Source organism: Hyperolius riggenbachi, chromosome 12, assembly GCF_040937935.1.
Source record: "Hyperolius riggenbachi isolate aHypRig1 chromosome 12, aHypRig1.pri, whole genome shotgun sequence".
Classification (NCBI taxonomy): domain Eukaryota; kingdom Metazoa; phylum Chordata; class Amphibia; order Anura; family Hyperoliidae; genus Hyperolius; species Hyperolius riggenbachi.
In genome coordinates this window covers 163,999,258-164,071,346 of record NC_090657.1, presented here as the reverse complement: position 1 = coordinate 164,071,346, position 72,089 = coordinate 163,999,258, and the positions used below count along the sequence as shown (strand labels likewise).

The following is a 72,089-nucleotide window of genomic DNA, read 5'->3' as shown; positions in this document are numbered from 1 at the left end:
AATAGCTGTTTACAGCTGTTTCCAACTGCCAAAAAACCATGCAGCAGCTACATCACCTGCCAACAGTAAAAATGTCACCATGTAATAAATGTCAGAATGTAAATCAAGGATTTAAAAGGGTTTACATTACAATGAGCAAACACTGACTAAATCATTTATACATAATTATTGTAAAAATGAAGCACTTTTTTATTACATTATTTTCACTGGAGTTCCTCTTTAATTAGCCTAATAAAATTGTTTCTAATATTTATTTTTTTTTAGTGATGGTCAGTGAGACATTAATAATTCTGCATTGATGCAAATGTATGCAGTTTGAAAATGGGCGGATCCAGTGCAGCGGCTGCCTAAAATTAGCATCAACTCAGAATTATTAGCAAGTCATTGGCTATTCCTAATCTCTGGCAGCACACTACCTGCCTTGCACTGCTCATTTACCATTAAACATGATGTGTTACCTTCCCAGTTCCAGCACAAGGCTCCTCCTCCCAGTATTCCAGCTACCAGCAAGGCCAGGCGCAGCCATACTCAAGCTACCGTGCACCGCAGACCGCCTCTTCCGCCCAGCAGCAGAGGCCATACGGCTACGGGGAGGTAAGACTTCTAAGCAAGGGAGGGGTTAGCAGATGAGGCAGTGAGCTGTCAATTATAATATTGTGCATATACAGGGAGTGCAAAATTATTAGGTTTATTTTTGAGGAATAATTTTATTATTGAACAACAACCATGTTCTCAATGAACCCAAAAAAACTCATTAATATCAAAGCTGAATATTTTTGAAAGTAGTTTTTTTAGTTTGTTTTTAGTTTTAGCTATTTTAGGGGGATATCTGTGTGTGCAGGTGACTATTACTGTGCATAATTATTGGGCAACTTAACAAAAAACAAATATATACCCATTTCAATTATTTATTTTTACCAGTGAAACCAATATAACATCTCAACATTCACAAATATACATTTCTGACATTCAAAAACAAAACAAAAACAAATCCGTGACCAATATAGCCACCTTTCTTAGCAAGGACACTCAAAAGCCTGCCATCCATGGATTCTGTCAGTGTTTTGATCTGTTCACCATCAGCATTGCGTGCAGCAGCAACCACAGCCTCCCAGACACTGTTCAGAGAGGTGTACTGTTTTCCCTCCTTGTAAATCTCACATTTTATGATGGACCACAGGTTCTCAATGGGGTTCAGATCAGGTGAACAAGGAGGCCATGTCATTAGTTTTTCTTCTTTTATACCCTTTCTTGCCAGCCACGCTGTGAAGTATTTGGACGCGTGTGATGGAGCATTGTCCTGCATGAAAATCATGTTTTTCTTGAAGGATGCAGACTTCTTCCTGTACCACTGCTTGAAGAAGGTGTCTTCCAGAAACTGGCAGTAGGACTGGGAGTTGAGCTTGACTCCATCCTCAACCCGAAAAGGCCCCACAAGCTCATCTTTGATGATACCAGCCCAAACCAGTACTCCACCTCCACCTTGCTGGCGTCTGAGTCGGACTGGAGCTCTCTGCCCTTTACCAATTCAGCCACGGGCCCATCCATCTGGCCCATCAAGACTCCCTCTCATTTCATCAGTCCATAAAACCTTAGAAAAATCAGTCTTGAGATATTTCTTGGCCCAGTCTTGACGTTTCAGCTTGTGTGTCTTGTTCAGTGGTGGTCGTCTTTCAGCCCTTCTTACCTTGGCCATGTCTCTGAGTATTGCACACCTTGTGCTTTTGGGCACTCCAGTGATGTTGCAGCTCTGAAATATGGCCAAACTGGTGGCAAGTGGCATCTTGGCAGCTGCACGCTTGACTTTTCTCAGTTCATGGGCAGTTATTTTGCGCCTTGGTTTTTCCACACGCTTCTTGCGACCCTGTTGACTATTTTGAATGAAACGCTTGATTGTTCGATGATCACGCTTCAGAAGCTTTGCAATTTTAAGAGTGCTGCATCCCTCTGCAAGATCTCTTACTATTTTTGACTTTTCTGAGCCTGTCAAGTCCTTCTTTTGACCCATTTTGCCAAAGGAAAGGAAGTTGCCTAATAATTATGCACACCTGATATAGGGTGTTGATGTCATTAGACCACACCCCTTCTCATTACAGAGATGCACATCACCTAATATGCTTAATTGGTAGTAGGCCTTCGAGCCTATACAGCTTGGAGTAGACAACATGCATAAAGAGGATGATGTAGTCAAAATACCCAATTGCCTAATAATTCTGCACTCCCTGTATATCCACACACAAATATCAGTCTAATCAATAAATGGTGTGCAAGCTGCAAGAGAATTTCATAGTTCAAAAGAAAGAGAGCACTGCCAAATCAGCTGCACCACTAGTGAGTCACAATAATCATCATTTATTAGTTTAAGCAATATGATACAAAAATGCAATAAAACCAATTAAAACTGATATAATACAACTATCAATCGGTCTCCTCTATATCATGTAAAGCCAAAGGGGAAGACTGGTAGAAAAGACCTACCCATATAGCCTCGAATATAAGTCAGCCTTTTGTTTGACTCAAGGATAAGTCTACCCAGTAAAGTTAATGGCTGCACCGGGAGACCAGGAAGAATTAACAGCTGCACTTGGGGACCAGGAGGGGTTAATGGCTGCACTGCATACAGTATTGCAGCCATTAACTCCTCCTGTCCCTTATAGAAAGTCTGAAGCCTTATAAAATAACTTTTTTTATTTAACATTCTTTTTCTACACTATCACCTAAGCTAAAATGCTGCATCCCTGTGGCAGAACGCTGTAATTAAACCCTCCAAATCCCCTGGGCAAAATGTGGGGAGCGCTTCCTGGTAGAGGCAGAGCTTAGGGCTGTAGCTCGGCCTCTACTCGCGTCAATCCCCGCTGATCGCCACCTCTACCCGCCCCTCTCAGTCTTCTTTTACTGTGAGAGGCGGGGAAGAGGCGGAGATGCGCGGATTGACGCAAATTGTGGCAGAGTTACAGTGGTAAGCTCTGCCTCCCCGGGCAGCAAAATCCGTGACTTTGAAAGTCATGGATTTTTGCCCTGGGATTTGGGGGGCTCAATTACAACATTCTGCTGCAGGGATGCTTGGGTGATAGTGTAGAAGATGAATGTTAAATAAAAAGAGCTATTTAAGAGACTCTGAAGCTTTATAAAAGAGAATCTGAGCAGTGGCAGTAAAAGGAAATCTGGACTTATCCCGTGTTTCCTCCAGCCCCCTGTAGCCCGCGAGGTCCCCCAGCATCCTCTTCATCCCTTCCGCGGTCCCGCTGGTGGTTTCGGTAATCCGGCGACTTCAGTTAAAGTTACGTGGGCATCCACCCACCTTATCCCAGCCTGAATTATAGCCTTTCACTTGTCCTATTCACTTCCTCAGGGCAATAATATTGTGTCTAAAAGCAAAACGACATACAGGCTTACAGCCCAGTGTGCCATTTCATATAAATACAAGTAAAATATTAGTAATGATGATATTTGTACGGACTCCCATTTTTACGAGGTTGGAATTCGGCACTGTTTTTGGGGTACTATTGACCTGAGGAAGCAGGGGACGCTCACGAAATGCGTTTTGTGACCATATTTCTGTATATAGCTATAGCAAGTGTTACTACTGTTGAAACCAGGATAAATAATGTAAAAGTGGGTATCCTGAATTCATTTACTGCATTCTACTATATGCTCCTACAGGGCCTTTTTACTATAATTTCCTCTTTATATAGTATTCTGGCATAGTATAGTACTCCCACTATAGTGCTCCCCAATATTGTGCTCCCCTTTTAAAGAGCTCTCCAGTATAAATTCCCCCAATATAGTGCTTTCTATTCTAATCTCCCTGATACACTGATATGCCCCTAATATACTGCTTCCTGTGAAATTCATCTGATATAGTGCAACCCTGTTTATTTCCCCCAATAAAGTGCTCCCAATTATTCATTACTCTTCCCTATTAGTTTCTCTTGCTTGTCCATTGCCAACACAATAGTCATGTGATGCAGCCGTCACATGACCATAGTGATGGATCAGACATGGGAGGTTAGAAGGGCTGCGATGGAGATTTCAGAAGGCAACAATTCACTTACCAGCAGTCTCCCACATGCCAGTCTCTGCACGGTGGTGGTCCAGGCTGGGAGAACTGGTGGTGGCCTGGCCTGAATATTGATGGTGGGTGTGGGGTTGGGGGCATAGTTTGCAGACATCACTGTTTGCCTTAACCAATGAAATCTCTTCTCTCCCTGCAGGGTCAGTATGGAAACTATCAGCAGTGAGTAATCCACTTTTTGCACTCAGACCGTCCAAATTTAAGTCTGAGACCCACAGGACTGCGAAGGATGCCTATCAGCCCTTACTGCACTTACCACTTCAAGATGGAGGAAGAATAGCAATGACTCCACCCAAAGTTGGCGGGACAATCCAGTTTTGTTTTTGTTCCCCCCCCCCCCCCCTTCCCCAGATCTAGAAAGGGGAGGGACTTATCAGTGTTTCTAGGTTTGTCCAGATCAGGACAGAAATTCAGATAGATGGAAGCGTAACGTTCCCGATCATTTTGTCTTCGTTCTCACTAGAACGCATTTCTGCCTGTGTTTACGCCTGTTCGCACATCACACGTACGTTATCCCTCTGAAAGTGCGTTTCGATGGTGTTGTACTTGGAAGGTAGGGTTTTTGGTGCGTGGAGTCGCATAGCTCCATTTGCTGTAGTGAACAGGCTGAGCGAAAACTGCTTAGAATCATAGAATTTTTGCCCGCGTTTAAGGATGCCTAGAGCGTGAATAAAGGGGGTCTCTACATTGAGATATCTGGAGTGCTGCCTAGTTCTGTGCTTCTTAGGCTGGTGTTGCATTACATGATGTATGGCCAGAGCGACCGTTAGAATCTGATCAGAGAAGGATCTATAGCCTGCCCATACACTGCACATCTATTGGAAATCATCCTAATGCCGCCACCTCTGCCTGTTAGGCCACCCCCCAAACATGCCAGTACAACCCCTGGTCTCCGGCAACACCGCAAGCTTCTATACCCCGTGTAGTGACGACACAACATGCGCTCATGGTGACGCAGAACAAGGCCAGGAGTCGCAACGCCAGATATGCAAGTGTCTTACACTGCATACAGGCACAGGGGGGGCACCGACCAGGGGTCTGTCAGTAGTTGCGATATCTAACGCCATTACTGCCGTATACCCAATAGAGCCCTTGCAACCAATATTCTCTGTCATTCCTGATCATTCTATCGCATCGATTGTGACAGGAAATCGTTTTAAAGATCGGTCAGGCGGCCATGTTGCAGCACCGATTCTCTTGCAATTAAAATGATCAAATCGGAAGGTCAATCGTCCCGCAATATCGAGTGATGTATGAAAGCCTTAGGCTGGTCCAGAGTTATTGACATCTTTATGTGTCCTTGGGGTTGTATTACTCTGGTTGGAGACATTCTGGCAGCAGTTCTGAGCTGCGCTCTTAAAAATTGCCTTCTGCCAAGCGGCACAAGTGTGCGGTCCCCATCCGGGTCATATTAGGATACTGCAAGAATTAATGAAAGGTTTGTTAGCTATTGTTTGTGCTACCGCTGCCCATATTCCGGGTGTTGAATCACGAGTGCAGTGGCAGAGCAATTCCTATTCCCCTTTCTTTATGTATCCCTAAATTCTAGTTGTAGAGATGGCAAATGAACTTGCATGAAAGCTTAAAGGGAAGGTCCAAGCAAATTACATTTTTACGCATTAGACCAGTAACGCGTAAAAATGTATGTTAATGTTCCTGCACTAGCAGGAATGCGTAAAAATATATGCAATGCGGCCCGCCGACCTCTGAGGTCGGCAAGCTGCCAGTGGGGGACTGGAGCAGCAGTGAGTGACTACGAGGGCACATGATGGCTGTATGGGGCTGGTAGAAGCCCCAGGTAAGTGAAACTCTTTTTTTTATTTTGCTTGGACCTTCCCTTTAATGCAAATCGTAGACCGCATTTCAGCACATGCACCACTTGTGGATGTTGATTGTCCCGCATACAATTAGCATTGCAGCCTCCATCTTTCTATATGTAGAGGCCTACTTTAACAAGACAGTCTGCACCGAGCTCATCGCGCACCATACTCCATGCTGTAGTCAGCCATATTTGAATATATATATATATATATATATATATATATATATATATATATATATATAATTTTATTTTTTTTTTGTATCCAAGGAGAGGGAACGCTTCCCTCTCCTCTCCCGGTGCCCTTTCTAGCGCTGGCCTCCCCTATTAGCAGTCTCCAACCGATCGGCTGCCGCTGCCCGAGGCTTCAGAAGCCCGAGTGCTCCCGAAGGTGGGCCACTCCGTACTGCGCATGCGGAGCACACTGCCTCATGCACTTGTATATGCTCAGTATGGAGTCGCCAGTCTTCGGGAGCACAGGAGATTTGAAATGGGGATCCAGCGCTGGAATGCGGGGACCGTGAGAGGAACAGGATGGCTTATTAGGACCCAGATCCTTCCCTCTCCTTAGGTAGGTTACTGGTGTTTTGTTTTTTATTTGTTTTTAAATTCGCTTCAGATTTACTTTAAAACTATTGGCTGCACAAGTTCTAAGCGCTTCTTGTAGCCAGAGGACAAACTTGCCTGTATAAGGGAGCCTGGAGGGAACAGAAGTATTTGCATCAGAGCTGAAAGGACAAAAGAGGGTATACTTTAAACACAAAAGGATGGCTGATGTAAATAGCTCATCAGTGCTGACAAAATGTTAATGTCTTTCTCTCTATCAAACAGTGTTTTCAGTTGCAGAAATGCTTTTTTCAGTACTCTGACAGGCATATTATAAGCAAGAAAAGCGTATTCCAAGATAAATTGCAATAATTGTATAACTGGGGACATCCTTTCACTTAACCTATCCTGTGGTTTATCTTCAAGTATCTGGCATTGGGTCCTGTCTTATACACTGGAAAGCATGCGCAGCACACGCCAACAATTTTCCCTGGCATCAGAGGCAAAACTGTAAGGATTTAAAGGGAAACCCTGCTTGGCGATGTTTGAGTTTTTTTAAACGCACAGGCAGGTCAATGAGGCAGCGTGTTGTAGAGGCTAGAGGCGTAATATAAGCTATCAGAAGAGTCCGTCACGCCGTCTGGGTGGGATTGTGTGTACAGTCGGTGTTTTGAAGTATATTTTTAAAAAAGCACTTTTTTTGTGGGAAAAGCAAAGTCTCTGTCTTCGTCCTGCTGTACGTTTCCGATGTAATATTGCTTTAATGATCCGCTGTACAGTATGTGTGCTGGATGTTTTGCTTTTAAGTGACAGTAGGGGGTAGGTCTTACCAGATCACCTCATCGCCTCTGCCAATCAGAGGTATCGATATTTTATTTTTATTATTTATTTATTTAGAGTTTATGACGTGTAATAAAAAGATGGTGCAGATGTGGCACCCGTTCATGCTTTTTGGTTAAGCACTTTCACACCGCCAGCTAAACACTGTAATCTGAACCGTTCACATCGCACAATGTGGCCAGACAGAGCGCTAGGAGTTTCTGGTGTCCTGTTTGTGCCTGTGATAATCCTCAAAGTGAAATGCCATGGCTTGCTATAGACATGTATCGGGACTAGAAAAAATATATATACGATTTATAAAACTGCCCAAGTAGCATGACTTTTCTGGTCTGGAATCTGTACTTTCTATTGCACTAGTTTTCGGTACAGACAGACACACGAGGGCAGGAAGCGGGAACAATCTGTGCTTTCTTTCCACCCCTGCAGCAACTGAGTGCAGGAGCTCTGACACTCATAGACTTGAGTCCTTTATACTACGTGTGGAGCAACAAAGCATTCAAATACAGTAGGTGAGCAGCTGGAAATATGTTGTGTTCAGCTTCATATATTGTTATGACTGATTGGGTTATTACTCAGCAAGCGGCACAAAAGTGTAAATAAATAGGACAAATAGCCGTGTCCCACTGAATCCCCCCATGTAGGTTTCTTCGTGTTGGCAATAGCAACTAGCAGTTTGGCCAGCTGGTAAAAAGGAAATGCAAATGATTCAGAGGTTGAATGAAAATATGTATATATCTATCATACAATGCAAATTTATAATTTACTTCTAATTCCTTGCCTCTTATTGACAGTCCTTACTTGCTGGTAGGGATGGTCAATGAGAAGCAGATCATTTTTGAGTTGATGCAGGGTTATGCAAATTTATGCAGCTTGAAAATGGACCAATTGAATTTTACCTCAGCAGGATTTGATTTGTTTATTTTAAAAGCTGCATACATTTGTATACAAAATTTGCATAATTCTGCATGAACTTGAAAATATTTGCATCATCTACTTGCTGGATCTCCCATTGAGACTTGTGTTTGGTTCTTCGAATGGGATGTCACCTATTGCCATCGGTATTACAATATGCAGCGCATCCAATGCCTATGGCCAGAGCCACTCATCTGCCTTACTTCATGTAAAGGTGCCCGGTAATGGTACAATGTTTTATTTGCAGGATCAGAAGTAATTGAAAGGCAATTATCAGTTGTTACTGTAAACGGGTCGATTGAGGCACTTTCCCCTCTTCAGACACAATCATAAAAACCAACATTCCAATCAACAACATTCTATATTACAATCAACCCTAGAATTTTTTCATGTCGATTTTCTCCACATACTGAGGTACAATTTGATCGTAAAAATCTGATCGAATAAAATTATTGTACCATAAATGGGTTCCTTTAAATGCTTTATAGCGTTGCCCTTTGGTCTGGTCTGTTGTATACTGTTACAGATAGTAAAGGAGAATGCGGATAATTCTGGCTTTGCATATACCGTAACTTGTATGCATCTTACATTCGGGACAATTAAATTCACTTCCTGCTGAGTTTGACTGGTCCAGTCTCTGGCTGCACGGTATTTGCATTCATTTTGCATGCACGCTGACATACTTAGTATCGTATTGGCCTCATCCAGGGTCATTTTGAATCCTGTTTTGCGGCATGCATTTCCTTGTAAGGATTAGCAAGAAGTTTTGTATCAATACCATTTGTTGGGTATCTAAAAAGAATAAGGCTACTTTCAAAATAGGACGGTGCGTTGGATGCGACGTTAAGGTCGCATAACGCGGTCCTAATGCATCGCATATACCCTTTCACAGTGCAACGTTAAAGTCGCACAATAGAAAATGTATTTACTATGGAACGAAAACGGAGCAAACAGAACATTTTAAAAAAGAAAAAAAACATTACTGACCATGTGCGACACAAGTAACACAGCAGATTCATTGATAAACGCACAGCATGCTGCACCTTCTAATAATGCTACACGTTACACATTGTGTGACATTCACAGTGCACACGTTGCATCAGACTTTGCATTGCTGTGCGTTACTCTGCGTTAAAATATTTTCTAACGTGCAACGTTAACGTCACACTGTGATAGAGGCCTAAGAGTAAGCGAGCTTTCGGCTGTAAAGCCTTCGTCAGGCTTCAATCCTGTTTGCATGCAAGCTGATGAAACAGACAGCTATATACATCCAACATCAAAAGGAGGTACACAGATTTTTTTCAAACATAAATATGTCATTAAGATGCCTTAAAGAGACTCTGAAGCGAGTCTAACAGCATGTGATTACTGTAAAGCACTATAGATAGTGCTAAACTGCCGCATCCCCGCGGCAAAACGGGGGTTTATACCCCCCAAATCCTCTCTCCTAACTCAGGGGAGCACTTCCTGATGAGGCGTCAATCCCCGCTGATCGCCGCCTCTCCCTGCCCCTCTCAATCTGCACAGAGAGGGGTGGGGAGAGGCGGAGATCTGTGCGGCGATTGCTGCACATGGAGGCAGAGCTGCAGCTGTAAGCTCTGCCTCCATGAGCAGCAAAATCCACAACCAAGAAAGTTGTAGATTTTGCAGAGGGGATTTGGGGGGTATAAACCCCCCGTTTTGCCGCTGGGATGCAGCGGTTTAGCACTATCTATAGTGCTTTACAGTAATCACATGCTGTTACACTCGCTTCAGAGTCACTAAGTGAAACAGAACATCTAAATGGGGTGGGTGTTCCATCAGCTTGCACGCAAACAGGATTGAAGCCCGACGAAGGCTTTACAGCCGAAAGCTCGCTTACTCTTATTCTTTTTAGTTAGCCAATAAATGGCATCTTCCTGCTACAAAACTTCTTGCTTTTACTGATGGCTAACACGGTACAACCCTCTACTGCTACTTCTAAGAATTAGCTTGGGATATATAAAATGGATGATATCAAATGCCACAGAGGGCCAGGTGTCTGTCACCTGCTCACATATAGGGCCTGATTCACAAAGTGGTGCAAAGTGTTTGCACGCCTGTGAAAAGCCCTTTATCACGCCTAAACTCAGTTTAGGCGTGATAAAATGAAACTTGCGCGAAATTCCCGCGATGCGCCCATTAAACCCTATGGGCGCTGCGCGCGGAATTGCGCGATTGCGTGCGCAGCAAAACTTTGCCCGCGGGACTTTGCGCGCGATAAAGAGCACAAAGCGCGGCAGCCCCAGGACCGCCTAACGCCGATCGGCGTAAAGTCCTGGGACTCTTTTTTGCAGGAGATTGCACGCGCATCTGCTGCTTGGTGGGTGGAGCGGAGCTCCGCCTTCAGTCTCTGAGCGGCGATCGCTGCTCGGGAGACTGTTAGATGGCAAACCGCCGTCTAATTACCCGTACAGCACTGCGATCTCCAGCAGCGCTGTACTGGGGACAGCCGTGTGACACGGCTGTCCCCTCCTGAGGCACAGAGGTGATCGACTGTCATAGGCTGAAGCCTATGACAGCTGATCACGGGAACAACAACAACCAGAACTGTTAAATTTTTCGCAGTAAATATAGTGTATGGCCACCTTTACGCTCAGTGGAAAATTTAAGCCTAAAAGTGGTAGTCTGGTCTAAAGTTGCAATACTCCGTTAAAGCACAGAGTAGAGACGGTCCATAAGATGCTAACAATTCTGGCTTGTGTCCAAATTTAATGCAAATTGTATGCATGCATGTAGTGGGCGGCCAGGTGCACTTCCTGCTGGTTTTGAATGGCCCAGTTTCAGCATGCATGCAATTTGCTTTATCTTTGAATGTGAGCTGGAGTTGTCGTCATCTCATTGACCTTCTCCAGTGAAGAGATTCATCTTATGCTACGTACACACATGCGACAACGATCGTTCGTTGAGGACGACGAACGAACTTTTAATTGACGAAAGAACGACCGAAGTAAAGTTAGTTGTAAAAAGTGTGTAACGATCACATCGTTAGAACGAACGTTACACCACGTAAAAGCACTTAATGCGCCTGCGCATAAAATTGTAAAGTTCCTTGGAGAAAAAGTGAAGTACGCATGTCCAGCCTGGTACGAACGATCGTTTCCAACGATGTACCACTTTTGCTAACGATCGTCGGTGGTAAAAATCCGCCAAGACAGAACTTTGTTTTGTAGCGATTTGCCTCGTTCGTCGTTTGCCTTAATAGTCGTTGGTTCGTTTTTTGTAACGATCGTCGTTGGTAAAGATCGGGGAACGATCGTTACAAACGACTATAGTCGCATGTGTGTACGCACCTCAAGTCTCTGAGGCCTCATTCACGGTGGGACGTTGTGTTGTAATGCGAAGTTAAAGTCACAACAGAGGTGAGGTGGTAACGCACATTAATGCTGCATTATCGTCGCATACAGTAGGTACAGTAAAGAATGCAGGCAATGAAAAGTTTGCTTTCCTGTACCTGGTAACATGTGCGTTTAGAGGTAACGCACTGCAGTAGTGCGTTACCATAACGTTACACGTTACAATGCAACGCTAATGCCGCACTATGAACGTCCCATAGGATTATCACTGCAGTGCGGTAAGCTGTGTTATAACACTTTATAACGCAGCTCCACAACGTCCCACTGAGAATGAGGCCTGAATGTTTTGGTGCATAAAGCAAAGTTAATGTTCTACAGGAATATCTTGTATCACAAGTCTTAGTTTAGGGAAGGGAAGGTTCTCTTTAAAGGGCCACTATTGCGGAAAATTGTAACATTTGAAATGACTGCATATAAAATGTAGATGTCTCCAGAGTGAAATGCACTATAACTTTTTCCTATGTTGCTGTCACTTACAAGTAGTTAAAATCGGACAAGTTTTAGACTAGTACATTTGTTCATGTAGAGTTCTTATATATTTATTTATTTACCCAGTCCAACTGCCATAAAGCAAATGAGCAGTAAGGACTGCCAACAACTTTGTGCAGATCTTTTCCAGGGAGGGCTTTGGTAAAGAAAAAAAGGATACAATTGAGAATCTTCCATGAGGAGATGGACTAGTCCAATATCTATCAGCATTGTACTACATACTGTAAATGACAGCAACATAGGAAAAAAAGTATAGTGCATTTTACTTTGGGGAAAAAGGTACATTTTTTTTATTTTACATTTTTTTTTTTGTGATGACATTTTTTTGCAATCTGAAAAAGAATGGATTATGGCGAACGTGTCTGAGCACTTATTTTTGCTTTCTGATAATGCCTGCCCTTCAGGCGGATATAAAGGAGCACAATTACCCCAACCTATATGTTCTTTACAATGACTTGAAGCTGTCTTTGCAGTCGCGTATGGCTGCGCGAATCACAATAATGCCAGGTCCCAACTGACAAAACCGTAGGCAGTAATGATGATTTACATGTTATTGGTCTACATTGGGTTCAGTTTCAGAGACAGAGGACCACATTGTGCACAGTTATTGTTGTGTCTGCCCAGAACAGGTTGTTTATTTTTAAGTGCATTAAAGAGTTTTTTTCTTTCTGTACTGTTCAGTTTTTGGCACTGTTGTACATTTTGAAGAATCATTGCATTTGCATTGAAAAGTTTGCTTTTTTAATGAATGATATAAAAACAAACAATCAGCTCTCTTGTGTCCAGTCTGTTTTCATTTCCAACCAAAGGGTTAGAGTTTTTATTCACAGCATGTTGTTGGGGGAGGATCCACTGCTGACTTAAAATGTACCTGTGACAACCTATATGCCAGTAGTTATACTTACCTGGGGCTTCCTCCAGCCCCATGAGGTCAATGGGCTCTCGCGGCGTCCTCTCTGGTGGCTCCATTCAGTAGCAATACTCTCCGGTATTCTTTCCAGTCGTGGGGCACGACTGGAAAGAATACCGGAGAGTATTGCTACTGAATGGAGCCACCAGAGAGGACGCCGCGAGAGCCCATTGACCTCATGGGGCTTCAGTGCATGCACGGCTTGGCTGCACGCGCTCCCCGCCACGCTCCAGTCCCCAGTCAAGACGCGCATGCACAGCAGAGCGCTGCCGGACAGAATACCAGAGGGGATTGCTATTAAAGGGAGCCACCAGAGAGGATGCCGAGAGAGCCCATGGACCTCATGGGGCTGGAGGAAGCCCCAGGTAAGTATAACTACTGGCATATAGCCCATCTCCGGTTCCCTTTAAGGTACCTGGCGGTAAAACCAAGCTACGCTCGGGCTAGCCGCTGGGAGCTCTATGAACAGTACAGCGTGCAGTGGGCGCTTTTACTCACCTCCTGGGGGATCCAGATGTCGGTAGCTGTTCTTCCTGTCCTCTGATGCTCTGAAGCACTCTGGTGAGATCGCTGTCATCTTGCTACAGAATTACAGCGCCACCTGGAGGATGGAGGTCAAATTGCAGCGCTGGAGCCCAGGGAGGTGAGAGCAGGGGCTGCTGCAGGCATTCTGGCGGCATGATTTTTCCCCCTGATTTTAGGGTCTCTTATCTCTCCCTAAGTCCTGCACCCCCCCCCCCTTTCTGCTTTTTCAGCGCCAAAGGCCATGGCCTTTCCAGAAGTCTGGCACTGATAATGCTGGCGTTTACAGTAGAGTAAAGCACGCTGTTCATTGACGGTATGCGATGCAATGCTTGGATAACGCATGGCGCTACTTTCCCGTTGCATTGTGTTCCCGCTGTTACAGGAAACGCAAGGCAACGCTCTCTGTGAACCCAGCCTAAGGTATTCCTGCCCGGAACGGGACACCCTAATTCTGAGACCTGTCCCAGGCACACTGGGAGATCTGGTCACTGTATTTTGAGCAATACCTGTTGCCCGGTAGTCCTGCTGATCTCCCATGCATCAGTGGTGTCTGAATCACACACCTGAAACAAGCATGCATCTAATCCAGTCAGATTTTCTGATCTGCATGCTTGTTCAGGGTCTATGGCGAAAAGCATTAGAGGCAGAGGATCAACAGGACTGCCAGGCATCTGGTATTCCGTACAATAATATAAATATATATATATATATATATATATATATATATATATATATTAGCTATGGGCCCCAGTGCAAGTTTAGCATTGGGGAACTCCAAGCATGCTATAGATAACAATTGATTCAACACACCAAAACCAATCAAAGACAACCACAGTGTCAGAGGTTCAAGAAGGGGATGGGAAACTGTGTGTTAATGATCACTATTATTCAAATTAACTATAGAAGTTAATATTTTCAGCACAGGACCAATAAAGAGCAAATACTGCGTTTGAGGGGTAGGCCCCTCTAGCCCAAGGGCCCTCATGCGCTTGCTACCTCTGCACCCCCTATTGCTATGCCCGTGTATGTAAGCCTCCATATGCCTCTCACCTTGGGTTCCCTTAAAATGATTACAAGAAGTGTTTAAAAAAAAAAAGATTCCCCAATCCTTTACTCTTTAACTATCTTTTCATCGCTATTTGGGCCTATTTCCTGTATGAAGACATTACAGTCTGATAGGAATTCTAGATATGGAAGGATGAATATTCTGGGTGATGGCTACTGGACTACTGATGGAAGTCAGGGAGGGGGATAATAATGGAGCCCATTTATTGGAAGGATGGGAGAGAAGTGAAGCCCAGTCCCTGACTCGCTGAGGGGATGTTCATTCTGTACTTGCGCCACTCCCGTCGTGAGTGCACTCGGGGGAGGGGGGAGCGTCTCGGGGGGGGGGGGGGTTAACTCCTGATCCCTATAAGGTGGTGGCACGTCCCCCTGGACTGCAACATGGGGTGCTCATCTTGTTTTTATGAAGACGATGCTTGGCACTATGTGCATATTTTATATTACTGATAATGAATCATACAATGTTTTGCAGACAAAGATTTGTAGACAGTCCTTATTCAGTGTACAGCACGGTCTTGTGTACAGTGCTGCTCTACCCCCAGCTTCTCTGACCCCCCCCCCCCCCCCCCCAGTGTTGTATACTGTAGTGATGCTGGAGGAGTCTGCAGAGTCAGTTCTGCTCCATCAGAGATGGACAGAGTGAGTGTAATAAGCTGAGGCTGGGAGCACACTCCTCTGTTGGTTTTCTGCATCCATTTTCTGCTCACCGTGTGTCTCTGTGTGTGAAAGCTTAATGTAATTCATAGAAAAAAATGCATGCAGTACTTCACTGCTGTTCTGTCTGTTTTTATCTGCATGTAGAAAACACATTCAAGTGTGCACTAGCCAAATGAATAACATTGGTTCTCAGTTTACCTGTGCTGTTCTGTCTGTTTTTATCTGCATGTAGAATACACATTCAAGTGTGCACTAGCCAAATGAATAACATTGGTTCTCAGTTTACCTGTGCAGAAAGCAAGGATGACAAACCAAAAGTTTGGACACACCTCATTCAAAGAGTTTTCTTTATTTTCATGACTATGAACATTGTAGATTCACACTGAAGGCATCCAAACTATGAATTAACACATGTGGAAGTATAGTACATAACCAAAAAGTGTGAAATAACTGAAAATATGTCATATTCTAGGTTCTTCAAAGTAGCCACCTTTTGCCTTGATTACTGCTTTGCACACTCGTGGCATTCTCTTGATGCGCTTCAAGAGGTAGTCACCTGAAATGGTTTTCACTTCACAGGTGTGCCCTGTCAGGTTTAATAAGTGGGATTTCTTGCCTTAGACAATCCACAGTAGAGTCGGCACCACCAAATTGTATTAAAGCTCTTTTATTCCATCAATGAATAGGTAGAAGTAATCTGTAGCAGCGACAGCCCCGCTGTTTCGGTCATGCGACCTTTCTCAAGCTGTTCAGCATTACATATCATCACATTTAAAACCAACTCACTTATATATCCCCTTCATCCAATCAATTTGAAACACCAGCAGCCAATCAGGAGGGAGCGGACATCCAGTGGACCTGATGGGGAACAGCCTCACCTAATATTCAAATTATACCCCTCCCTTATAGTGCATCATAGCCTGGTCTATATCATCCCCTCCCTCTCATCAAGAACATATGGGGAGTATTATGCAATCACCTGTATTTTCAAGCAGCCTCGTTACCAACCTCCATACAGCAGGCAGTTCGTGCGTGGTCTCCGCCCCCACCACGGCTTCGCATCCACAACTTCCCTATACGTCACTTCCCTTTTCCATGCGTCCAATCAGACGCATTACCCGTCGTTCATGCGTACAAATCAAGTCGCATATCCGCATGCGTCCCTAGGATGGCGCATATTATATACGCTGCATCCCCATAGCGACGCTTGACGCGTAACTATGGCTACCAAGCCACAAAATATACGCGTCCATATTCGTCTAATGTGGCTAAAGGTCTGGGATCCACTCATATCGCCGCTAGAGGAATAAAAAGACTCACCACTCGCCACCTGCTGCATGAAGATGGTATTGCAACCTCATAAGGGAATTCTGAAATAAGCGTCAAAGGATGTCCACAAAATCTCCTTATGGCTGTCAGCTTTCATCTAAAGTGTAACACACAAATACAATATTAGAATAAGATCCTCAAAATACTCTTTGGAAAACACGGAAACACCATAAGACTGATTATAACTATGGTTCAATTATCATAAACAGGGTAGTAGATCATATTCCTTGTTCATCCCTCCTCTCCCCAAAGTACCCAATCTGCGGATCCACCTTGCTTCTTTAGTCAACAATATCTTATTTCTATCCCCTCTCCTCACATGTGCAGTCATATTACCAAAGGAGATTGCTTTACTCACCCTTCGACTGGACGTAAATATTATATAGATGGTTGCTATAATTGTGAATCAACCTATGTAGTCTATTTAATTAAATGCCCATGTGGGTTAGGATATGTGGGTAAGACCACTCAAGCTTTAAAAAATAGGATATCATCCCACAAGACAGTGATAAGGAATGGTGAGGAAGATCAGGCAGTCTCCTGTCATTTTAAACAGTTTGGACACTCGGTAGCACAGTTACGAGTTCAGGTAATTGATCAAGTCCCCTTTAATATGAGGAGAGAGGATAGAAATAAGATATTGTTGACTAAAGAAGCAAGGTGGATCCGCAGATTGGGTACTTTGGGGAGAGGAGGGATGAACAAGGAATATGATCTACTACCCTGTTTATGATAATTGAACCATAGTTATAATCAGTCTTATGGTGTTTCCGTGTTTTCCAAAGAGTATTTTGAGGATCTTATTCTAATATTGTATTTATGTGTTACACTTTAGATGAAAGCTGACAGCCATAAGGAGATTTTGTGGACATCCTTTGACGCTTATTTCAGAATTCCCTTATGAGGTTGCAATACCCTCTTCATGCAGCAGGTGGCGAGTGGTGAGTCTTTTTATTCCTCTAGCGGCGATATGAGTGGATCCCAGACCTTTAGCCGCATTAGACGAATATGGACGCGTATATTTTGTGGCTTGGTAGCCATAGTTACGCGTCAAGCGTCGCTATGGGGATGCAACGTATATAATATGCGCCATCCTAGGGACGCATGCGGATATGCGACTTGATTTGTACGCATGAACGACGGGTAATGTGTCTGATTGGACGCATGGAAAAGGGAAGTGACGTATAGGGAAGTTGTGGATGCGAAGCCGTGGTGGGGGCGGAGACCACGCACGAACTGCCTGCTGTATGGAGGTTGGTAACGAGGCTGCTTGAAAATACAGGTGATTGCATAATACTCCCCATATGTTCTTGATGAGAGGGAGGGGATGATATAGACCAGGCTATGATGCACTATAAGGGAGGGGTATAATTTGAATATTAGGTGAGGCTGTTCCCCATCAGGTCCACTGGATGTCCGCTCCCTCCTGATTGGCTGCTGGTGTTTCAAATTGATTGGATGAAGGGGATATATAAGTGAGTTGGTTTTAAATGTGATGATATGTAACAGAGCCGGATTAAGGCTAAATGGGGCCCTAAGCAAAGTAACTGATTTGGGCCCCCCATCATGTCGTAATAGAATCAGAAGGTGCCGCTGCACAGCAACTTGCCGCATACACCAGGGCAGCCGAGCTACTGGTTGCTATGGGCAACAGCCCGCTTTCCTCTGTGGGTGCACAATGCAGGGAATAGCAGCGGCAAAATGCAGAGTGAGAGATGAATGGCTGGGACATTTGCACTCAGGGGCTGGGGCACCCCTGTGAAGAGGGTGCCAGATATCACAGCAGCAGCACTTTCCCCCTGCATCTCCAGCCTGGCAATAGCAGAAAGCTCTGGACACCCCCAAACCGGAAGCCGTTCCCCAGACCACCCCCACCACCGAACAACGATTTCCTCCCAAACTAGACAGCCACCATGCAGCCTCCATCCCAGTGAATATGATAGTCCAGCAGAGAAGGCAGCCGAAGCGGGGGAGAATGACAGCACCAGATGACTCACATTCACCTATTGCGATCCAAGCAATAGAGGTCCCGTCATCTGGAGCCCATCTGTCTCCTCTAGAGTGCTGCCGCTCTGATACTACTACTATTACTACTTCCTACTTCCTGCCTGATCTGAGAATCAGGAAGTTCAGAGCGAGCGGCTGCACTGTAGAAGAGACAGATGGGTTTCAGATGACGGGATCTCTATCGCTTGGATCATGGATAGGTGAGTGAGCGTTTGCCATCTGCTGCTATCATTCTTGCTGCAGCTGTGGTTCTCTGTGGGAAGGGAGGGAGGAGTGGGCAGCGGCAGAGCGCACAGTAACAGGAGTGGGACCTAGGAGGAGAGCCTGGCTCTGAAGACAATCAGCAGCAGCTCAACGGCATCATTTGACAAGACAAGACAAATAACATTTATATTGCGCTTTTCTCCTGGCGGACTCAAAGCGCCAGAGCTGCAGCCACTAGGACGCGCCCTATAGGCAGTAGCAGTGTTAGAGAGACTTGCCTAAGGTCTCCTACTGAATAGGTGCTGGCTTACTGAACAGGCAGAGACGAGATTCGAACCCTGGTCTCCTGTGTCAGAGGCAGAGCCCTTAAAGGGACTCCGAGCAGTGCCTGTGGGTATGCCTTTAAGCATACCCACAACTAATTAATTACATCCTCACACCTACCAGCATGATGTTTGTAATTATATCCCCCTGGGTTCCTTATATTTCATTGCATTGGGCTTGATTCACAAAGCGGTGCAAAGTGTTTGCACGCCTGTGAAAAGCCCTTTATCACGCCTAAACTCAGTTTAGGCGTGATAAGAAGAAACTCGCGCGAATTTTCCGCGCGCAAAGTTTTCCACGCGCAAGCGCGCAGGCGCACGCGCAGCACCCGGCGCTTCGCGCGAAGCTCCCATTAAGCCCTATGGGACTTTGCGCGCGCGCGTACGCACGGTAGCTTCGCGCGAAGAGCAGCACAAATCGGTGATAACTCAGTGGTGCAAAGGTTATCACGCCTAAAGTCTTTTAGGCGTGATAACTGGGTTATCACCGCTTTGTGAATCGAGCCCTTTGTGTTGAATCGAGCTGCCAACTTTGGAGAAAAGTCGTCCTCTGCAATACAGTGTAACTATGGAAAGATGCATATCATTTTGAAGCTCTATTCCTCCTCTTTCCAATGATAGATAAACTGCCACTCTACGCCTTTTAGTTTTCACAATTTTTGTGATCGAAATTGCCGCAGCCGCGATTTCGATCGCAAAAATAGCGAAAACTAAAAGGCATAGGGCGGCGGTTTATATATCATTGGAAAGAGGAGAAAGAGAGCTTTAAAATGATATGCTTCTTTCCATAGTTACTGCACTGCTCAGAGTCCCTTTAACCATTATACCATCCAGCCACCGCTGACAGGATGGCGAGGGCTGGTTTATGTGCTGATGGGGCCCCTTTGACTCTGAATGGGGCCCCAAGCGACTGCTTTTGTTGCCTGGTCAGTAATCCGGCCCTGATATGTAATGCTGAACAGCTTGAGAAAGGTCACATGACCGAAACAGCAGGGCTGTCGCTGCTACAGATTACTTTTACCTATTCATTGATGGAATAAAAGAGCTTTAATACAATTTGGTGGTGCCGACTCTACTGTGGATTGTCTAATGGAGTACTGGAGTGTGGAGTACTGAGGGTCAAGGCACACCAAGCTTTCCATTCCTGAGTGCTTGCTTCACACCGAAAAATTGCTAGATTTCTTGCCTTATAAATGGGGTTGGGACCATCATTTGCGTTGTGGAGAAGTCAGGTGGATACACAGCTGATAGTCCTACTGAATAGACTGTTAGAATTTGTATTATGGCAAGAAAAAAGCAGCTAAGTAAAGAAAAACGAGTGGCCATCAATACTTTAAGAAATTAGTCAGTCAGTCCAAAAAATTGGGAAAACTTTGAAAGTGTCCCCAAGTGCAGTCTCAAAAACCATCAAACGCTACCAAGGAACTGGCTCACATGCGGACCGCCCCAGGAAAGGAAGACCAAGAGTCACCTCAGCTGCGGAGGATAAGTTCATCCAAGACACCAGCCTCAGAAATCGCAGGTTAACAGCAGCTCAGATTAGAGACCAGGTCAATGCCACACAGAGTTCTAGCAGCAGACACATCTCTAGAACAACTGTTAAGAGGAGACTCAGGCCTTCATGGTATAATATCTGCTAGGAAACCACTGCTAAGGACAGGCAACAAGCAGAAGAGACTTGTTTGGGCTAAAAAACACAAGGAATGGACATTAGACCAGTAGAAATCTGTGCTTTGGTCTGATGAGTCCAAGTTTGAGATTTTTGGTTCCAACCACCGTGTCTTTGTGCGACGCAGAAACAGTGAACGGATGGTCTCTACATGCCTGGTTCCCATCGTGGAGCATGGAGGAGGAGGTGTGATGGTGACACTGTTGGGGATTTATTCAAAATTGAAGGCATACTGAACCAGCATGCCTACCACAGCATAGAGGTGTCAGAGTTTGTCCGAGCTGATCTCATTCAGATGTTCCCCCAACCAGGGCTCAGACTTGCCGGAGCCAGGGAGCCAGTTTAGAAGTACATGGAGTTTATGATTTTTAGCATGTTTAAGGAATACCACTCATAGGAGAGATGTGAAAGTTATCTCATTCTGCTGGTCCGAATCTGATGAATATTTTGGTATTAAATTGAGGCCACTGACATACCCAGAACCCGAGGTATTCCACTACTTCGTAACCGGCCATGCGACAGCACCCAAGTTTGATGTCATATGAACTGTCATATTCTGAGGAACATGAATCTGTGGAAGTTAACCTCCTCAGCGGTATGGACGACTATACATGTCCATCACCGCCGGAGGTCGCCGCTCAGGCCCTGCTGGGCCGATTTGAGCGAAATAAAAAGCAGCACACGCAGCCGGCACTTTGCCAGCCGCGTGTGCTGCCTGATCGCCGCCGCTCTGCGGCGATCCGCCGCGAGCAGCGGCGAAAGAGGGTCCCCCCAGCCGCCCGAGCCCTGCGCAGCCGGAACAAAAGTTCCGGCTAGCGCTAAGGGCTGGATCGGAGGCGGCTGACGTCAGGACGTCGGCTGACGTCCATGACGTCACTCCGCTCGTCGCTATGGCGATGATGTAAGCAAAACAAGGAAGGCTGCTCATTGCAGCCTTCCTTGTTTATTCTGGGCGCCGGAGGCGATCGGAAGAACGCCTCCGGAGCGCCCTCTAGTGGGCTTTCATGCAGCCAACTTTCAGTTGGCTGCATGAAACAGTTTTTTTTTAATTAAAAAAAAACCCTCCCGCAGCCGCCCTGGCGATCTTAATAGACCGCCAGGGAGGTTAAGTGTGTGCGGGAAGCGTAAGCCGAGATATGATAAATGTCATATTTGGTGGGCACCAGGAACCCATCCAGGGAGTTAACCCCCTTCTGTCCTGGACCTGAGACTCCACCCAAAGATGGGGATCAGTCAAAAGTGTTTGCGAGGGACTCCTCCCTCATTCCTCCAAATTCCACCTTCATGAGAGCATGCTGCCACTCTGAGGAACAGTGGTGGCCATCTTGTCTGAACTTTGCTCCTGCACTGAACTGAACTCAAGAACTTTATGAGTTTTCCCAGAAGGACATATTTCCACGAATCTAAGTATTTTCTCCCTTTTATTTTCATACTGTGCTATCATTTGTCTCTATAATTGTTGATTTTAACGATTTCCTGTATATATTAATTATTTATATTGCGTTTTTAATAAACAACGCTAACGTCATTTATTTATTCAGCTACCCTGCTATTCAGCCGCACAAACGGAACCCTGGTCTCTGAAGAGTCGCTACTATTGTTTCTAGGTAGACAGAATAGAGTGTGTTTAACCGTTTTATTTGCAGGTCTAGAATCAGCCAGTCAGTGGGCTCCTCTGTCCCATGGTGACAGAGGTGGTGGCAGTTATACCCTGAAATAGTGTGTAAATTGTATTACCGTAACTCACAGGCTCCCTTCTAGTCGGTCTGCTGCCAAAATTCCAGCGGTTTCTGCGCACCGATTGCGACCACAGATTGCATGGTCTGTGTGCTGAAACCGATTGGAAGGCATTTTGCGGTCCGGCCACTAGGGGTCCTGTGACAGTCACCAGACCTGAACCCAATCGAGATGGTTTGGGGTGAGCTGGGCCGCAGAGTGAAGGCAAAAGGGCCAACAAGTGCTAAGCATCTCTGGGAACTCCTTCAAGACTGTTGGAAGACCATTTCAGGTGACTACCTCTTGAAGCTCATTAAGAGAATGCCAAGAGTGTGCAAAGCATTAATCAAAGTAAAAGGTGGCTACTTTGAAGAACCTAGAATATGACCTATTTTCAGTTGTTTCACACTTTTTGGTTATGTACTATACTTCCACATGTGTTAATTCATAGTTAGGATGCCTTCAGTGTGAATCTACAATGTTCATAGTCATGAAAATAAAGAAAACTTTGAATGAGAAGGTGTGTCCAAACTTTTGGTCTGTACTGTATATGCACAGTATATGTGTTCTATGTTATTACTTGATTGATTGAAGTTGTTCTATATATTTAAATAGGGCTTCAAACAGGGTCCAATGCATAGCTCCCAACTGTCACTCTTTGGGAGTCCTGTCCCTCTGTCCCTCTTTCCTCCTCATTTGTCCCTCTTTCGGGACTTTGTCCCTCTTTCCATGTAAATATATATATATTTCTCTACTAAAAAATGTGTTTGACTCTAAACTGTATTCCCATCCTTTAAATTGATATATTACTAATTTTAAAATGTTAATATGAAGGAAAATGAACCGGGATAGAAAGGACCAGTGTGGTTTGAATTATAAAACAACATATTTTTCTTATGAAATCTTTATAGTATGCGTGACTAGGGGTGTGGCGGGGGCATGATCAGGGGTGTGGCAGGGCGTGGCTTAACCACTTGAGGACCGCAGTGTTAAACCCTCCTACCGACCAGACTCTTTGTTGGTGCACTGGGCTGTGCAGGCTTTTCAGCCTCCTGCACAGCCCAGCTATGGAGCCCAGCGATTGGACTCCCCTCCTTTTTTTGTCCCTTAGGGGACATGCCGTCGGAGGTGTCCGATCGCTGTGGCCGTTATTTATTTATATTTTTTTTCTCAGCCTGAATAGGCTGTTTATCTCTCCCTCCCTCCCCCCTCCCTCCCCTTCCCTCCTCCCCTCCCTCCCCTTCCCTCCTCCGTGCAGAGACTTGAACAGAACGCGATCCGTCCTGTTCCACCTCTCATAGGCATCAGCCTATGAGAGGACAGCAATCCCTGGCCAATCAGAAGCCGGGGATTGCCGGTCTCGCACAACGCTGCCGGAGACCGTAGCACTGTACTGATGTAAACAAAGGGGATTTCTTTCCCCTTTCGTTTACAAACAGCCTGCTAGCTGTAATCGGCGGCTAGTAGGAAATAAACAAATGGAGACCGAGAGCCCAATATAGTGTAGTATGTTTTGGAAAATTCGGTAATAATGAAACGTAAGTAATATACTTACAAACCTGGGTTACCCTTTAGGCAACCACTGAATAAGCAGGTGGGGAGATTAGGCCTGTCCCCACTCAGGGCTAAGATGTCGCTCTCTGTAGAAGGAAAAGAGGGTATTTCACCCTTCCACCAAGGGTGGATGACTTGATATACGGAAAAACAGAGGCGCCAAAAGAGTAAAAATATCTAAAAGGTTTAAAAGTATTCAGGTGGCGGTGGTGGCCCAGCAACACCCAAAAACAGACACGATGCTGTTGATTGAAGAGACGATAATTTATTCACATACTCCTATTAAAAATGCAACGCGTTTCACGGGCAACATCTCGCTTCATCAGGCCATAAACAACTGGAGTATCTGACAGCGTGGGGTCCAAAACGTGCTTGGCACCTCTGATCGGCGGCTAGCAGGCTAATCACGGAGCTCTGCTCTGTGAACGGGCAGGGAACGATAGCGCATCCGTGCGGCCATTCCCTGGAAAACTGCAGCTCCATGACTTGGTGCCAATTGGAGTTAGGCAGTCCTGGGGCTGCCGCCGCGTTCACGCCCATTGGCGTGATGCGGTCGTTAGGTAGTTAAAGAGGAACTCCAGTGAAAATAATGTAATAAAAAAAGTGCTTCATTTTTACAATAATTATGTATAAATGATTTAGTCAGTGTTTGTCCATTGTAAAATCTTTCATATCCCTGATTTACATTCTGACATTTATCACATGGTGACATTTTTACAGCTGGCAGGTGATGTAGCTGCTGCATGCTTTTTTGGCAGTTGGAAACAGCTGTAAACAGCTATTTCCCACAATGCAACAAGGTTCACAGACAGGAAACTGCCAGGAGTACCATGGTCCTCAGAGATTCTTGTGGGAGGGGTTTCACCACAATGTCAGCCATACAGAGCCCCCTGATGATCCGTTTGTGAAAAGGAATAGATTTCTCATGTAAAAGGGGGTATCAGCTACTGATTGGAATGAAGTTCAATTCTTGGTCATGGTTTCTCTTTAAGTGTCCCTCTTTCTCATCTCAAAAAGTTGGGAGGTATGCAAGGTACTAACTGATACACTAGAGAATTGTAAAGTAGTAACTAATGTACTATGATAAAGTTCTTTATGGCAAGATTGTGGACAGATAATGTTGGTTTCTTTTCGTTACATGATCTTTTTTTTTTATTAAACAAACAAAAACCGAAGAGGGTTTTTCCTCCAATTGTGAGTTAATGTCCTAATTCTCGGTTTATTTGGCCACTAGAGATGAAAATGTCAGTCGTTCTTAAATTCTCTCTAGTGTTTCCGCGCGCAGCAGCGTTACACTGCCTGCCGGCGGCCATTTTGTCGGAGACCGCGCAGCATTCACACAGCCTATTGGCTCCTATAACGTGTCTGCGTCAGCGAAGACTTGTGACGTATGGAGCATAAGAGCTGCGGGCAGGTGAGCGGTTACAACGTGTATTCTGTAATGTGCTATACTCTGTACATATACAGCTAAATATATTATATACTGTGTGACCTACCCGGACATAATCTCCCAGCATGCCTCACCCATCCAGCCTGCAGGAGATCAGTGCCAGTCCCAGCCAGCCTGCAGGAGATCAGTGCCCGTCCCAGCCAGCCTGCAGGAGGTCACAATGCCAGTCCCAGCCAGCCTGCAGGAGGTCAGAGCAGTGCCAGTCCCATCTAGCCTGCAGGAGGTCAGAGCAGTGCCAGTCCCAGCCAGCCTGCAGGAGGTCGGTACCAGTCCCAGCCAGCCTGCAGGAGGTCAGAGCAGAGCCAGTCCCAGTCAGCCTGCAGGAGGTCAGAGCAGTGCCAGTCCCAGTCAGCCTGCAGGAGGTCAGAGCAGTGCCAGTCCCAGCCAGCCTGCAGGAGGTCAGAGCAGTGCCAGTCCCAGTCAGCCTGCATGAGGTCAGAGCAGTGCCAGTCCCAGTCAGCTTGCATGAGGTCAGAGCAGTGCCAGTCCCAGCCAGCCTGCAGGAGGTCAGAGCAGTGCCAGTCTCAGCTAGCCTGCAGGAGGTGACAGTGCCAGTCCCAGCCAGCCTGCAGGAGGTCAGAGCAGTGCCAGTTCCAGCCAGCCTGCAGGAGGTCGGTACCAGTCCCAGCCAGCCTGCAGGAGGTCAGAGCAGAGCCAGTCCCAGTCAGCCTGCAGGAGGTCGGTACCAGTCCCAGCCAGCCTGCAGGAGGTCAGAGCAGTGCCAGTCCCAGTCAGCCTGCAGGAGGTCGGTACCAGTCCCAGTCAGCTTGCATGAGGTCAGAGCAGTGCCAGTCCCAGCCAGCCTGCAGAAGGTCAGAGCAGTGCCAGTCCCAGCTAGCCTGCAGGAGGTGACAGTGCCAGTCCCAGCTAGCCTGCAGGAGGTGACAGTGCCAGTCCCAGCCATCCTGCAGGAGGTCAGAGCAGTGCCAGTCCCAGCTAGCCTGCAGGCGGTCAGGGCAATGCCAGTCCCAGCCAGCCTGCATGAGGTGGCAGTGCCAGTCCCAGGCAGCCTGCAGGAGATCAGAGCAGTGCCAGTCCCAGTCAGCCTGCAGGAGGTGACAGTGCCAGTCCCAGCCAGCCTGTATGAGGTCAGAGCAGGGCCAGTCCCAGCTAGCCTGCAGGCAGTCAGGGCAATGCCAGTCCCAACCAGCCTGCAGGAGGTCAGGGCATTGCCAGTCCCCGCCAGCCTGCAGGAGGACACTGCGACAGTCCCAGCCAGCCTGCAGGAGGACACAGTGCCAGTCCCAGCCAGCCTGCAGGAGGTCACAGTGCCAGTCCCAGCCAGCCTGCAGGAGATCAGAGCAGTGCCAGTCCCAGCCTGCCTGCAGGAGATCAGGGCAGTGCCAGTCCCAGCCAGCCTGCAGGAGGTCAGGGCAGTGCCAGCCCCAGCCAACCTGCAGGAGGTCAGGACAGTGCCAGTCCCAGCCAACCTGCAGGAGGTCAGGGCCGTGCCAGTCCCAGCCAACCTGCAGGAGGTCAGGGCAGTGCTAGTCCCAGCCCACCTGCCGAAGGTCAGGGCAGTGAGAGTCCCAGCCAGCCTGCAGGATGTCAGTGCCAGTCCCAGCCAGCATGCAGGAGGTCAGGGCAGTGCCAGTCCCAGCCAACCTGCAGGAGGTCAGAGCAGTGCCAGTCCCAGCCAGCCTGCAGGAGGTCAGTGGCAGTCCCAGGCAGCCTGCAGGAGATCAGAGCAGTGCCAGTCCCATCCAGCCTGCAGGACATCAAAGCAGTGCCAGTCCCAGTCAGCCTGCAGGAGGTGACAGTGCCAGTCCCAGCCAGCCTGTATGAGGTCAGAGCAGTGCCAGAACCAGCTAGCCTGCAGGCAGTCAGGGCAATGCCAGTCCCAGCCAGCCTGCAGGAGGTCAGGGCATTGCCCATCCCAGCCAGCCTGCAGGAGGTCACAGTGCCAGTCCCAGCCAGCCTGCAGGAGGACACAGTGCCAGTCCCAGCCAGCCTGCAGGAGGTCACAGTGCCAGTCCCAGCCAGCCTGCAGGAGGTCACAGTGCCAGTCCCAGCCAGCCTGCAGGAGATCAGGGCAGTGCCAGTCCCAGCCTGCCTGCAGGAGGTCAAGGCAGTGCCAGTCCCAGCCTGCCTGCAGGAGATCAGGGCAGTGCCAGTCCCAGCTAGCCTGCAGGAGGTCAGGGCAGTGCCAGTCCCAGCCAGCCTGCAGGAGGTCAGAGCAGTGCCAGCCCCAGCCAACCTGCAGGAGGTCAGGACAGTGCCAGTCCCAGCCAACCTGCAGGAGGTCAGGGCCATGCCAGTCCCAGCCAACCTGCAGGAGGTCAGGGCTGTGCTAGTCCCAGCCCACCTGCCGAAGGGCAGTGAGAGTCCCAGCCAGCCTGCAGGAGGTCAGTGCCAATCCCAGCCAGCATGCAGGAGGTCAGGGCAGCGCCAGTCCCAGCCAACCTGCAGGAGGTCAGAGCAGTGCCAGTCCCAGCCAGCCTGCAGGAGGTCAGTGCCAGTCCCATCCAGCCTGCAGGAGGTCAGGGCAGTGCCAGTCCCAGCCAGCCTGCAGGAGGTAACAGTGCCAGTCCCAGCTAACCTGCAGGAGGTCAGTGCCAGTCCCAGCCAGCATGCAGGAGGTCAGGGCAGTGCCAGTCCCAGCCAACCTGCAGGAGGTCAGAGCAGTGCCAGTCCCAGCCAGCCTGCAGTAGGTCAGTGGCAGTCCCAGGCAGCCTGCAGGAGATCAGAGCAGTGCCAGTCCCATCCAGCCTGCAGGAGATTAAAGCAGTGCCAGTCCCAGTCAGCCTGCAGGAGGTGACAGTGCCAGTCCCAGCCAGCCTGTATGAGGTCAGAGCAGTGCCAGAACCAGCTAGCCTGCAGGCAGTCAGGGCAATGCCAGTCCCAACCAGCCTGCAGGAGGTCAGGGCATTGCCCGTCCCAGCCAGCCTGCAGGAGGTCACAGTGCCAGTCCCAGCCAGCCTGCAGGAGGACACAGTGCCAGTCCCAGCCAGCCTGCAGGAGGTCACAGTGCCAGTCCCAGCCAGCCTGCAGGAGATCAGGGCAGTGCCAGTTCCAGCCTGCCTGCAGGAGGTCAAGGCAGTGCCAGTCCCAGCCTGCCTGCAGGAGATCAGGGCAGTGCCAGTCCCAGCTAGCCTGCAGGAGGTCAGGACAGTGCCAGTCCCAGCCAGCCTGCAGGAGGTCAGGGCAGTGCCAGCCCCAGCCAACCTGCAGGAGGTCAGGACAGTGCCAGTCCCAGCCAACCTGCAGGAGGTCAGGGCCGTGCCAGTCCCAGCCAACCTGCAGGAGGTCAGTGCCAATCCCAGCCAGCATGCAGGAGGTCAGGGCAGCGCCAGTCCCAGCCAACCTGCAGGAGGTCAGAGCAGTGCCAGTCCCAGCCAGCCTGCAGGAGGTCAGTGCCAGTCCCATCCAGCCTGCAGGAGGTCAGGGCAGTGCCAGTCCCAGCCAGCCTGCAGGAGGTAACAGTGCCAGTCCCAGCTAGCCTGCAGAAGGTCAGGGCAATGCCTCTTGCAGGAAGTAATGTCAGCAGTGATTTGTATTGTGCGCAGTAGTGACAGTTGTTCCTTTTGCAGGAAGTGATGTCGGCTCTGCAGCTATTAGCACAGCTCCGTGTCTTGGGGAACCAGGTACGGTCTTGCCAATCGGCTGCTCGTCGGTGTGTCTTTTCTCTCTCTCTGGTACCGCTGACGCTCCATCAACGGCCTGTGTCCACCGGTCACCTGTTATACGGCAAGCCACGGAACCTCATCAAGAGGAAGAAAGAATTATCCGAGAAGAAGCTGGTGAGTGTTTCTTGTGCTACAGAAATACTGGGCAGGATTGGTGCAGGCTGGTGGGAAGGACTGTGGTAATGGAGAATCCACACAATCCAGTTAGTAGAAAAGTCCAAAAAGTTTTATTAGAACAATCAGGTTCAGCATAAAATGGCTAACAGGTTTCGGACCTACGTCCTTAATCATGCCCAACATATAAAACATCCAACAAGGTATATATACTAGAAGACACACCACTAGGGGCGTAGCCCACAGGGGAGTGTGTCAAGAAAGACACACTGGTGGGGAGGACACGAGAGAATTACAGAAACCAGATCTCCAGTGCTGGTGTAATGATCCGCTCAGCTGACTGCACAGGCACACAGCTGTTTGACCATTCCTTATGTCTGAGGGATGCAGGTCTCTGGAAAAGAGACCTGGCTTCATCTTGCAACTTTCAGAGTTGCTTTGCTGAGGGATTTGCATACATGCAAATTGCCCAGCTGTCTCCTTTGAGGGCTGGCAGTATAAAAGCCTTCTTCTCCCACAATCCTTTGCTGGTCATAATGGTTTAACACACTCCTTGAGTGTCAGCCTTTCCTGTTGGACTGTTAAAGTTATCTTAGAGTATTCTGGGGGCTGTATTAGACACCCCTCTAGTTCAGTCAGGTTGTATTATTTGTATTGCCTGTTTCGTCTGTCTGGGGGTGCTCACCAGAGCAGCGGTTGCTACTGGTAGCTCCTTCTGTTCGTCTGTTTGGATCGCACTAGCCTCTAGCGGTAGCGGCTGTGGATCCTTCTGATCTGTATTCTTGGAGGGTAAGCTGGAGCAGCGGTTGCTACTGGCTACCTCATCTTGCTGTACCTGGATCGCACTCGCTCTGGCGGAAAGAGCAGACGATCCTGCTAAGCTCTGTTGCTTTACTTGGATCGCACTCGCTCTGGTGGAAAGAGCAGTGGATCCTGCTAACTCTGTTTCCCTACTTGGTTCACACTTGCTCTGGCGGAAGAGCAGTGGATCTTTCCTATCCTGTCCCTGAACCCAGATCGCACTCGCTCTGGCGGAGAGAGCAGTGGATCTTTCCTGTCCTATCCCTGAACCCGGATCGCACTCGCTCTGGCGGAAGAGCGGTGGATCGTATCTCTCATATTCCTGTTGTCCGTCCGTCTGTCTGTCTTGTCTGATACGAACGCTTGCGGTAGGCTCGGTGAGGTAACCGTTAAGCAAGCGCTCGCGTTCTCTGTTTCGTGTTTGTGTGTCGGTGGTTAGTTAGGGTGGCGTGCTTGTCTCTGTTACGCTTAACGTGCGGAGACCGCGCTGTTAACGTGTTCGCTGTTGCGAATGAGTGCGGTGTTCGCGTTTAGTTAGCGTTTGTTATTTTCCTTATTATTCTCATTGTATGATTTACTGTGCCTTTGCTCTGCTCCTGGGTTTACCTCTGCTTAGTCTTGTGTCACCTCTGGCAATCGCCTCTCTCGCGATTGCGTTCCTACTCTGTTTCTCCTGTTGTGTGTGCACCGTCGCGGGTTGGCGACTAGATTGGTGCACACACATACATTCTGTCCCTGTGCTCATTCTCATTCGCAATCGCATCTCTTGCGATTGCGTTCTCACTTGGTTTCCTCTGATGTGTGTTCACCGTCGCAGGTTGGCGACTAGATTGGTGGACATACATACATCCCTTTTCTGTGCTTATTCAGTCTTGTGTCGCTATTAGCAATCGCTATCTCTTGCAATTCCTTTCCCACCTGATCTTCACGGTTGTGTGTTCATCGTCGCGGGTTGGCGATTAGATTGGTGAACACACATTCACCCTGTCGCTGTGCTCTCTCTCTTTAAGGGCTATCTTGCCCTACTCGGTTGCAATTCGGACAATTCCCATCTGGCATCTGTGGCAGTACAGAGGCTTGCTCCTTTGCACTCCACAGCTCCACCTGCCGGTGGGAATTTCCCCTCTACTGGTGCTTTGCACCAAAGCTGGGTTCTCTCCTTTCATAACGCTTGTGGAGGATTTCCGCCGTGTCAGCGCATGCCTTGTGCGCTGATCACGGAGATAATTCCACAATTGTTACAGCTGGAAAGCAAAACACGATGTACAGATAAACCTATGATGGAACATTTTTTTACATACATTAGTTTTCCTTAACCTCCTTGCTGGTTCAATTCCTCCGGCAAGGAGGCAGCGCAGGAGGTTTTTTTTTTGGTTTTGGTTTTTTTAAATCATGTAGCGAGCCGAGCGGCGGCATCCCACCACCCACTCCGATTGCCTTCGGCGATCAGAGTATGCAGGAAATCCCGTTGAGAACGGGATTTCCTGCAGGGCTTCCCCTGTCGCCATGGCGACGGGGCGGGATGACGTCACCGACGTCATGGACGTCGGGACGTCATAGGGAATCCCGATCCGCCCCTCAACGCTGCCTGGCACTGATTGGCAGCGCAGAGGTCTGGGGCCGGGGGGGAGCGGCTCGGCGTGGCGGATTGCGGCGGATCGGCGGCGAGCGGCGGCGATCGGAAGTTACAAGCAGCTAGCAAAGTGCTAGCTGCTTGTAACAAAAAAAAATTATGCAAATCGGCCCAGCGGGGCCTGAGCAATCCTCCTGCGCAGGTTACCCCGAACTGAGTTCGGGATAACCAGCAAGGAGGTTAAAGGGGGTTGTAACATCCAAAAATAAATAAACTGCTCGTTCGTATCCCAAATATACATGTTAACTCGTTTTTTTGTTTCTAAAAGAAAAAAAAAAGGCTCCATATGTCCCCTAAATTTTTTTTTTTAACCTGGTCTGTGTTTTTTCGCTGAACTTTGCAGTGCCAACAGGACTGTGGTAAGTCTTATATTTTTTTTTATTTTTTTATTTTTTTTTTGTAACAAGCTTATCTCAAAAGGCAAATAACATAAACTTCCCATTTCAGATAAGATAAGGACGCTATGACCAGAAGGTAATTTAATCCTTTGAAGAGTTTACACAGTGATATACGCCTGTTATCTTGGTGACATTTGCTGTGGGAGGGACAGTAATCTGTAAAATAAGCAGTAAATAACGCTGAGCAAGGCAGCAGTGATGTCCCTTTTAGCCTCACAGAGAAACAGTAAAGATGGAAACCAACAGCAATATATTTATTTTTTCATATCACGCTTCTCTGAAATATGACAGTGAACATGAAAAAACAGGATAGGTTTAGTAATTTCTTATTAGAAGATTTTTTTCTTCCAGTTAATATGGCGTTTTATCCCACTTTAAATGCCTTCTTTCTCAATCCAGACTCGGTTCTTTGTGGACCACCGTAAAATCCGTGTAGTGGGAGGAGCCGGCGGTAATGGAGCGTGCTGCTTTCACAGTGAGCCCCGGAAGGAGTTTGGAGGACCGGATGGGGGAGATGGTGGAAATGGAGGTCACGTGATCCTTAAAGGTGAAGCAATCTGCTGGTTGTGGTGTTGGTGAAACGAAGCATTCTGTATGCTGTAGGACTTCAGTCCTCCGTTGGAATGCCGTTCTCTGGATGAATGAGGCAGGCTAGCACTGTAATGCCCAGTTATAGGAATTCCCCATGGGGGTAGAGAGTGGGCATTGCGTCTGTGGCATATTAACATTCCACTATCCACTTATATGTAATGCTCATGAAGGTGTGTTTAATTTTTTATATGTCAGGGTGTCGTTTTTAGACACTCTTTTTAACTACTTAAGCATTTTGGACGTAGCTGCTACACAGTTCCAATTCATTGATCTAAGTTCCTGTATGAAAGACCGACACCGTCTATGAGATGGATCCGTCTTTCACAAAGCCCATGCTCTCACATCCATGCATTACTTCCGTATTGCGTAGTAATACTATATGTACAGAAGATATGAGTGAGGACATCTTGTGGCCAAATGGTAAATTTACATGTACAAACATTTTTTTTACATTTACAATGAACCCCTTACCTCCCACTCTCCCCAATAGTTACCTCAATTTATTTTTGTAAAAAAAAAAAAAAAAATAGTTACATTAGGGACAGAAATTTTTTAATATGTATGTCAAGAAGGTATATTACTGTTACTCTGTAAATTATGGGCTTGTAAATAGTGACGGGCGCAAAACTGAAAAAATGCACCTTTATTTCCAAATAAAATATTGGTGTTATATATTATGATAGGGACATCATTTAAATGGTGTAATAACCGGGACAAAGGGGCAAATAAAATGTGTCTTTTAAATATGGCAGCATGTATTATTTTAAAACTATAGTGGCCAAGAAATAATGATTTTTTTCCCTTAATTTTCTAGTTAAATGCATTTAGAATAAAATAATTCTTAGTATAATGTACCACCCAAAGAAAGCCTAATTGATGATGCAAAAAACAAGATATAGATCATTTTTGTTGTGATAAGTAGTAATAAAGTTATTGGCTAATGAATGGGAGGTGAAAGTTGCTCGGATTCATAAAGTGAAACAACACTGAAGGCTGAACTGGTTAAAGAGAACCTGAACTGAAAATAAAAAGTCAAAATAACCATACACAGGTCATACTTACCTCCTGTGTAGTCTACTACTTAATCTTTCTCCTCTCCTGCACCCCATTTGTCCACTGTGATCCATGGAGTTCTCTGTCCTCCATTTTAAAAATGGCCATTACCCCATAACAGCTTTCTGGTCAGCACACTGTTAAACTGTAATATTGCCCACTTGAGCCATAGGAAACATGGACATTACCTTGCACATTCAGTTTTAACTGACAGCTGCTGATATATAACTGACAGCAACTAGTATATTTCAGTTCTGACAAAATATTGTCAGAACTGGAAGGGATCACTGTAAGAAGAAAAGGTGAGCTTCTAAGAGGAACTGACGGTGAGGTTAGTATGTAATATTCATTTGCAGCTACGTCATGTGTTTATTTTAAATAATTTTACTTGCTTTGGGTTCCCTTTAACCTCCTGAGCGATAATCCCGAGCTTAGCTCGGGGTATATCGCGCAGGAGGATTTCTCAGGCCCTGGTGGGCCGATTTGCATAATTTTTTTTTTGTTACACGCAGCTAGCACTTTGCTAGCTGCGTGTAACTTCCGATCGCCGCCGCTCGGCGCCGATCCGCCGCCGCTCGCCGTGCCGTGCAGTCCCCCCCCTCCCGACCCCTTGCGCAGCCTGGCCAATCAGTGCCAGGCAGCGCTGAGGGGTGGATCTGGACTCCCTCCGACGTCACGGCGTCCATGACGTCGGTGACGTCATCCCGCCCTGTCGCCATGGCGACCGGGGAAGCCCAGCAGGAAATCCCGTTCTGAACGGGATTTCCTGCTTGCTCTGATCGCCGAAGGCGATCGGAGTGGGTGGGGGGATGCCGCTGCGCTGCGGCTATCATGTAGCGAGCCCTGGGCTCGCTACATGATTTAAAAAATAAATTTTTTTTAAAAAATAGTGCTGCGCCACCTCCTGGGCGATATAATTGTATCGCCCAGAGGGTTAAAGAGCTAATTTGTTTCTCTGATACTGATCTGCCACTCAAGGCTCATATACACATGTCCAAACAATCTGCCCAACCATCATCTAAACTTGGTGTGTTGGAAGACAGTTGGGTGTGTGTACGGCTGGCAAACAACAAGACAACCAGCCGATAACAGGTTGTTTGCCAGATCCAACCAGCGTATCGCCCTGAACAACTATCGTGGAGGTTGGAACATGTGTACATGTAATTTGAACAACTTTATTGTTTATGAAGGCGGACATGTTGTACAGTTTGTCATTTCACTAGCGCTCAAAGTATTGCAGTGAGTTGGTTGGTTGGCGTGTGTACATACTTGTCGTGTAAACAACTTGTCGTGCGTTTGGGCATGTTGTGTGCTTGGTTGTGCATTATGGTGGACGTGTGTATGAGCGTTATTGACACTCTCAGAACTACAAATATGCAGATTAGGACCCTTGTTCCAGGCATGTGACTCAGTGATAAAGCTATACATAATGCTGGTAACCTTTGTGTTCCTCTCCTTTCCTCTGAGGGTTGTCTCTATAAAGTCCTGATAATAATCCCTGTTTCCCCTCTAGTGGATCCCTCTGTGAAGTCCTTATCGTCCATCCTTCCTCTATACCAGGGAATCAGTGGAAAGCCGGGGCGCAGCAAGAACTGCTATGGAAGAGGGGGAGAAAATGTCTACATTAAGGTGAGTGACAGAAGCCAAAATACGTATGTTGTGCTGCACCCCTAGTCCCATAGCCTAGCCATGTGCTCTGGGCTTCTCTGTAAAATGTATGCACTGTAAAAAAAATATGACGGTCCAACTTTGCTTGCATCAGTGTGTGCTTAAAGTGTACCTGAGCTGAAACAAAAAAAAATCCATACATATTTGGGGGTTCCTCCAGCCTCCTCCAGACTGATCGCTTCCTCGCCACCGTCCTCCGCCTCCTGGGTCCTCCATAAGGGCTCCCGGTAACTTCAGCTAGTCGGCGCATGCGCAGTGCGGCCGCGCCTGCTCCCCATCACGCACCAGCGGGCAGGAGAGTTTGCACAAGACCGCTCTTGGGCACAGGAGAGTGGCTGGGGCTGCGTATGAGCAGTAAGTCCTGACTCCCGAAGTTACTGGGAACCCTTATGAAGGACCCAGAAGGTGGAGGACGGCGCCCAGAGCGAGAGCAGGCCGAAGGGGGCTGGAGGAATCCCCTGATATGTATGAAATTTTTTTTTGTTTCTTCTCAGGTGCTCTTTAACCTCCTTAGCGGTATGACACTGTGGCGGGCATGCCGCACAAGAGGTTTTACTGGCCTCAGAAGTCCCCCCCCCCCCCCCCCCCCCTCTTAAACTAATAGGTTATCCAGCTGTATAAGATCATAGCTAGCACTAGGCTAACTAGTACATGTGGTCGCGCCCGAAGAACCCCCTCCCCCCCCCCTCCCCCGATTGCCTCCGATCACCCCAATCAGTCTGCTTACACTTCACTCAGCCAGGATCCAGTGATTGCTGCAGCCACCCTGGACAGCTCCGAGCTTCTTAAAGGGAACATGTACTGTGTAAAATTATTTAAAATAAACACATGAGGTAACTTCAAATGAACATTACATAGTTACCTTGCTATTAGTTCCTCTCAAAAGCTCACCATTTTCTTCTGATAGAGATCGCTTAGAGTTCTGACAACATTTTGTCAGAATTTAAATATATCAGTTGCTGTCAGTTATTTATCAGTTGCTGTCAGTTATAGCTGAGAGGACAACTGATGTGCCAAGTAATGTCTATGTTTTCCTATGGCTCAAGTGAGTGATATTACAGTTTAACAGTGTGCTGACCAGAAAGCTGTTATGGGGTAATGGCCATTTTCAAAATGGAGGACAGAGAATTCCCTTGATTACAGTGGACAAACAGGACGCGGGAAAGGAGAAAGAAATTGAGGAGTAGACTACACGGGAGGTAAGTATGACCTGTGTATGGTTATTTTGACTTTTAATTTTCAGTTCAGGTTTTCTTTAATGGGGAGGATCGGGTCTGCGCATGACATCATGTATGATCCTCCCCATAGAGAAGACCAGAGCTGTCCTGGGAGGCTGCGGTGATCTCTGGATCCTGGCTGGGTAAAGTATAAGTGGACTGATAGGGGGGATCGGAGGCAATTGGGGGGGGGGGGGGGGGGGGGGCGACCACATGTACTAGCTAGGCTTGTGCTAGCTATGATCTTATACAGGCGGATAACCTATTAGTTTTAGTGGGGCTCAGGCTAGCAAAACCTCCTGAGCAGCGTAACACTCGGGAGGTTAAAGTGGACCTGTAACCCAGGATTGAACTTCATTCCAACCAATAGCTGATACTGCCTTTCCCACTTTAAATCTCCACCTTTTCTCAAATAGTTCATCGGGAAAGGGGGATGTTGTCTGGCTGGCTGATATTGTGGTGAAGCCCCTCCCACAGAGTGATGTCATGATCATAGTCCTGACAGTTTACTGTCTGTGAACCTCGTTAGATTGTGGGTTTCCAAATGCCAAGCAATAGAACTCCCAGTAATGAACATTCCGCACAGATCACCTGGCAGAACTAAAGATGTCACCACCAGTGATACATTACAGACTGTAAATCAGGGAGAGAAAGCATCTTATGGTGGGCAAACACTGACTAAATAATCTGTAAATGAATATTGTAATAAATAAGCAATTTTATTCATTATGTTTTTTTATTACAATTCCTTTTTAACCACTTAAGCCTAACTGGACGAATATATTTGTCCAGTGTTGTTATGAACAGTGCACCATCAGTTTGCTACTAAATGAGGCACATGTGGTATCATTGTAACCGTGACAAGTTGTAGAATACATTTTGGTGTGTCTAAAAGCTGTAAACCACGTCACATGAAAAATAGGTAGGGACAAACTGACTCAAACATAAAAAGTCATTTTTAGAATTATGATCAAACTTGGGAAAGTTTTAGCAACACTACAAGAGACATATGTGGTATCATTTTAACCGTGATAAGTAATAAAAAAGAGTTTAAAGAGTTTTTTTAGGGTTGAGCCCCATGTCTCCTGTATATTTTTTAGTCACAAACTGAATCAAAAGAAATTAAATTTCACATATTCTGTACCAAAATAAAAGACTTGTAAAATGAAAACAAAGTGACAGAATATGAAAGAAACAACATATATTATTACCTTAGGAACCTGGCTTTGTAAATTTGTATGTCATGAGGGTATATTACTATTATTTGTCAAAATAAGGCCTTGTAATAATCGATAGTGTACAGCGAGAAAACAAAAAACAGAAAAAAAGACACCTTTATTTCCAAATACAATATTGTCACCATACATTGAGCTATGGACATAATCTAAATGTTGCAATAACCAGGATGGATGAGCAAATACAATTAGTGGGTTTAACTTATAGTCAGCACTGTTTAATGCAAAGCTATAATGGATGTAAATGGAGGAATAGTTTGTTTTTTCAATTTTTTTTGCTTATTTTCCCATTAAAATGCATAGAAAATAAGGTGATTACTAAACAAAATGAACACACACTAAAAGCCGAATTTGTCCTGAAAAAAACAATGTATAGATCATTTAGGTGTGATAAGTAGTAATAAAGTTATTGGCGAATGAATGGGAGCAGCGCCTATATGTCAAATTGCTCTAGGGCTGAAGCAAAGACGCGACAATTTACAAGTTTTATACCCAGGCACGGCAGCGAGACGGAGGAGCGCACTGCGCATGCATTAACTGGCTGAACTTACTGAAGGAAGCCCCAGGTATGTATAAAACTTGTAAATTGTCTAGTCTCTGGTACACTTTAAAGTGGACCTTAAAGCCCACCTGAAGTGAGAGGGATATGGAGGATGACATATTTATTTCCTTTTAAACAGTGCAGATTGCATGGCACTCATTGAGTGCATACAGCCCTTCAGTGGTCCGATTTCATTATGGGGTAACCTTGTGCTGACCATGATCTGCCACAGGGCATTGTTGAACAACCCAGAATGAGTGCAATTATCTTCTGCTCGCTCGTTCACTTTCTGTCATCCCATTTCTCCTGTATAGCTGAACGGCGAGTCTGTACAGTGCTCACTTTCCGAAATGCTGCTTGTAATCTGTATGAGGCCTAACATGTCCCCAATTTACTAAATAAAGTAATCCAGTAAGGAAGAAATCTGCCCCTGGGGGATACTTATCTCGGGAGAGGGAAGCCTCTGGATCCTAATGGGACTTACCCCATCCTCTTCAGCCTCGGGCATTCAGTGCAGGCAGCCCCTGAACAGCTTGCGGCAATATTTACCAATCCTCGCTCCTGTGCACCCACAGTACAAGCTCCCCCTCGGCTGCGGCAGAAATATCAGAGCCCGGCCGGGTCCGCTCTACTTTGCAGGCATGAGGATTGGTAAATATTCACGCGCTGAAGCCCCTACTGCACCCGTGCCGCCCACCGACAAGCTTGTCGGCAGATTTTTGGGGGCTGCCATCGCTGGATCCCCAAGGTGGAAGAGGATGGGGGAAGCCTCATTAGGATCCTGAGTTAAGTACCCATGGGGACACCTTTTTTTTCCCTTTCCCTCAGGCCTGATTCACATCTGCGTGTTTTTGCGGAGCCGGCTGTATAGCCAGTGTGCTGTAAAATGTCCAATTTCCATAGGTTCCTATTGTGCTGCAAAACCTTCCGCTTTGAGTGAAATGGTCCGAAAAATTGGGTCCTGCTGCATCTTTTTTTTTTTTGTCCGTTCAGCGGAATGGACCACAGAACCATACGGCCAGATCCGTTGGCAAAAGCTAATGTGAACCGACCCTTACAGGTTCTCTTTAACCACTTAAGGACCGCAGTCTTTTCACCCTTAAGGACCAGAGCCTTTTTTCCATTCAGACCACTGCAGCTTTAATGGTTTATTGCTCAGTCATACAAGCTACCATCTAAATGAATTTTACCTCCTTTTCTTGTCACTAATACAGCTTTCTTTTGGTGCTATTTGATTGCTGCAGCGATTTTTACTTTTTATTATATTCATCAAAAAAGACATGAATTTTGGCAAAAAAATGATTTTTTTAACTTTCTGTGCTGACATTTTTCAAATAAAGTAAAATTTCTGTATACATGCAGCGCGAAAAATGTGGACAAACATGTTTTTGATTAAAAAAAACCCATTCAGTGTATATTTATTGGTTTGGGTAAAAGTTATAGCGTTTACAAACTATGGTGCAAAAATTGAATTTTCCCATTTTGAAGCATCTCTCTCATTTCTGAGCACCTGTCAGGTTTCATGAGGTGCTAGAATTCCAGGATAGTATAAACACCCCCCAAATAACCCCATTTTGGAAAGAAGACACCCCAAAGTATTCACTAAGAGGCATGGTGAGTTCATAGAAGATTTTATCTTTTGTCACAAGTTAGCGGAAAATGACACTTTGTGACAAAAAAAATAAATTAAAAAAAGTTTCCATTTCTGCTAACTGGTGACAAAAAAAAATGAAATCTGCCACGGACTCACCATGCCCCTCTCTGAATACCTTGAAGTGTCTAGTTTCCAAAATGGGGTCATTTGTGGGGTGTGTTTACTGTCCTGGCATTTTGGGGGGTGCTAAATTGTAAGCACCCCTGTAAAGCCTAAAGGTGCTCATAGGACTTTGGGCCCCTTAGCGCACCTAGGCTGCAAAAGAAATGTCACACATGTGGTATCGCCTTACTCAGGAGAAATAGTATAATGTGTTTTGGGGTGTATTTTTACACATACCCATGATGGGTGGGAGAAATATCTCTGTAAATGAGATTTCTTTTGATTTTTTTTACACACAATTGTCCATTTACAGAGATATTTCTCCCACCCAGCATGGGTATGTGTAAAAATACACCCCAAAACACATTATACTACTTCTCCTGAGTACGGCGATACCACATGTGTGACACTTTTTTGCACCCTAACTGCGCTAAGGGGCCCAAAGTCCTATGAGTACCTTTAGGATTTTCACAGGTCATTTTAAGGCATTTATTTTCTAGACTACTCCTCACGGTTTAGGGCCCCTAAAATGCCAGGACAGTATAGGAACCCTACAAGTGACCCCATTTTAGAAAGAAGACACCCCAAGGTATTCCGTTAGTAGTATGGGGAGTTCATAGAAGATTTCATTTTTTTTTCACAAGTTAGCGGAAATTGATTTTTATTGTTTTTTTCACAAAGTGTCATTTTCCACTAACTTGTGACAAAAAATAAAATCTTCTATGAATTCCCCATACACCTAATTGAATACCTTGGGGTGTCTTCTTTCTAAAATGGGGTCACTTGTGGGGTTCCTATAATGCCCTGGCATTTTAGGGGCCCTAAACCGTGAGGAGTAGTCTAGAAACCAAATGCCTCAAAATGACCTGTGAAATTCTAAAGGTACTCATAGGACGTTGGGCCTCTTAGCGCACCTAGGTTGCAAAAAAGTGTCACACATGTGGTATCGCCGTACTCAGGAGAATTAGTATAATGTGTTTTGGGGTGTATTTTTACACATACCCATGCTGGGTGGGAGAAATATCTCTGTAAATTAAAATGTTTTGATTTTTTTTACACACAATTGTCCCTTTACAGAGATATTTCTCCCACCCAGCATGGGTATGTGTAAAAATACACCCCAAAACACATTATACTACTTCTCCTGAGTACGGCGATATCACATGTGTGACACTTTTTTGCAGCCTAGGTGCGCTAAGGGGCCCAACGTCCTATTCACAGGTCATTTTGAGGCATTTGGTTTCTAGACTACTCCTTACGGTTTAGGGCCCCTAAAATGCCAGGGCAGTATAGAAACCCCACAAGTGACCCCATTTTAGAAAGAAGACACCCCAAGGTATTCCGTTAGGTGTATGGTGAGTTCATAGAAGATTTTATTTTTTGTCACAAGTTAGTGGAAAATGAAACTTTGTGAAAAAAAACAATACAAATCAATTTCCGCTAACTTTTGACAAAAAATAAAATCTTCTATGAACTCGTCATACACCTAACGGAATACCTTGGGGTGTCTTCTTTCTAAAATGGGGTCACTTGTGGGGTTCCTATACTGCCCTGGCATTTTAGGGGCCCAAAACCACGAGGAGTAGTCTGGAAACCTAATGCCTCAAAATGACTGTTCAGGGGTATAAGCATCTGCAAATTTTGATGACAGGTGGTCTATGAGGGGCCGAATTTTGTGGAACCGGTCATAAGCAGGGTGGCTTCTTAGATGACAGGTTGTATTGGCACTGAAGTGCAGGAATGTTCTCAAATCGTGACCTGGACATGGCAATTAAGTCGTACCAGCAGTGATCAGAAAAAAAATTTCTGTCACTGCGGTGGGGCGGGTGAGGGTTTGGCCGGGTGATCAGAAGCCCGCAGGGGGCATATTAGGGCCTGATCTGATGGGTAGCAGTGACAGGGGGTGACGGGGTGGTTGATAGGTGATCAGTAGGTGATTACAGAGGAGAATATATGCAAGCAATGCACTGGCGAGTTGATCAGAGGGGGTCTGGGGGGCTAATTGAGGGTGTGGGCGGGTGATTGGGTGCCCGCAAGGGGCAGATTAGTGTCTGATCTGATGGGTAGCAAAGACAGTTGGTGACGGGGTGATTGATGGGTGATCAGTGGATGATTAGAGGGGAGAACAGATGTAAACAATGCACTTTCGGAGGTGATTTGAGGGTGGGTCTGCACGCAATCTGAGGGTGTGGGTGGGTGATCAGGTGCCCACAAAAGGCAGGTTAGGGTCTGATCTGATGGGTGGCAGTGACAGGTGGTGACAGGGGGTGATTGATGGGTGATTGACAGGTGATCAGTGGGTGATTATAGGGAAGAATAGATGTATACAGTACACAGGGGGGAGGGTCTAGGGAGGATCTGAGGGTGTGGGGGGGGGGGGGGGGGGTGTTCAGGAGCCCCCAGGGGGCAGTTTAGGACCTAATCTAAAAAATAGTGTTGAGATAGTGACAGGGAGTGATTAATGGGTGATTAGGGGGGTGATTGGGTGCAAACAGGTGTCTGAGGGGTGGGCAGGGGGGGTCTGATGGGTGCAGTGGGTGATCAGGGGGCAGGATCAGTGTGCTTGGGTACTTACTAGGAGGGCTGCAACCTGCCCTGGTGGTCCCTCAATCACTGGGACCACCAGGGCAGGAGGCAGCCTGTATAGTACGCTTTGTATACATTACAAAGCGTATTATCCGCTTTACATGCGGCAGATCGGGGGTTAACAACCCGCCGCCGCTGCTAATTGGCTGGAGGGTTGACGTCGCGGGTGGGCACATCCAGCGTGCGATCCCCGGCCAGCTAGTCCGCAACGAGCCGCCGCCGATCGGCGTATTGCGGTCGTTGCGGGCTCCACTTTGCCGCCGCCCCTAGGTAGGGGCGGTCGGCAAGTGGTTAAAATCACAATCCAGTAAAATATATATAGATCTATATATATATATATATATAGATCTATATATATATATATATATATATATATATATATATATATATATATATATATAGATCTATATATATATATATATATAGATCTATATATATATATATATAGATCTATATATATATATATATAGATCTATATATATATATATATATAGATCTATATATATATATATATATAGATCTTTATATATATATATATATAGATCTATCTATCTATATATATATATATAGATCTATATATATATATATATATAGATCTATATATATATATATATAGATCTATATATATATATATATATATAGATCTATATATATATATATATATAGATCTATATATATAGATCTATATATAGATCTATATATAGATCTATATATATCTATATATAGGTGGTTGGGAGGGGATCAAGGGATACATGGGGGGGAGATCTGGATTTTTTTACACTAAAATCGCACAGCCTGTCACGGCTGCAGGCTGTGCGTCTCTCCCTGTCACACAAGATCCACAGTGACAGGGAGAGGGAGGCGGAGAGGAAGGCGGAACGGCAACTATGTTGCCTTTCGGAGGGTGATCGCTGTGATTGGCTCACAGCGATCACACGGCAGGGAGCCAATCAGTGACGGCTCCTGCCGATACCCGGAAGCCTTAGCTGTCATAAGACAGCTAAGTGCAGCCGGTTCGGTGCGCGCGATCGCGGCGGGGAGCGGCGGCGCCGGTGATAGAGATCTACGCCCTGCCAGCCAGGAGCCCATCAAAACAGGGCGTAGATCTCTATCACCTCGGTCCTTAAGTGGTTAAAGTGATATTATTATTATTATTTTTTTTTTTTACTGCTAGGAAAGCTTTCTCACTTCATGTGACATGAAGTGAAGGGGATCACTGGTGGAATCACTGGAGGCAGTAGGGTTGCCACCCAGCTGGTATTCCAACAGCACTGCCGGTAGTGTAACTAAAAAACCGCTGCTGGTATGTCATTTTTACTGGCATGTCATTTGCCAGATAATCTTCTGGCCCTGCTTGTCACAGTCACACGTCTCCTTTTTGTCAGGCTAGACAGTAACGAGTGCAGCTCATACGTCCCGCCCCCTATCGTGCACTGTGCGGCCATTCGCTCACTAGCTGTCAGCTGCTGCCTGTATACCATTCTCCTACTTGCGGCCCCGCCCCCGACCTCCGTGCTAGCTGTGTTCCCAAGTCTGTAGTCACTTCACAGACAGTCAGCTCGTGGCTCTGCCCCCTCTTTCCAGCCATCAGCTCAATCAGAAGCTTACAAGGAGGCTCCCACTTGGACTGTTCCGCCTTCCACCTTGAGTGCGGCTTCTCCTGTACATTGCTGTCATGGGGATCAGAAGCTGTGCGTGTGACTGGGCATAAAGCATGCAGCAGCTCCTTCCACAACTGCTTCCATCACACAGACACATGCAACAAGCAGAGCACCATCCTGTGTATACAGCACAAGAGAAGCTCTGCCCAGTGCTGCACTGGCCTGACTGCAGCCCTGACTCCACACGGTCAGTAGCAATGCATCGTCACATTAGTCTGGAACGTGCAGTGAGCTGGGACACTTGTTTATGGTCACTGTGCTCAGTCAGGAGCCAGGGGAAGGTGATCTCTGTTATTATTGGCCTGTGTCCATCCAGGCATGGGGAGATTGCTGATAGCTGCCTTGTGAGGTAAATGACTTGCTAGTGAGATAAAATACTGACTTGTGAGGTAAATGACTTACTAGTGAGATAAATTACTGACTTGTGAGGTAAATTACTTTCTAGTGAGATAAATTACTGAATTGTGAGGTAAATTACTTACTAGTGAGATAAATTGCTGACTTGGGAGGTAAACTACTTACTAGTGAGATAAATTATTGAATTGTGAGGTAAATTACTTACTAGTTCGATAAATTACTGAATTGTGAGGTAAATTACTTTCTAGTGAGGTAAATTACTGACTTGTGAGGTAAATAACCTTTTAGGGCTGGTGCACACCGGAGCGGTTCTAGAGCGTTTTTTTAAAATGCTTGCAGGGGGAAAACCGCTTGGCTAATGAAAGTGAATGGGATGGTGCACACCAGAGCAGCTTGTTTTTTTCTTTAAATGCAAACTCGAGGGCTTCAGCATTTTTTAGATTTCTGAGGCGTTTCTGCCTCAATGTTAAAGTATAGGAAAGTGGAAAACTGCTCTGAAAAACGCTAGATCAGAGCGGTTTTCCAACCGTTTTTGTTACAGTAGCTGTTCAGTAACAGCTTTACTGTAACAATATTTGTAATCTGCTACATAAAAGCGCTCGGAATGTTTAGAAAGCGTCTCTAAACATGCCTAGAGTCACTCTGAAATCTGCTTCAAAAACCCCTAGCGTTTTGAGGATCTGCTAGAGGTTTTTGGTGTGCACTGGGCCTATGTGAGGTATCTTGCTGACTTGTGAGGTAAATTACTGGCTTGTGAGGTACATTACCCACTAGTGAGGTAAATTACTGACTTGTGACGTAAATTACTTACTAGGGATGCAAATGACTGACTTGTGAGGTAAATTATAATTAGTGAGGTAAATTACTTACTAGCGAGATAAATTACTGACTTGTGAGGTAAATTACTTACTAGTGAGGTAAATTACCTATTAGTGAGGTAAAATACTGACTTGTGAGGTAAATTGCTTACTAGTGAGGTCGATTACTGCCTTGTGAGGTAAATTATTATCTAGTGAGATAAATTACTGACTTGTGAGGTAAATTACTTTACTAGTGAGATACATTACTGAATTGTAAAGTACATTACTTATTAGTTAAATTACTGACTTGTGAGGTAAATTACTGACTTGTGAGGTAAATTACTTTCTAGTGAGGTAAATTACTGACTTGTGAGGTAAATTACTGACTTGTGAGGTAAATTACTTACTAGTGAGATAAATTACTGACTTGTAAGCAAATGTACTTACTAGTGAGGTAGATTACTGACTTGTGAGGTAAATTATTAACTAGTGAGATACATTATTGACTTGTGAGGTAAATTACTTATTAGTGAGATAAATTAGTAACTTGTGAGGTAAATTACTAATTACTGAGAAATATTACTGATTTGTGAGGTAATTTACTGACTTGTGAGGTAAATTACTTACTAATGAGATAAATTACTGACCTTTGAGGTAAATTACTGGCTTGTGAGGTATGCTACTGACTTGTGAGGTAAACGACCTACTAATGAGATAAATTACTGACTTGTGAGGTAAATTACTTACTAGTGAGATAAATAACTGACTTGTGAGATAAATTACTGAATTGTGAGGTAAATTACTTACTAGTTAGATAAATTACTGACTTGTGAGGTAAATTACTGACTTGTGAGGTAAAATATTTACTAGTGAGGAAAATGACTGACTTGTGATGTAAATTACTGACTTGTGAGGTAAATTACTTACTAGTGAGGTAAATTACAGACTTGGGAGGTAAATTACTGGCTTGTGAGGCAAATTACTTACTAGTGAGATAACTTACTGGCTTGTGAGGTATGTTACTGACTTGTGAGGTAAATTACTTACTAGTGAGATAACTTACTGGCTTGTAAGGAAAATTACTTATTAGTGAGGTAAAATACTGACTTGTGAGGTAAATTACTAACTAGTGAGAAAAATGACTGACTTGTGAAGTTAATTACTTACTAGTGAGATAAATTACTGACCTTTTGAGGTAATTTACTTACTAGTAAGATACATTACTGATTTGTGAGGTAAATTGCTTTCTAGTGAGGTAAATTACTGACTTGTGAGGTAAATTACTGGCTTGTGAAGTATGCTACTGACTTCTGAGGTAAATTGCTTACTAGTTAGATAAATTACTGACTTGTGAGGTAAATTACCTACTAGTGAGGTAAATTACTAACTTGTGAGGTAAATTACTAATTGGTGAGAAAAAGTACTGATTTGTGAAGTAAATTACTTACTAGTGAAATAAATTACTGACTTGTGAGGTAAATGACTTACTAGTGAGATAAATTACTGACTTGTGAGATAAATTACTGAATTGTGAGGTAAATTACTGACGTGTGAGGTAAATTACTGACTTGTGAGGCAAATGACTGACTTGTGAGATAAATTACTGACTTGTGAGGTAAATGACTTACTAGTGAGGTAAATTACTGGCTTTTGAGGTAAATTACTTACTAGTTAGATAAATTACTGACTTGTGAGGTAAATTACCTACTAGTGAGATAAATTACTGACTTGTGAGGTAAATTACTTACTAGTGATATGCATTACTGAATTGTAAGGTACATTACTTATTAGTTAGATAACTTACTGACTTGTGAGGTAGATTACTTACTAGTGAGATAAATTACTGACTTGTAAGCAAATGTACTTACTAGTGAGGTAGATTACTAACTTGTGAGGTAAATTACCTACTAGTGAGGTAAATTACTAATTAGTGAGAAAAATTACTGATTTGTGAAGTAAATTACTTACTAGTGAGATAAATTACTGACCTTTGAGGTAAATTACTTACTAGTGAGATAAATTACTGAATTGTGAGGTAAATTACTTACTAGTTAGATACATTACTGACTTGCGAGGTAAATTACTTACTAGTGAGGCAAATGACTGTGATGTGAGGTATGTTACTGACTTGTGAGATATGTTACTGACTTGTGAGGTAAGTTACTGACTTGTGAGGTAGATGACTTACTAGGGAGGTAAATTACTGACTTCTGAGGCATGTTACTGACCTGTGAGGCAAATGACTTACTAGTGAGATAAATTACTGAATTGTTAGAAAAATTACTGATATGTGAGGTAAATTACTGATTCGTGAGGTAAATTATTGACCAGTGAGGTAAATTACTGACTTGTGAGGTAAATTGCTAGCTTGTGAGGTAAATTACTGACTTGTGAGGTAAATTACTTACTAGGAATTACTGACTTCTGAGGCATGTTACTGACTTGTGAGGTAAATAACCTATTAGTGAGATATGTTACTTACTAGTGAGGTAAATTACTTACTAGTGAGGCAAATTACTGACTTGTAAGGTAAATTACCTACCAGTAAAGTAAAAATTACTTACTAGTGAAGGTAATTACTTACTAGTGAAGGTAATTATTTACTAGTGAGGTAAATTACTGACTTGTGAGGCATGTTACTGACTTGTAAGGTAAATAACCTACTAGTGAGGTAAATTACTAATTTGTGAGGTAAATTACTAATTAGTGAGAAAAAGTACTGATTTGTGAAGTAAATTACTTACTAGTGAAATAAATGACTGACTTGTGAGATAAATTACTGAATTGTGAGGTAAATTACTGACGTGTGAGGTAAATTACCTACTTGGGAGGTAAATTGATGGCTTGTGGGGTATATTACCTGCTAGTGAGGTAAATTACTGACTTGTGAGGTAAATTACTGACTTGTGAGGTAAATTACTGACTTGTGAGGTAAATTACTGACTTGTGACTAAATTACTGACTTGTGACTAAATTACTGACTTGTGAGGTAAATTACTGACTTGTGAGGTAAATTACTGGCTTGTGAGGTAAATTACCGGCTTGTGAGATAAATTACTGAATTGTGATGTACATTACTGACTTGTGAGGTAAATTACTGAATTCTGAGGTAAATTACGTACTAGTTAGATAAATTACTGACTTGTGAGGTAAATTACTGACTTGTGAGGTAAATAACCTACTTCGGAGGTAAATTACTTGCTTGTGAGGTAAATTACCTGCTAGGGAGGTAAATTACTGACTTCTGAGGCATGTTACTGACTTGTGAGGTAAATAAACCTATTAGTGAGGTATGTTGCTGCCTAGTAAGGTAAATTACTTACTAGTGAGGTAAATAACCTATTAGTGAGGCATGCTACTAACTTGTGAGGTAAATTACTTACTAGTGAAGCAAATGACTGACTTGTGAGATAAATTACTGACTTGTGAGGTAAATTACTGGCTTGTGAGATAAATTATTGAATTGTGATGTAAATTACTGACTTGTGAGGTAAATTACTTACTAGTGAGGCAAATGACTGGCTTGTGAGATAAATTACTGACTTGTGAGGTAAATTACCTACTTGGGAGGTAAATTACTGGCTTGTGAGGTAAACTACTGACTTGTAAAGTAAATAACCTACTAGTGAGGTAAATTGCTGAATTGTGAGGTAAATTACTTACTAGTGATGTAAATTACGGACTTGTGAGGTAAATTACGGACTTGTGAGGTAAATTACGGACTTGTGAGGTAAATTACGGACTTGTGAGGTAAATTACGGACTTGTGAGGTAAATTACGGACTTTTGAGGTAAATTACTGACTTGTGAGGTAAATTACTGACTTGTAGGGTAAATTACTGGCTTGTGAGGTAAATGACTTACTAGGGAGGTAAATTACTGACTTGTGAGGTAAAAAATAACTTATTAGTGAGGTATGTTACTGACTTGGGAGGTAAATTACCTACTTGGGAGGTACATTACTGGCTTGTGAGGTAAATGACTTACCAGTGAGATAAATTACTGAATTGTGAGGTAAGTTACTGACTTGTGAGGTAAATTACTTACTAGTTATGTAAATTACTGACTTGTGAGGTAAATTACCGGCTTTTAAGGGCAAATTACCTGCTAGTGAGGTAAATTATCTGCTAGTGAGGTAAATTACTGGCTTGTGAGGTAAAGGACTTACTAGGGAAGTAAATTACTGACTTGTGAGGTAAATAATCTATTAGTGAGGTATGTTACTGACTAGTGAGGTAAATTGCTTACTAGTGAGGTAAATTGCTTACTAGTGAGGTAAATTATTTACTAGAGAGGTAAATTACTTACTAGTGAGGTAAACGACTGACTTGTGAGGTAAATGACTTACTAGGGAGGTAAATTACTGACTTGTGAGGTAAATTACTTACTAGAGAAGTAAGTTACTGACTTGTGAGGTAAATTACCTACTTGGGAAGTAAATTACTGGCTTGTGAGGTAAATTACTTACTAGTGAGATAAATTACTGCCTTGTGATGCAAATTACTGACTTGTGAGGTAAATTACTGACTTGTGAGGTATGTTACTGACTTGTGAGGTATGTTACTGACTTGTGAGGTAAATTACTTACTAGTGAGATAAATGACTGACTTGTGTGATAAATTACTGACTTTTAAGGTAAATAACCTACTTCTTAGGTAAATTACTTAATTGTGAGGTAAATTACTGACTTGTAAGGTAAATTACTTACTAGTGATGTAAATTACTGACTTGTGAGGTAAATTACTAGCTTGTGAGGTAAATTACTAACTTGTTAGGTAAATTACCTACTAGTGAGGTAAATTACTGACTTGTGAGGTAAATGAGTTACTAGGGAGGTAAATTACTGACCTGTGAGGTAAATTACTTACTAGTTAGGTAAATTACTGACTTGTGAGGTAAATTACTGAGTTACTAGGGAGGTAAATTACTGACTTGTGAGGTAAATTACTTACTAGTTAGGTAAATTACTTACTTGTGAGGTATGTTACTGACTTGTGAGGTAAATTACTTACTAGTGAGCTACATTACTGAATTGTGTGGTAAATTACTTACTAGTTAGATAAATTACTGACTTTTGAGGTTATTTACTGACTTGTGATGTAAATTACTTACTAGTGAGGCAAATGACTGACTTGTGAGGTAAATTACTGAATTGTGATGTAAGTTACTGAATTGTGATGTAAATTACTGACTTGTGAGGTAAAGTACTTGCTAGTGAGGTAAATTACTGACTTGTGAGGCATGTTACTGACTTGTGAGGTAAATAACCTATTAGTGAGGTATGTTACTGACTGGTGAGAAACATTATTTACTAGTGAGGCACATTTCTTACTAGTGAGGTACATTTCTTACTAGTGAGGTAAATTTCTTGCTAGTGAGGTAAATGACTGACTCTTGAGGTAAATTACTTACTAGTAAGGCAAATGACTGACTTGTGAGGTAAAAACCTACTAGTGAGGTAAATTACTGAATTGTGATGTAAATGACTGACTTGTGAAGTAAATTACTGACTTGTGAGGTAAATTACTGACTTGTGAGGTAAATTACTTACTAGGGAGGTAAATTACTGACTTGTGAGGCATGTTAGGTAAATAACCTATTAGTGAGGTATGTTACTGACTTGTGAGGTAAATGACTTACCAGTGAGGTAAATCACTTACTAGTGAGGTAAATGACTGACTTGTGAGGTAAATTACATACTAGTGAGGTAAATTACTTACTAGTGAGGTAAATTGCTTACTAGTGAGGTAAATTACTGACTTGTGAGGTAAATTACTTACTAGTGAGGTAAATTACTGACTTGTGATTTAAATTACTTAGTAGTGAGGTAAATTACTGATTTGTGATGTAAATTATCTACTAGTGAGTTAAATGACTGGCTTGTGAGGTAAAACACCTATTAGTGAGGTATACTACTGACTTGTGAGGTAAATAATGTACTAGTGAGGTATGTTACTGACTTGTGAGGTATGTTACTGACTTGTGAGGTATGTTACTGACTTGTGAGATAAGTTACTGACTTGTGAGGTAAATTACTGACTTGGTAAATATGTCATGATAAATGTCCCTTCACAAATACTCCTCGAATGCAGAGGACAAGGTAGCTAAAGCTGAGTTAGAACATACTACTACTAAGACTTCAGAAGCAAATAGGAGGTGTCAATCTCAGCTCGATAATGTAGAACTCATATGGATTGATAAATGTAAACAAGGTTTGTTGGCTAAGGCTCAACATATATTTGCGAAGGGCAATAAGAATGACAAATTTCTTCTTCCCTTCTTAGGGCTCGATTTCACTTAGTGTGCTTCTGTCTGCTTTTTATCAGCACATCAATTTTACAGAGTGATACATGTTGCTGAAAAGCGGACAGAAGCGCACAGATGGAAACAAGGCCTTAGGCCTCGTTCACATAATTTAGTGCAGATGGCTGTGCGATCGGAACGCAACACGTACAATCGCACGCCATCTGGGCTACTATGCGCTGTGCTGCAGATCCCATTAACTTTAGTGAATGGGATCTGCGCTGCGATTCCCGACAATGCATGCAGCAGTGCGATAGCGCATCGCACTGCTGCACAGAGCATATGATGGGAACGGTAGAAGGGCTTTCTATGCCCTTCTACAATTCTTGCATGTCGCACACTATGTGCGATGCCAAAATGCGCACATCAGCGCGCATAGTCTGAACGAGCCCTAAGTATCTCTTGGGATTGGTACTGTTATATTATATTGGGATACAATGTAATTGTATTTTTTGTCCTTATTGAAAAATTTTATGAAATGTATCTAACAAAAAAAAAAAAAAAAAAAAAAGGCACGTCACAAAAATTACAGCATGCAGTAACACAAGTGAGATGTTTGGTATCTCCAGCCTGGAGTTAATATTTGTGAGGTTACAGAAGGGTGTTAAGAATAAAAGAGAAAGTGAAATAAAGCAGAGAAATAAGGAAACCTAATTAAAATATTCAGGAAAGTTATTAAGTTAAAGGAAATCTGAAGCGAAAATAAACTTGTGAGATAATGAACTGTGTGTGTGGTGCAGCTAAGAAATAGAACATCAGTAGCAAAGAAAAGAGTCTCAAATTGTTTTCCAGTACTGGAAGAGTTAAGAAATTTGAGTTGTTAATCATGCAAAAGATCTTCTCTGAACTCTTCCACCCACTGGGTCCAATACAGTGCTGTTTTCTGAAACACTTACACAGTCAAGAAACAGAAACTGTGAGAGACAGCTTGAGGTAAGGTTATACTGCAGGAAAGTTCAAAGAGTCCTTATTTCTACTATGTGTTATAGCTTCAAGTGGTGAAAGTGATTTGGAGGCTGCCATATTTGATTCATTTTAAACAGTATCAGCCTGGCAGCCCTGCTGACTTATTTGGCTGCAGAAGTGTCTATATTCTTGTGTAGCAATTACAAATGGTTAATAAGATGCTAATGGTTTTGAGCTGATATAGATTTTATGTTAATTTTCTGCAGCTTGTACTTGCTCTTTACTTGTCAGTATAAAGGTGGCCATACACGCATAGATGGCCACCAGATTTGAGCATCAGATAGAAACCTGTCAAGTCAAATCTCGCTGAGGGCTCAATCCCACTAGCAGCCTTTTCTAAGCGCTAGTGATTTGAAAAAGCTCTTGCTAATCAGGGCTGTAGAGTCGGTACAAAAATCTTCAGACTCCAACTCCGACTCCTCAGTTTCTGAAACCACGACTCCAACTCTGACTCCGGGTGCCCAAAATTGCCCCGAATCCGACTCCTCGACTTCGACTCCAACTCCGACTCCACAGCCCTGTTGCTAATGCAATGCTATGGGGTATTACTATTTTTATATTGCATCGCTCAAGTGGGATCACACCCATAGCAAAACATTAGCAAGAGCTTTTCAAATCACAAGCGCTTAAAAATTGCTTAGTAACTTACTGCTAGTGGGTTCCAGGCCTGAGAGAGAGCTATTACTGCCACACACTAGCCAAGTGTCAATCTGTTGCCACTCCCGATGATCGATTCATATCTTCAATTTCCAATAATCAACTGATTTGATCAATTTTGGCTGAAAATCGAAAGTTTAATGTATATACTCTTCTATAAGTCTACAAATTTATGTCTGACTCGCTAAGTAAATGAATAGGGTTCATGTGTATATGTGGGCAGCACAATAGTGTAGTGGCTAGCGCTCTAGCCTTGAAGCGCTGGGTCTCAGGTTCGGATCACAGGATCAGTGAATAATGGCGCCCAGCGCCTATGCATAAAAATGGTGCAGCATTAAAAAGATACGCTTATCGCTATTTATCGTTAGTACTGCATAATAATGGCGCACAGGGAAAAAAGAAGAAAAACGGCACACACTAACGTTATTTATGTAAAGTGGCACACACTAACGTTATTTATTAATAGTGGCACACACTAACGTTATTTATCAATAGCGCCCTACATAAGCCAAACTGCAGACGTTATTTAACTGCAAAGCGGTGAATGGATTTAATGTAACACTGTCAAGGTTAGGGTTGGGAACCACTGGGGGGTGGTTAGGGTTAGGCACCACCAGGGGGGTCTTAGGGTTAGTCACCACCAAGGGGGTGGTTAGGGTTAGGTACAGGGAGGGTTCTGTGTGAGAGTGGGGTTAGGTATAGTTACAGTACAATATACACCACCAGGGGGGTGGTTAGGTTTAGGCACCACCAGGGGGGTGGTTAGGGTTAGGCACCACCGGGGGGGTTTAGGGGTTAGGGATAGGTACAGAGAGGGTTCTGTGTGTTAACGCTAAATAACGATAAGGCTTTAACGCTAAATAATAAGGCTTTAACGTTAAATAGCGATAAGCGGCAAACGGATTAGCGGCAACACTGTGTGCCATTATTCACAGGCGCCATTTTCAGATGGATGCTCGGATCACAGTCAGGTCGACATCTACAAGGAGTTTGTATTTTCTCCCCATGTCTGTTTGGGTTTCCTAAGATAAGTTAATTGGCTTCCCCCTAAATTGGTCCTACACGGCAATACATACACTACACAATACATACATAGACATAACTATGGTAGGGATAAGATTTTGAGCTCCATCTGAGGGACAGTTAAGTGACAAGACAATAGTCTGTACAGCACTGCGGAAGATGTCGACGCTACAGTGTTCTCCCCAGAATTTTTTTTACAGCTCGGTGGCATGAAAAAGTAGCCGGGTGGGGCGAGAAGAGAGAATACAAGGTCGGCGTTTCTCTGTACAACTCTGCTTACAGCATAGGAGGAAGTGAGCCAATGACAGCCGGGTGCTCACCAAAACCAGCCGGGTGCAGCACCCAGCTAAAAAAAGCCTGGGGAGAACACTGCGCTATATATATACTAAATAATAATAATAGGGGTCGATTTATACACAAGTCACGAGCAACATTGTGTAATGTGAGTACTATTAGTGATATTACTATTTGCACAATTTACCCAGTGGTAAGCAACACTTTCTTGATAAAGGAAATGCCAAGAAAACTCAGGTCTGAAAGTTTTGGCCACGACAATTAACAAGGAAAGGGGCAGCAGGGAAATACTGGGCTGCAGGAGGGGGAGTAAATAATTGCTGCACTTGGGGGCCTGGAGGAGTTATTAGCAGCACTTAAAGTGGACCTAAACTCAGAACTCCTCTCTGCTCAGATACACAACAGAATAATAACCTTTAACCACTTTACCCCCGGCGGTAAGAATTTCTCCGTCCCTTTTTTCCCTCCTAAAAAACCAGGGACGGAGAAATCCGTACCTTCCGCGCTCCCGCCGCTGTCCGCGCTACCGCCGCTCGTGCGCGCGCACCCGCCGCTCGTGCACGCCGCCGCCCGCTTGCCCGGAGATCAATGAACGGGAAAATCCATTCCCGTTCGTTGATCTAAGCCCCCGCAATGATCTGCTGCTTCTTTCAGAAACCGCGCGATCATTGTGAGTCTCCCAGCCTCCTACTGCTTCCTGTAAGCGTCCTTCCGGTCGCTTACAGGTCGCATGTAAACATACTCACTGTGGCCATCTTGTGTCCAAATAGTAAACTACACCCTAATGCATTTTACACATACAAATAAATTGTTTTACATAATAAATTAACTCATTACCTCCCACACTCCCCAATTTTTTTTGTTGTAATTTTTTTAAAAAAAATATATATACAATAAAAAAAAAACATAAATACCTTTACCTTAGGGACTGAACTTTTTAAATATTTATGTCAAGAGGGTATAACACTGTTACTTTATAAACTACGGGCTTGTAATTAGGGATGGACGCAAAACTGAAAAAAATGCACCTTTATTTCCAAATAAAATATTGGGGCCAAACATTGTGATAGGGACATAATTTAAACGGTTTTATAATCGGGAATAATGGGCAAATAAATGTCATGGGTTTTAATTACAGTAGCATGCATTATTTAAAAACTATAATGGCCGAAAACTGAAAATAATAATTTTTTCCCACATTTTTTCCTATTTTCCCCATTAAAACACATTTAGAATAAAATAATTCTTGGCATAATGTCCCACCTAAAGAAAGCCTAATTGGTGGCGGAAAAAACAAGATATAGTTCACTTCATTGCGACAAGTAATAATAAAGTTATAGACTAATGAATGGACGGAGCGCTGAAAGGTGAAAATTGCTCTGGTGGTCAGGGGGTAAAACCCCTCAGTGGTGAAGTGGTTAAACATAAAACATTTCTTTGTTACAGCTGATCCAAATCCTAAAATAAATCTGCACAGTTTCTACTTCCTGATCATGGAGGCAGACATATTGTTTATAGCCTGTACTTTCAAATGGCTTCATCTGCTTATCTGCCATAGGCAGTCATGTGATGTGAGACAGGGGGGAGCTCAAAAAGATCCACTTACCTGGGGCTTCCTCCAGCCTGTGGCATCCGTCCTGTGCCCTTGCCGCAGCTCCAGTGGCCCCCGGTCTTCTCCGCTGGCGTCCTGATGACATCGGAGAGACCACGTGACCCGCGCGGTGGAGCGCAGAAGAAGCCGACCCGGAACCTGACCTGGCGAGGTCGGCTGTGCCAGCGGTGAAGACCGGGACACACTTTAAGAGACAGGAGGGGTTAATGTCTGCAATACTTTACGCAGTGCATCATTAACTCCTCCTGGTCCCCAAGTGCAGCTGCTGGGTAGACCTATACTTGAGTCAATAAATTCCAGCTTAAAGGGAACTTTAACTGAACGGGGGTAAAGAGTTTCACTTACCTGGGGCTATTACCAGCCCCCTGCAGCAGTCCTGTGCCCTCGGAGCCGCTCTGGAATCCTCCGGTTCCCCGTGGCACTTAGTTTCATTTTTGACGACTCACCAGTCGGCCGGCCGCCATGCGTATTATTGGATGCATTACCTACTGCAATTAACGCTGTTGCGGACCGCAACGCATACAAAAATACGCGTTGCCGCATATCTACGATTGCGGAATGCGGCAACGCGGTCCGCAACAGCGCTAATTGCAGTAGGAAATGCGTCCAATAATACGCATGGCGGCCGGCCGACTGGTGAGTCGTCAAAAACGAAACTAAGTGACAGCTGGGGACCGGAGGATTCCAGAGCGGCTCCGAGGGCACAGGACTGCTGCAGGGGGCTGGTAATAGCCCCAGGTAAGTGAAACTCTTTACCCCCGTTCAGTTAAGGTTCCCTTTAAGAGGGTCAAATATTGAAGTTGACTCATGCGCGAGGTCGACTTATATTCAATGATATATGGTAATCGGGCCGGCTGCAGCATCGATTTCTTGCAGATTTAATCAGAGCATAACAATGGGAAAAATCGATGTGTATGGCCACGTTTATAAAAAAAAAATGCTGTCTGTATCTGATCTGGCTTCCATTTTCTGTCCACTGCAATAATCCCTCAAATACCGAATAAAATATTGCATCTTTGTGAATTGTCATTCAGTCGTTTGATAATTTACCGAACAGTTACTACATGTGTGAAAATCTTAGTGAATGCTCAAGAAAACAAAAAATTCACAGCATGAGGTAAATTACCAAACATGACATTTTTACGAATCATGTCTAAAGCTGGCCACTAACGGTCCAATTTCTAGCGAAAAATCGTTAGAGCGATCAGAAATTCTGATCGGATTGGTTGTAAATAATCTCCATTGATGGACACAATCGATTATGAACGAGTGAAAAAAATGTCGCCCGAATGAATTTTCGTCGAACGAAAATTTGGATTTTCTTGGTGGTCGTGATAGATAGGAAGCAATGATTGGTTAGTTGATGGTGCAGTGAACGATTTTTCATCCGATCAGAATTTCTGATCGCTCGAAAGATTTTTCGCTAGAAATTGGACCGTTAGTGGCCAGCTTTAGTAAACTGGACCCGAAGGGCCTGTCTCCACTCATCAGTTTTTCTCTGTATTTTCTGCACATGAAAACTGCACCCTATGTTAATCAATGGGCTAGTTCACACTTGAATGTGTTTTTCACATGCAGAAAAACAATTGACAGCAAGGCAGCACTACCAGACAACTAATGTAGAAAAACTGACGAGTGGAGGCAGGCCCAAAGACTGCAAAACAAAAACTAACAAACAGAGTTTTTGAACTTCTTCAGCCTGTCCCGGAAATAGCATGCTAGCTGTGGGGGGTCAGCTTCCTTCCCAGGCTTTTAAGTCTGGTATGCTCCTCCCATCATCTGACCGACCACTAACAAAGTGTGGCTTATTCCTGCGTTAGGTTCCTATCGGCACTGTGGTGAAGGAGAATGGGGTTATCCTCCTGGAGATGAAAGCGGCAGGCGAGGAGTTTGTAGCGGCTTACGGTGGGACCGGCGGAAAGGGAAACCGATTCTTCCTCAGCAATGAAAACCGCGCACCAATGATGACCATGCCTGGGGAACTCGGAGAAGAGAAGATCCTTCAGCTGGAAATGAAGACCATGGCACACGCTGGCATGGTAAGATTGCGCTACACCCTGCATAGTGCCCAGCATGATAATACTGCGCTACACCCTGCATAGTGCCCAGCATGATAATACTGCGCTGCACCCTGCATAGTGCCCAGCATGGTAATACTGCGCTGCACCCTGCATAGTGCCCAGCATGGTAACACAGCACTATACCCTGCATAGTGCCCAGCATGGTAACACCGCTCTACACCCTGCATAGTGCCCAGCATGGTAACACCGCTCTACACCCTGCATAGTGCCCAGCATGGTAATACCGCACTACACCCTGCATAGTGCCCAGCATGGTAATACCGCGCTACACCCTGCACAGTGCCCAGCATGGTAATACCGCACTATACCCTGCGTAGTGCCCAGCATGGTAATACCGCACTATACCCTGCATAGTGCCCAGCATGGTAACACCGATCTACACCCTGCATAGTGCCCAGCATGGTAACACCGCTCTACACCCTGCACAGTGCCCAGCATGGTAATACCGCGCTACACCCTGCACAGTGCCCAGCATGGTAATACCGCACTATACCCTGTGTAGTGCCCAGCATGGTAATACCGCTCTACACCCTGCATAGTGCACAGCATGGTAATACCGCGCTACACCCTGAACAGTGCCCAGCATGGTAATACCGCACTATACCCTGCGTAGTGCCCAGCATGGTAATACCGCACTATACCCTGCATAGTGCCCAGCATGGTAATACCGCGCTACACCCTGCATGGAATAGTGCCCAGCATGGTAATACCGCGCTACACTCTGCATGGAATAGTGCCTAGCATGGTAATACCGCACTACACCCTGCATAGTGCCCAGCATGGTAATACCGCACTACACCCTGCATAGTGCCCAGCATGGTAATACCGCGCTACACCCTGCATGGAATAGTGCCCAGTATGGTAATACTGCGCTACACCCTGCATGGAATAGTGCCCAGAATGGTATACCGCACTCCACCCTGCATGGAATAGTGCCCAGAGGAGGAAGTAATGACTGATGCCGCCAGATATCAGTTATACAGCTTTATGGGGTTGCGTTCTTAATGGTTCGAACATTTTCACAGAAGCTGTGCGGTCTGGCAGTGTGTTTATCACTCCTTATGAGGCCTTGTCTTATTAAGACACCCTTGTTACAAATATTGACATGGCACTGTGAGGGCTTGTTCACATTAAAGGGAACCAGAGAGGATGGACTATACATACCTGGGGCTTCCTCCAGCCCCTTACGCACGGATCGCTCCCACACCGCCGTCCTCCGCTGCCTGGATCTGCCGCCACCGGGTCCCGTCATTGCCGCGAGTCGGCAAGTCGGCCGGCGGACGCGGCCAATTCTCCGCATCACCGGGTGCTCTCCCCATACAGATACGCATGTGGCTGAATACTGCGCAGCCGCATGCGTACATGTATGGAGGGAGCCCCTGTGATGCGGACAATTGGCCGCGTCCGCCGGAAGTGACGGGCCCGGTACCGGCGGATCCAGGAAGCTGAGGACGGCGGCGTGGGAGCGATTCAGGCTTATGGGGCTGGAAGAAGCCCCAGGTATGTATAAAATCTTTGCCCTTTTTCACCCCTCGTTCCTCTCTGGTTCCCTTTAAGGGCGCTTTTGGCTTTTTTTAAGCGCAGGCGATTTTCAAAATCACCCTAGAAGCGCTTGTGCAATGATTCCCTATGAGAGTGTTCACATATGAGTGGTTTGATTCCGATCCACTCACCAAAGTTCTGCCTGTACCATTTTTGGGGTGATTTGGCTCAATGGAAGGTATAGGGAAATTGCAAAACACTGTATAGCGATTTCCCCAGCGCTTTTAAGAATAAATACGTTGTATTTATTTTTTTCTGGATCAAAAAGTTTACTTCCTGACTTGCGTCAGAAAGTGAAAAAACAAATCGCTCTGCAAAAGTACTTAGAAAAGCACTTTACAAAAATCGCAACACGCGGGTAAGCGCCAGGAGGCACTAAAAATAATGGTGCACAGAATCGCAAAATGCTGGCATCAGCAATTGCGATTTTAGATGTGAAAAAGGCCTAAGAGTTAGTTTAGTTATCCTTTAAAGAGAATCTGTAACGTCAAAACATCCCCTGGGGGGTACTCACCTCGGGTGGGGGAAGCCTCAGGATCCTAATTAGGCTTCCCACGCCGTCCTCCGTCCCTCAGGGGTCTCGCTGCGGCCCTCCGTACAGCGGTGACGTCAATATTTACCTTCCCGGCTCCTGCGCAGGCGCTCTGACGGCTGTCGGCTCCGAAGTAGGCGGAAATACCCGATCGCCGTCGGGTCTGCTCTACTGCGCAGGCGCAAGTTTCCGGCGCCTGCGCAGTAGAGCGGACCCGACTGAGATCGGGTATTTCCGTCTACTTCGGAGCTGAAAGCAGACACCGCGCCCCCGCTGGAGCCAGCAAAGGTAAATATTGAATTGACAGTCGGGTCTGTCGCCAGCTATTCGGAGGGCTGCAGCGAGACCCCCGTGGGACAGAGGACGGCGTGGGAAGCCTCATTAGGATCCCGAGGCTTCTCCCACCCGAGGTGAGTACCCCCCAGGGGATGTTTTTGATGTTACAGAGTCTCTTTAAATAAGTGAATGGTAATATGGTAGGACATTAGACTGTGACAAAGGTAGGATTAGTTTGTGAGCTCCTCTGAGGACAGTCAGTGACATGACTATGTACTCTGTAAAGTGCTGCAGAAGATATCAGCGCTATATACTATAAATACATAATACTACTACTACTGCTATGGCTACTGCTACTACTACTACTACTACTACTACTACTACTGTAGAGGCTTTAGACAATGACGAGGAATAGATTATGAGCTCTTCTGAGGACAGTCAGTGACATGACTATGTACTTGGTAAAGTGCTGCAGAAGATGCCAGTTCTATATAAATACATAATAATAATATGGTAGGACATTCGACTATGACTATGGTAGGATTAGACTGTGAGCTCCTCTGAGGACAGTCAGTGACATGACTGTGTACTCTGTAAAGTGCTACAGAAGATGCCAGTGCTATTTAAAGACATAATAATAATAATAATAATAATATGGTAGGACCTTACTCCATGACTGTGGTAGGATTAGATTGTGGACTCTTCTGAGGACAGTTAGTGGCATGACAATGTACTCTGTAAAGTGGAGCAGAAGATGTCAGCAAAGAAATACATATTAGTAATATGAGAGGTCATTATACACATGACTATGGTAGTATTAGACTGTGAGCTCGTCTGTGGACATGACAATGTACTCTGTACAGTGCTGCAGAAGATGTCAGTGCTCTATAAATACATAATAATAATAATAATAATATTATGGTAGGACACTGGACTATAACTATGGTAGGATTAGATTGTGAGCTTCTCTTAGGACAATCAGTGACATGACTATGTACTCTGTAAAATGCTGCAGAAGATGTCAGCAAATAAATACATAGTAATAATAGAATAGGACATTAGACTGTAATTTAAGTTGATAATCACAAGTCTTTGCCCCATGACATGTTTTTATGTATGATAATGTTTGGTCTCACCACCTTTGTACACCCTGATGTTTAGAATTGTATAATCAAAGTTTTGCTTTCTTAGGTTGGTTTCCCAAATGCGGGCAAGTCGTCCCTGCTCCGCCTCCTCACCAATGCCAGGCCTGCTGTCGCAGCATACCCTTTCACCACCCTCAACCCCCATGTTGGCGTTATAAATTATCAAGACTATGAACAGGTTGCAGGTAAGTTGGAGAACAAACCTTTTTAGGAGTAAGAATACTATACACACAATCCATCAGTCTGTTTATATTCCATTTAACAAAAGCAAATGCCTTTAAAAAGACTAGGAGGATAGGAAGGCTTTGCCTTGGGCCCCATTTCTTCTTAAAGGACAACTGAAGTGATAGTGATATGGAGGCTGCCATATTTATTTTTCTTTTTAAATAATACCAGTTGCCTGGCAGCCCTGCTGGTGTATTTGGCTGCAGAAGTGTCTGAATAACACCAGAAACAAGCATTTAGCTAATCTTGTCAGAACTGACAATAATGTCAGTAACACCTGATCTTCTGCATGCTTGTTTAGGGGCTATGGCTAAAAGTATTAGAGGTAGAAGATCAGTACAGGTAGTCCCCGGGTTACGAATGCCGACTTACGAACGACCCGCCGATACGAACGCCCGCTGACCGGCTGCGATGACGTCATGCAGCCCAGGGACTACCTCTTGTGCCCATTTTCCTAATGCAGAGTATGCGCAGCAGAAGCGATTACAAGTCTCACCTATTCCATGGCGGCTCCGGGCCAATCAGCGGTGTCCTCTCCCTCCTCAATGCTCTTCCCAGCGGCTTCCCTAGCGTCGCGTAATGATGCAGTCAAAAGGAGACCCCGCGGCTTCTTCTGATTTCGTCATTACGCAACGCTACTAGTGAAGCCGCTGGGAGGAATAGTGAATGGAGAGGACGCCGCTGATTGGCCTGGAGCCGCCATGGAATAGGTGAGGCTTGTAATAGCTTCTGCTGTGCATACTCTGCATTAGGAAAGGGGGCACAAGAGGTACAAGGAGACACAGAGGGGAGCAGATATGACACAGGGGAGACGCTGGAAGCACCGGGGACAGAGAAGGCACAGCGTTCCGACTTAAAGAGGAACTGTAACGACAAAACGGCCCCTGGGGGGTACTCACCTCGGGTGGGGGAAGCCTCAGGATCCTAATGAGGCTTCCCACGCCGTCCTGCGTCCCTCGGGGGTCTCGCTGTAGCCCTCCGTACAGCTGTGACGCAATATTTACCTTCCTGGCTCCTGCGCAGGCGCTCTGATGCCTCTCGGCGCCGAAGTAGGCGGAAATACCCGATCACCGTCGGGTCTGCTCTACTGCGCAGGCGCAAGTTTCCGGCGCCTGCGCAGTAGAGCGGACCCGACGGAGATCGGGTATTTCCGTCTATTTCCGTGCAGAAAGTCGCCACAGCGCCCCCGCTGGAGCCAGCAAAGGTAAATATTGAACTGACAGTCGGCACAGTCGCCGGCTGTTCGGAGGGCTGCGGCGAGACCCCCGTGGGACAGAGGACGGCGTGGGAAGCCTCATTAGGATCCGGAGGCTTCCCCCACCCGAGGTGAGTACCCCCCAGGGGAGATTTTTAATGTTACAGAGTCTCTTTAAGGACGGATTCAGGTTAAGAACGAGCCTACAGTCCCTATCTCGTTCTTTTACCGCGGACTACCTGTAGGGCAGCCAGGCAACTGGAATTGCTTAAAAGGAAATAAATATGGCAGCCTCCATATCCCTCTCACTTCAGTTGTCCTTTTTTAATTCCTTTCTGGTTCCTTGCAGTGAAAGAGTAAAGAATATGTTGCAGTGCCAGTTTCCTCCATCAGATGTCCCTATAACACCCTTTATTCTTTAGGGCCCGTTTCCACTATAGCGTTGCGGAATCGCCGGCGAATTACCGCAGGCAAATCGCATGCGGGTGCGATTCCGCATGCGTTTTTTGCCGTGATTTCGCATGCGATTTCGCATAGGTAAGGCTGTATGCGAATTTAACCATGTCACTGCCTGTGTAAATTAACATTAATACCTATGCGAAATCGCATGCGAAATCGCGGCAAAAAACGCATGGGGAAAACGCTTTCCCTATTAAATACATTGCGTGCGATTCGCCTGCATTCCACACGCAGGTGAATTCTGAGGGCCCTACCCTGCAGATTTTTTCTGCACAGAAAAACGTGCGGGGAAACGCACAAGTGGAAACAGTCCCATCCACTTGTACTGACTGTGCGAATCCGCATGCGGGCAACGCATGCGGATTCGCGATAGTGGAAACGGGCCTTCAGTCATGTATTTATTGATCTAATCTCATGTGAAGCCTTGCCATTTATTCTAATTGCCGGCAGTATTAGCTTGGTGAGCATTTTGCAGCATTTTATATTGCTCTGGTGGAGGTCGTGTATCTGACAAGTTGTGGTGGTCTCTGGCTACCAATCAGATCAGACATTAGGCTAAAAATGGCTCTTTTTGAAGGCAGGGATCTCCTATTTCTGACACATATTGATGTATGCATATTTTCTACTTTGCATGTTCAGTATGCAGATTTAAAAATGGTATAAGCTTTTATGTATGGAGGCAAAGTATAAAGGATACGTTAAGGTATGAGTGAAGAAGCAGGGGGTGTAAATAATTCCAGATTGTATGCATATGTAATGCAAATTGCCCTCAATTTGGATTTTGCATCACACACACACACACACACACCATATAAGTCCAGACACGATCAATTGAATTTGATTGGATCAAATTTGATTAGATTGATTAAATCCGACATGTCCGATCGGGATTTGATCGATCGTGTGATTGATTTTGGCTAGTTTTAAGTGCAAATCGATCACACGACCGATCAAATCCCGATCGGACATGTCGGAATTAATCAATCTAATCGAATTCGATCGATCGTGCCTGGAATTGAATGGTATAGAGGGGGCTTAAAGAGGAACTGTAACGGCAAAACGTCCCCTGGGGGGTACTCACCTCGGTTGGGGGAAGCCTCCGGATCCTAATGAGGCTTCCCACGCCGTCCTGCGTCCCTCGGGGGTCTCGCTGCGGCCCTCCGTACACCCGTGACGTAATATTTACCTTCCTGGCTCCTGCGCAGGCGCTCTGATGGCTGTCGGCTCCGAAGTAGGCGGAAATACCCGATCGCCGTCGGGTCCGCTCTACTGCGCAGGCGCAAGTCTCCGGCGCCTGCGCAGTAGAGCGGACCCGACGGAGATCGGGCATCTCCGTCTATTTCCGAGCCGAATGCAGCCACAGCGCCCCCGCTGGAGCCAGCAAAGGTAAATATTGAAATTACAGTCAGGCCTGTCGCCGGCTGTTCAGAGGGCTGCAGCGAGACCCCCGTGGGACGCAGGACGGCGTGGGAAGCCTCATTAGGATCCGGAGGCTTCCCCCACCCGAGGTGAGTACCCCCCAGGGGATCTTTTTAAAGTTACAGAGTCTCTTTAAGATTTGAGAACATGAATCCCTGCCATATAACTAACCACACCCCCTGCCCCCTACCCCCATCATGTAAGCCCCCCTAATTGTGTGTAACCTCCCTACAATGTTAACTAATGCCTGACCATGGGGTTACCCACTCTTTCTGAAGCCTAACTTTTCCTAACCTTAATCGTTAACCCGCCTAATTTGTACACCTAGTCCTAGTGGTTTGTTCAGTGTTTGGCATTTCAGCTTTAAAGGGAGCCTGAACTCAGAACTTCCTCTCTGCTCTAAAAGATAATCAACAGCATAATAACTATTAAAGAAGAAAAAACAATTCTTTTTTTACCGCTTATACAAATCCTGCAATTAATCTGCATTGTGTTTACTTCCTACTTTCATGGAAGTAGACAAAGGGTTAACATCCTGTGTTTACAAATGAGCTGCTCTGCCGAGGCAGCCAGCTGACACAGCTGAGATATCAAATCACAGATGAGGGGGATTGGAGAGACTAAACTCTAAATACAAACAGGTTGCATTTCTATATGTTTTCCTTCTGTCCTGTGCAAGAGTTCAGCTCCACTTTAAATTCTCTGTAACACTGAACTAAAATGAAGCAGCTAGAGACGCTAACCTGCTGTGGCTTGTGGGTATTCCAGTTTCTCACCACAGCTTGGTTTTAGCAGTTGCCTCTTTAAAAGTGAAAGGATACCCGAGGTGACATGATGAGATAGACATGTATATGTACAGTGCCTAGCACACAAATAACTATGCTGTGTTCCTTATTTTCTTTCTCTGCCTGAAAGAGTTAAATATCAGGTATGTAAGTGACTCAGTCCTGACTGACAGGAAATGACTACAGTGTGACCCTCAGTGATAAGAAATTCCAACTATAAAACACTTTCCTAGCAGAAAATGGCTTCTAAGAGCAGGAAAGAGATAGAAACAATCAATAATTCATAGATTTTAGCTATAGTATACTTCAATGAATGTGTCATTGATCAAAAACAATAAAACAGTTAAAACTTAAAAAGTAGATTTAGGCCCTGTTCACATTAGCAAACGTGTACGGCCAACAAACGCTATCCGTGCTTGTATGCGTTGTGTGGCTGGTCCCATTCACTGAAGTGAATGGGTCAGCCACACGTTTTGGTAAAAAATGCGTGCAACATGCGTTCCCGGATCGCACTGGTCTGGAACGCATGCAGTGTGATCATCAGACAGTGCACTCTATGCACTGTCTGATGTTGTGCGTGTCGGCCTCCTGCACGCGTTCCCGAAACGTGGATGGAAACGCGTGCAGTGTGACCGGGGCCTTAAACATAAGATAAAACTGTGGACTATTTTACAAAGTCATTTTTAGGAGAAGGAAGATAGAAACAATTGCTTATTTCATTAGTTTATTTTCGCCTCGGGTGTCCTGGCTGTTCTACTTGATAAAATGATTGCACCTATTTTTTTTTTTATTTTTTTTTGCAATTACTGGTTCTTTGCCAAAATACAGTAGTGGGGAGGAAAAGAAAATAAATCAAGACACTGCAATGTGAGAAGTAAAAAAAATAAAAATAAAAGCTAGATCAAGAAATAAAGTTGATATTCGCTGTGTAATTTTTTCATGTTGTTTGATCCACTGTGAGCCTGCCTGTCAGCATCTGTACTGCTGGCAGGTATGAAAAAACAAAAAAGACAGCACCAACTGCCATTATCTATAACGTGATGGGCTAAAAGGTTATTATATATGCACAGAGGTAGATATTGCTGGCTTGGCAGTTGGAAACAGCCATTATCTTCCACAATGCAATGAGGTTCACAGGCATGAAACTGTCAGGGTCATGACATAACACTGTGGGAGGGGCTTCATCACAATATCAACGTCCCTGATCATGTATAGGTGTATTGCCTACTGAGTGGGATGAAGCTCAAGCCTGGGTTAAAGTTCTTTGAGTTTGTAGTTTAATCCCATATAAGGGCAAACATTTTATCATATCAATGGTTTCATCGTGTGATCGCAGTGTTGAATTGTGCAGGCACCAGTGATGTATTGTTAACTAGTAAAGAATGAGTTGTTAAAGAAGCAAAGGGACTGGTGCTTCAGACAAGGCTTTGTGCTGCAGTTACATGTAAACAGTGGGGCTCTGAACGCTTCTCACTTCCACCTATAGAATCATGCTTTTTGCTGAAACAGGTACTGCTTTTAATGAAGAAAGATTTACATGCCTAAATGTAATGATATGTTAAAAAACAAACAAAACAAAAAAAAAATTCTTGCATGCAAAACTTGTCTTTTGATGTTTCTGTGAGCCGCACTGAGCAGTTAGTTACTGTCAGGTGATTGTGGGAGGTACTTGTTTTGTTTACATAGGCGAGGCATATATAGGTGGGGCGACTGTAATGTGATTGTGGGAGGTATGTGTTCTGTTTACAAAGGTGAGGCATATGTAGGTGGGGCAACCGTAATGTTATCGTGGGAGGTATGTGTTCTGTTTACATAGGCGGGGCATATTTAGGTGGGGCGGAGCCTCCACAGTCTCAGTGCTTCATATACAAAGAAAGTAACCTCTCTCTCAGTGGCAGATATCCCCGGCATCATAGATGGGGCCCATCTGAACCGTGGCCTGGGCTTCTCCTTCCTGCGGCACATTGAGCGCTGCCGCTTCTTCCTCTATGTGTTGGACTTGGAACACCCCAAGCCTTGGACTCAGTTCCGCGCTTTGCAATATGAGTTGAGCCAGTTTGACGAAGACCTGTCCAAGCGACCGCATGTCATTGTGGCCAACAAGATAGACCTCCCCTGTGCTGAGAAGACCCTGGAGAGTCTACGGCGGGAGGTGGACAGTAAGGTCATCGCAGTGTCTGCTCTGACCGGAGAGAACGCTGAGGAGCTTATTCTTCAAATCCGAGAGATGTATGATGGACAAAGGACTGTGAGGAAGAAGACCGAGAGCTATACTGGCTGGTGATGACGCTGGCCCCTACTCGTGCAATTATTTTTTGTAGTTCTGTGAAAGCGATCAGACACCAGCCACTTCCTCCACCACAAACTGTCTGTGCTGTGGACTGCAATCTGCTCAGGGACATTCAGACTGTGCTCTGACTCCCTGTATCTTGAACAGCAGGATGATGAAATCCAGGAAACAACAGCCCCACCCACAGAGACTGAAACTGACTGTCTGTACCCATCGGCTTCTGGTCACGTGATCAGAGCTCAAGACTTGATTTTTCGTTTCAGAAGCGTGATTTAAAAAGGAAGGAAACATTTCAGCACACTGATCGCTAAAATATTAGCTGTTATTTTCAGATTTGTACCTGGTGGGGGTGTTTCATAATTCTCATAATGGCTGGTCCCAAAGTCCTCCTATGATAAATATTTGATTATGAGTATTTGTATCAATAACCTGCTCCTGTAATTTTCTCGCATACATACTGCCCATTACCGGTTTACTGAATCCCGAGTTCACAATCCCCATTGGTTAATGCATATGATAGTACATTTATCAGTGTATGATGGTTCTTTGCATTGCACATCTGTACTGTTCACAATAAATATATTTAAAATACCTGGTGGCTGAATCCTGTAGCCTCATTTCCTGTTCAGACTCCTCCCACTATTACATCATCACCCACAAAGTAAGTATACTTGTAAGGATGGAGGAGGCACCCAAGTGTAAAACTATATATAAACTTCTAATAGTTAAAATAAGATTGAGAAGTAATCCCGTACCTCTTCTAGTGACAAAAACAACAGTAGTACTGGAAAAGTATTTATCCAAAACACAAAATAGACAACTTGTTTCCCAGGTTCTGACCCGCTTCCTCAGAGTAATACACAGTGCCTTGCAGCAAGGTGAATATGATATGGGAAGCAGTCAGAGTGGAGCAGCAGGGAGACGGTGATATCCAGTCTCCTGCTGTGAGCACAGATTACTGCCTCTCACCCACCTCCTCTGCTGGGTTATCAACTCTTTGTGGCCATCACTGCACCTACAGCTCCATTTTATAAGGATAACTTAAATGAAAGAAAAGTTGTCTTGCTCACCTGGGGCCTCTTCCAGCCACCCCATAATCTATCCGCTTTTTCATTGTCCTTTGTGTCCCCTCTGTTGTGCCACTGTCAGCCCCGTTAAAGTCCTCTACTGTGCATATGTGGTCTCGCCCACTTTCCTGATCACTGACCCATGGTTGGAAGTGTTCTGCACATGCGCAATTACAAGTCTATACAAACAGCGCATGCGCACAACACTCCCTGCAACAGGACCCAGAGGACACAGGCGGGGATGTAAGACCACAAGGGCTGGGAGAAGCCCCAGGAAAGTAAAATACTTATTCTCCCCCTTCTGATGTACACAATAAAGAGACTATTCAGCCCAACAACTCACCCCCGAGCCCGGTGTACACCAGCGTCCGGTGCATAACTCCGCCCCTTTCAGCGATGCTTCCTCAGATAGAGCGTTCCATGGCTAGGGGCGGGGCTACGTATCAGAAGTTGGGGTGAGTTGTTGGAAAAAGACCCGGCGAGTGATTATAACTTTTTAAGAGAAACTGATCCCTAGCATGTTTATTTAAGGCTGAATAGTGTCTTCAATCCTTTTCTTTAGTAAATGATATTGGGCTGTACTGGAAACTACCACTAGATGGCAGTGTGGGATTTATAATACAGTATACATCAGAACCCAGTAGTTTTGCTTTTATGGGGAGGCAGTGAAATAGCTCATCATGTTGCATAAAGTGCTCTATAAATAGCAATCAATTAATATGTTATGCTGTTAATTTATTATTTTTCTTTACTTTGTTGTTGCATTCTTTTATAATTAGTTTTTAATTAGTCTGCCGTAAAGGAAGACGTCACTGAAATAACACGACCCTCAACTTAATTAGGAAAATGTAAGGTAAAAGTAAGATTAGTTTCCTGGCAACTTTACTTTGTAGAAAAAACTATTAGATGACATGTCGAGAAACCTGTACAATTGCTCAGTGGCAAACATTTTGATTCCCCTTTTTATTATTTAGCAAGCTGCGTGAGTACGTCAGTAAAGATGGCATTCCTTGTGCCCCTGCACTACCTGATGTCACACTGTGGCCTCTGCATAGACACACATATATCTCAATATATGCCACCTCTTAAAGCAAACCGGAAGCGAAAATAAACTTATGAAATAATTAATTGTATGTGTAGTACAGCTAAGATATAGAACATTAGTATCAAAGAAAAGAGTCTCATATTATTTTCCAGTACAGGAAGAGTTAAGAAACGTCGGTTGTTATCTATGCAAAAGAGCGTCTCTGAGCACTCCAACCCGCTGGGTGGAATACAGTCCAGTTTCCTATAGCACTTATACAGCCAAGAAACAGTGTGAGACAGCTCGAGATAAGGTTTTACTGCAGTAAAGAGGGTCATTATTTCTGCTTTGTTTTATAGCTTAAAAGACAGAGTGTGGTTTTAAAACTGCAACTGTGACAGGATGATGCAATGTTTTTAAAAAAGCTATATAACTGAAAGTAAAAATATGAGACTCTTTTCTTTGCTACTACTGATCTATTCATTATCCGTACTACACATACAATTCATTATATCATAGTTTTTTTTCGCTTCAGGTTTGCTTTAATGTGTAAGTTAATGGATATCGCATGTACCGAGCTATTTTGTGATTTAAATTAATAGTGAACGCTGTGGACTAATGACTTGTGTGTGCACCACGTCCTTACGCTGCCCGACCTTCTCCTGCCCTTCGGAAGAGTGAACGGGGGAGCCGATATGGAAAAAAAGTGCTTCCATCTATACTTTGATGCAGCTCCATAAACCTGTATAGAATAAGACCACCTTGCTCCACACCCCAGCAGCAACGCCTAGCAATGGGGTTTATCGGAGGCGGTAAAGAGACCTGTAAATATCAAACTTCAAACAAACTGGGATGCAAATCATATACATAAAATAATTGTCTCCTATAAACTCAATTGCCCCATACAACGTGTTATACAGAGGTAAATATTTACCATATTATTACTACGTATCCCTGGCAGGTTTGTCTTGTCTGTGTGACCACCGATTCGCCAAGTCCCCGGACTTGTACAACTTTTACTAATCTCTTCCATTTTATTTACAGTACCTCACAAAAGTCAGTACACCTCTCACATTTTTGAAAATATTTTATCTTTTCATTGGATAGCACTGAAGATATGACACTGATACAAAGTAGTCATTGTAGAGCTTGTATAACAGTGTAAATCTGCTGTCCCATCAAAATAACGTGTGTGTCACCTCATGACAGAAAACTCTCTGAGGATCTTAAAGCAGCAAGGACAACCATACTATCCCAGGAAAATAAACACGTATATAAGTTGATAAATACTTCTACTTAAATAACATGTATTGTACTGTCCACATTTTGATTTCAGTATATTTTATATAGTAAATAAAGAGAATTCTGTTCCAGACATTTTAGATTTTTACTGCCTCTGACTGAAGCCAATCCTGATGTTATTTCCTCCCTTAGTCTTTTTTTTCCTCCTAGAAACTGCACTGTCATATCTAGCTTGCTTTGTAAACACGTGAGCACAGCTTAGATCGTATTTCAGCAGCTTTTGCAGATGGGTGAATTGTATTTCCCTTCTCAGCCTCCTGTCACACTGAACTGCCCTCAGCCAATCAGTGAGGAGCAGGAATGTGGGAGGGGAGATAACAAGCTTTCCTCACCTCTGCAAGAATAGAGCCAGGCTGACTGAGATAAGAATCATTACAGCAGGCACATTAATG

At 44.9% G+C, this 72,089-nt stretch overlaps 2 protein-coding genes across 4 annotated transcripts in view; both read left to right on the top strand.

The window, feature by feature from the left end:
- SS18L1 (SS18L1 subunit of BAF chromatin remodeling complex) overlaps nucleotides 1-6,077 on the top strand; it is a 53,970-nt gene extending 47,893 nt beyond the window's left edge. For all 3 annotated transcript variants that reach the window (XM_068263682.1, XM_068263681.1, XM_068263680.1), the window contains 2 exons: nucleotides 467-594; nucleotides 4,215-6,077. In XM_068263682.1, the coding sequence (XP_068119783.1) occupies nucleotides 467-594; nucleotides 4,215-4,241 (155 nt within the window). In that variant the 3' untranslated portion in view covers nucleotides 4,242-6,077. The remainder of the gene's footprint in view (nucleotides 1-466; nucleotides 595-4,214) is intronic.
- Nucleotides 6,078-25,341: 19,264 nt separating this feature from the next.
- MTG2 (mitochondrial ribosome associated GTPase 2) lies at nucleotides 25,342-68,896 on the top strand. The gene is made up of 7 exons (XM_068262291.1): nucleotides 25,342-25,428; nucleotides 28,995-29,204; nucleotides 32,436-32,583; nucleotides 35,194-35,309; nucleotides 58,176-58,394; nucleotides 61,978-62,116; nucleotides 67,907-68,896. The coding sequence occupies exons 1-7, from the start codon at nucleotides 25,405-25,407 to the stop codon at nucleotides 68,296-68,298; spliced, it is 1,248 nt and encodes a 415-aa protein (XP_068118392.1). The 5' UTR covers nucleotides 25,342-25,404; the 3' UTR covers nucleotides 68,299-68,896.
- Nucleotides 68,897-72,089: the final 3,193 nt, after the last annotated feature.

What these genes read in the sequence shown, in the direction of transcription:
- MTG2 (XM_068262291.1), top strand. Translation starts at nt 25,405, where the DNA reads ATGGAGCATAAGAGCTGCGGGCAG. An exon ending in AGGTCACGTGATCCTTAAAG is followed by an intron (nt 32,584 to 35,193) that starts GTGAAGCAATCT and finishes TTTCCCCTCTAG; the next exon opens with TGGATCCCTCTGTGAAGTCC. An exon ending in GAGAAAATGTCTACATTAAG is followed by an intron (nt 35,310 to 58,175) that starts GTGAGTGACAGA and finishes TTCCTGCGTTAG; the next exon opens with GTTCCTATCGGCACTGTGGT.